The sequence below is a fragment of the Neltuma alba genome, unplaced genomic scaffold (genome assembly GCF_004799145.2).
Source record: "Neltuma alba isolate B1F8T4 unplaced genomic scaffold, ASM479914v2 tig00012055_pilon, whole genome shotgun sequence".
Classification (NCBI taxonomy): Eukaryota; Viridiplantae; Streptophyta; class Magnoliopsida; order Fabales; family Fabaceae; genus Neltuma; species Neltuma alba.
Genome location: NW_021636619.1, coordinates 218851 through 279821, shown reverse-complemented (window position 1 = coordinate 279821; position 60971 = coordinate 218851). Strand labels below are relative to the sequence as shown.

Sequence of the window (60971 nt, the reverse complement as noted above, 5' to 3'; positions counted from 1 at the left end):
TTTCTAGAGTCAAGATGATGGGAAGGGTGTATAAATCTTTTTCACACGCTTAGTCAAGTGTTGGGAGAAATGAGAAAGAATCAACTTCTAGGATAGGAAGCTTGTAGACGAAGCCTGACTGTGGGATGTCTTGATGATGGATATATCTTGGGGATATTTTCTTGCCTAAATAACTAATCAAACTTTCATAAGGCCCTATTCAAACTCATAAGAAGATTTGATTTATATCTCTAACAAAACGACTGCTTAACTCTCATATGCCTTTAGCTTTTTTAAGGTAAATTTAATTCCTAATTAATATCACCAATGTGTGTCAAAAAGCACCTCCCGTTGCTTCTTAAACTCCATATAGCGTGCCTCTGCCTCCTTGATATCTGGGAGTACCTTGCGTGCATGATCCCATCATAATGAGCCTTCTCCTATGAAATTAAAAGACAAGTAAAGATTAGTAGACATTTGAGCATTGAAAAGGACATGTCGGACATAATGGAAGGAAACCTCTTCTGCTGAATGCAAGTCCTGTTCAATCTGCATTAGTTCATTCTCCGCTTTCTCAAGGGCATTGATCTCGTCTTGTGTCGATGCTATATAATCATCATAATCAACATACCATGCAATAAAAAAGGTAGGTACATATATCAATTCTTCTACATAGAAGGAAGATGTAAAATAACATGCTCAATATAAAAGATGAAACTAGTAGCATCAAACCACATAGTTTTAAATGATATTTTAAGCTGATCTTCCTTCGCTGCTGCTGCTTCATTCATCCTGTCCTGACATTCCTTCAACATGTTCTTTCTTCTTTTGTATTTCATGTTGGACTTCCTAGTATTCAATAAATACAACAAAATATATTATATTAAAAGCACAAAAATTTGTATTATGCATTTATGACACAGTTTCAAAATAATAAGAAAAATGTCAGCTCCAAAAAGTATTCCGATTCTTTTCCTTATAGGCCAAGGAATCCTTCCTAAAGAACCCATAAACGTAGGTGATAGATCCATAAAACTAGGAAAACAGGCATCCAATAATAGGAAAAGGTAGACTTTATTAAAATTGACAACAAAATAACAGGTAGAATAGCACAAGTTAACAACTACAAGAGGTCAACATCTGACAAATAACAGTACAATGTACAGTATTTATGCACGAAAGGCATTAATGAGCTGCCAATTACTAAATAGAAGTCACCCGTATATAAAAGTTACATAAACATGTGTATATATATATAAATTATAATTTGTCACAAAGAATGTTCATATTTAAATGTTGGATTTATGTTCAAGGGATAGGAAACAACTTTTAACAGCTGTTAAGGACAAGCAAAATGAGTGGGATAGCGAACAAACAGAAATTTCTTGTTGAATCTCATCCACAGATGATGCAGGTGATGAACGATTTGCCATAGCATACTGGTTCCTCTCATCTTCAAATGCTAATCTCTTAGAAGTCAAATCCTTCTCTGCATTTGAACAAAGTCTCTATAGGAAACAAAGTATCAGACGGTGCAGATGAGCAAATCAAATTATCAGACATATTGATGACAAATATAGAGATACTATGAAAAAAGGAAAAAAAAAATGATTAAAAGCTCTACTAATAACTGGTTTCGTTGAGTCAGTGCAAGTCATTAGTGATTTCAGACCATGCCACTCAGTCATAGGAAGACGCACTAGCATTTACAAAATTCCATTTCCCAACAACTAGCTTTCTACACGCTTAAACCACACTAAAAATGCACAAGTACGTCATGCCCAAGGCCACAACACACTCAAGAAACACATAAATCACACATTATAAACAATAAAGCTGTAAACTAGTGATGCAGGACAAGAATCAGAAAGCCGGAAATATGAAATAAATCTAGCACAGAAAAATAAAGTCATACAATGTCATGCTGATACTGATGACTATTCTAAATCAAATGTTATCAAAATCCTATACTGATATGAGTATTCTAATCCCCTTAGGACATTACAGTGGGATAAAATCCCTTTGCTTAAACGCCTATATCATATATTCAGCAAACAAAAACTCCCCCAGTATTTAGTAATGTATCACTACAGTAATTGCAGCCTGAAATCATGCGCAAAAAAGTTATTCTATTTATTCTGCTTACTTAGGTCTTGAGGCTACATTTCTATTTCTCACAAAAAACTCAACCCATAGCAGTACATCTGAGAATAAGAGACAGAAATAAGAGGAACTACAGTATAATCCTGTCTCGATGACCATTTTCAAAACAACTTTATGATACATGGACTGTTTGCCTTCTGGCACTGTGCTTACTTCTCCACTTATATTTTAGATCGCTTTTCAGAAATATAGCACCAGAAGCAAGATCCAATCATGTTTGAACAATGGTAAAAGCTTAACTGTTAATTAACAGTTTGATTTGTAAAAATAACAAAAGCTTGACCTGAAATTGGCATGCATTCTATGTAGAAAGTTGTGAGGAGAAAGCAAGTAAAACACTACTTTTGTCCTATACAAATAAGGCATTTCTCAACTTTAAGTCACAGAATTTCCCTCTTAACTTGGTCTTTCACAGATAGGGTATTTCTCAACTCGGTCTCTCATAAAATTCGTTGTTCATTGCTCTATCGTATTTATAAAGTTGGAGAAGTGAGATTTTAAAACTTTAATAAAGAGAAGATGTAAGATAAAAAAGTAATAAAAATTAATTAAAAGTTTTTAACCCCACTTCAATTTTTTAAATTGAGCCCATTAAAATTTTCCCTCACCTCCATTTCCCTGATACTAAACATAGGGTAGAAAGAGTTCACTTAAATAATGTCTACAAGGTCTAATAATTCCCATATAATTGAATTGCAGTTAATATTTATCCCTCTTTATCCTACATATGTGACAAAAAGAATCAATAACATCAGTGATGGATAACTGTAAGAACTCATATTCCAACTTCATTTGGCAAAAAAAAATCTTTACCCATCTGCTCTAAACAACATTGATGTATTTAAAAACCCCATACCTCATCCTTTTAACAGTTAATAAAGGCCATCCATTTTGTTCAGTCATCAAAAAGATGACAGATAGCAAAATATCCCTTAATACAACGGCAAGGGATAAAAATTTTGAAATAAACTAAGTCATGGACTTAACCTGAATTTTGGCTATTGTCTTACCTTCACGTGTCTTAGCTCCCTATCAAGATCCTCAAGCTTTTCTTCAGCCTCCCTTTTACTTCTCTTTAAGTGCTTAGCTGCTTCTTGTTCATGGGAAGCATCAGCTTCAAGAACATTAATTTGATTATCAAAAGAACTACATAGTCGGCTAGTTCTCTGCCTCTTATTTGGGGGAAGAACTGTCTGCACTGAGCCCCGAGAAAACCTAGCAAGAATTCATCAACAATTAATTCCAATTTATTGGTTTGATAGAAGATAAGTGCACATATTATGAATATTTAAAGTTGAAGTAGCGTTACTTATGCCAAAACATGTTCCTGGTACCCAAAAAATGTGATAAAGGCACTAATACCATATCATGCAACACCGCACCCCAAAGTCATAAACTACTAAGTGAAGACTCGGATAGCTTTATTATCAACTCTGACAAGCACAACAACATTAGCGGGAGAAGGTGACATCAGAATCACTTCCATTGGCAGATTATTAGAAATCAAGAATGCATTTTTACATTTTTAAGTTCTACCAACCATATATATTTGTGGAAAACGCTGAAACTATCTCCTAGGAATCAGGATTAGAAAATCGTTTTTATTATCCATTATTGCCTGATTCTTTTACCATTGGAAATTGGATTATAGGCTTCAATGTTTTTCCTTTTGTATCGCTGAAATAATTGTATAAAGCCCGGTAAAATAATCAGATTCAATACATGATATACGAATTCATTCAATCCGTCTCCCTACTCATAATATTGTAAAGTTATATTTCACCCAATCTCCCATGCAATTCTTTACATATTCCTATTTCAGGTCAATCTGAATCACTAAGGCACACATTGACACAAGCATCTGCGAGTGGGGTGAAAACAAGATAACAATTTGCATTAGCTTACATTTTATATCCATCTGAGGTGAAGACCTCCTTCAGATTCGAAATCCTTTGGTCAAATGCAACCATTTTACCAGTATCATAATCCCGAACAAGAATTTGACGCTCAATGCTCCCCTAGAGATTCAATAAACATGTTAGTAATAGCAAAACAGGCCATTCTGCAAAAATATTTTCCAATCTTTTCCAAAAAAAAAAAAAAACTGGAAGGTCCCCAAAAAAAAAATCGAATACGATTTCTTGGAAGATTCTCTCTTACAATTTGCTTCCAAATTTTTTTTCAGAAAATTAGATTTTTTCCATGCATACCTAATACTTTAGCTAGAAAAGGACATGAGTTTGCTGATGGTTTTTGCATCTTTGATGATAACCCACCTTTTTGTATAAAGATGGGAAATGATGAAAGATCATGCTCTACTCTTGTATTTGTTTGTGGTATTTTCCATCTAGTTTAATATAAGTATTCAGTTTTTATTTTAAAAAAAAAATTTATTCAAGCAGTTTGGCTAAAAGACAAGAGAGGGGAGGGATGATAAGAGATAAACGCGACAGATTTTGGGGCGATCACAAACAATCATTTAATGAATAGATAAGAGTTCTATAAATTAGATAATACTTAATTTATTTGCCAAAAAGACAGAGAATGACTACAAAATAATGGAAATGGAGCTGATTGAGTGAAAATCAATAGCAAGTAATATGATAAAATTCAAAAACATAAATAAAAATAATTTAAGTACTACCAGATCCACTAAGACATTAATCACAGTGTCATTCGCCGAATATAAAACAGATAGAATCGAAGGATGCGTTGTCTGGGGAAGCATGTGTTGTGGTAAAGACAATCTACAGCAGAGAGTAGAATAAAATAATTAAGGAAAATTCTATCAAAAAAATCATAGTAATTAACAGAACCAGACGCAACACAAAAAACTGGGAGGATAAACCATAGATAGGAAGGAGGCAACAGAGAGGAAGAGAGGTTGACAAGTTACCGTGGTCTTGAAAAATCATAAATAAAAATTTGGAGGTGACCATAGTTTGCTTCCTTTGCACATTCTCTCAAAAGAAGAGAATCCTTGTGATCAGTCACTACAAAAGCATTCAGCATCTTCCCAATTGCATGCTCAATAGCAACACCCCACTTATCACCATTAACCAGATTCTGTAAACCACATTATTAAATAAATACAGACAACAACCCAACATGATAAACATGAGAAATTGTAGAGATCAAATCCGAACATCGATAACTTCATTTATTACTTGCATAAGTACGACTAAGAAAAAAATCATAGCTATATCAATAAAGTACTTTTTGTGCTTATTAAATAAGAAAACAATTATACCTTCATTTAAATTCAACCATCAAACATATGCACAAGTGAAAAGAACACGATACACTATAAATATCATAGCATGTACCAGATGGGCACCAATTGGACCAATAGGAGGCCTCTTAACCTCCGATAACTCCTCTCAATAATACGCAGGAGGTTCATCACTCTATCTCCTCCAAAAGCTGTAACCTGTTCACAACAATATGTAATAGCCATCACTGGCTCATTCAACATTACAATTAAAAAGAAATGAAGCTCATATCTGCACTTTTTTAATCTATTGCCCCAATAACAAAACTGCATAAATATTAATTTAAATATACATATTGCTCTCAAGAAGTACTCCATTTGAATAACATCCATAACAGCAACGTTGCTTATACCTTATTGGTTTGGTGTTGTTAAGCTCACGGATGGAAAAGGTGATATCACGATACCGTCTTTCATGTCCTTCAATCTAATTGAAAATACATAATACAGATAAGAGAACTTATATAAGTATATAAATATATACAAGATTTAGCCTGGAAACAGTTATCCAAAAAGTCAATGAACATTACATAGATTTAGCATGGAAACAGTTATCCAAAAAGTCAATGAACATTTTAAGTATCCAGTAAATAGGAGGGAGCAATTTCTTGAGAGAGAAAATAGATTACTTGTAGTTTAGTGAGAGAAACAAGACAAAAGGAACAAGTATTCTGTTCAATTTTTTTTTTTTTTTGTATGAGATTCTATTCAATGTCAATGATAACTACATGGGAAAAGAGAGATTAGCGCCACAAACCAGTCCATCTTTTACACATAAACAGCATGTCAACACACGAGGCCAAAAAGGAAAAGAAAATTCACATAATAAAGAGAAATAAAGGAGAGGACACTGTGTCAACCCAGACTTGGGGAAGTAGCCAGTGATGCTCCTTTAAGGATGCCAATCACAGCATAAGACATCATTAGCTCTGGTCACGTCATTGATGATGTGATCACGACCAGCAAAAGTGAAACCCTGGTTGTTGCAGTGGCTGTGGTGCTAGGGTTATAGAGAATGATAATAATCAACAATAGTTGTCGAAGCAATGAAATGATACAAGGGGAAAATAGGATTAATCATTCTTTTAAAAAAACAACAGAAATAAAGAAGGCAGGCAAGAAAAGGCACACATGAAGTTTTCTTTTTCTTCTACATGTGTTAAACAAAATGCCCTGAAAGACATTGTACAAAGAAAACAGCAACAACAAGCTGCCCTCCCAACTGTTAAACTTCTATTTTTCTTTTCATTTATTTTATGGGACAGAAGAAAAAAAAAATATCAAGAACAGAACAAAATAAGGAAATGAGGCATCCTTCAAAAGGAAACGGAAAACCAAAAGCATAATGTAACAAGAGGTACTTTAAATCAAATATGCAGCAAAGCACATAAGCTCAAAGAAAATCCAAGATAGCCCAATCACTTGTTAAAACCATGAGCAGAAAGCCAAGCAGTCATAGTGAAGATTATCCATCTTGTGGACTTTGAAATTGATAAACAAAAAATGTTCCAACATTTGCAGGAAAAACCCATGTTTTACTAAAATCTCCACCAATGCTATTTGAAATCTATTATCATCTTCACTAGACATAAAGAAAGCATGCAGCCTCTTCTGAATTCAACAACACATCACAAGCAGGGACAGAACCAGCAACAAAAAAGTTAGGGTGGCCAAAGACAAAACCTTTTTTGTTTTGGCCAGCGACCAAAGACTAAAATTGTAATTATAATTATTCACAATTATTAAAAGATTATCTTAAATATTTATAGGATATATAAAATTTACTGAAATTTAAAAACTAACATACTTTATAATTATAAAGCATATTTTATTATTGTCTTGATATAAAAAATATATGCCGGGGGTCTTAAAATATTATTAAGTATTACAACCATCAAATTCATTGGTTATTAATTAGATAGATATCGTTTATAATTTTTATAATAAATTTTTTCAATCTCTTTTAATAAAGGCAACAAAATCTGCACTAACAAAAAATTATTTTATTTACTTTCAATAGATTTTATGAGAGTGAGAATAAGAGTAGAGAGTATGCTATTAGTATTGAAGTTTGTTTTTCTAAATTTATGTATTTCAAAGCAAAAGAAAAAGGCCTTTAAAATATTAATAAGAACAGAAGAAAAGTTTAGGAAAATTTTAAAATTTAAAAGAGAAAAAGATATGCATATATTATATATAAAATGGTATTGAATTCCTTTTTGTGGGGGAAGAAGAATATAATTGTTGCAGCACACATTCACATACACTTGCATTTCTTAGAAAGAGCTTTGAAATTCAAGAGATATCCAATAAGTTAATATTTGTACACTGACATAATGGAAACAGGGCTCAAAAATAAACACAACAAACTACAATCAGAAGTGCAAACCATTCTGTACAAATTAGAAGATTAATTAATAGAACCAAGCAAAAGAAAAGGAGCTTTCAATTCAAAGGTTCAGAAACGCAAAGAAATGGAAATGAATCTCCACAATAACAGTAGAAAACAATATAAAAAGAAAATGGCGCAAATCTTCACACCTCATCAGCAATCTTTCTTATTTCATTACTTTGACTCTGCACATTATCAGCTAGTATAGCTTCCTCTTCCCTCAACCTGAATCACAAAGTGAGTTCTAAGAAATAAAACTCATCAAAATCAACAGGAAATACAAACTAGACATTACATGATAAATTATTAACCTTGTCAGAGCTGATTCAGCAGCATCAACCTCATTTTGGAGCACCTTCAGTATCTCCTCTATCTCAGATTCTTCAGCCTGCACCATGATATAAAAAGAAAGGAACTAATGCCTGTTGAACAAGAGAGTTAGCGACACTGCTATTATATGCACACCACTAAAACATAAAGCAATGTGTTGACAGTAGTAAAAAACTTGGGGTTTTGTATGTTAAGAGAAACAGTTATAACTAGTGTATAAGAAGCACCAAAAATTTAGGAAAATCTTGTAGTCAAGCGAATAATTACTTACAGAAAACTCAAAGTAAAAGATATACAGTAAGAAACCTAAACAAACATAGGGAAACAACAATGAAAAGCCGTGCTAGTAAGGATTCGCATGCAGCTCCATAAATGCCATTGAAATTACTTGTGACTACCTAATGTGAGACTTGTGAGAATAACTTAAAAATTCTATTTGCAAGTATTTTTCTGATGATATAGCTTTTATTAGCATTTATTAGCCTTTATTCTTTTGTCTTTTCTCCTTTTTGTATATGTTTGGATGTATCTTATTTTTTAGATCAATGTGAAATACAGATTTCACAATATTACACAAGGCACCAGAGCCAAACTTCCTCTAAGAAGTTAACATCCTCAATGACTGCACTTTACATCACTCACTCTGACCACTGGGTCACACTCTATAGGCAGTGCTTTTCATAGAGGTCACTGCTTTTCATGGTCAATCTAGCTCAGATGTCAATTAATTTTGATGCGGACCTAAGCAAACAAGGGGAACCCACCCTTAAAAACGAGTTTGTAAGGTGGGAAGAATTATGCCATTTAAGAACCACAAGAATGACATGTGCCTCTCCCTTGTGCGACTCCACCAGTATACACGTGTTTGCGTGGTTATAATTGTAATCATGTAAGAATTTTAAGGGTATTAAATTCTGTTTTGTTGATGCATAAATGAATGAAGAAAGAAATTCAATCTGAGACAAATATTGAGTTGGGGAGAAAAGGAAAGAGATTGACTTTTTCTTTCATTTGAACATTAGCATTGTCATGATACGTAACAAGCATGGAGGTGAGTATTAGTGGAGATGGACGATAGGCCATTTGTTTTCCATAAGATTCAGGCCTCAAATCCATGAGTGGCACTGCGAAAGGACTTGTTTTCTTAACTTCTATTTTTGAATTGCCCAAATTAATTTTTGTCCCCCCCCCCTCAAATATACCTTTTTATTCCCACGAAAAAAAGAGATCAACAGATTCTATAAGCAAAAACGCGCCTTGACTAATTCAGATTCAGCCGAGTAAAGCCACAAACTAAAAAGCTCTCTCAAAAACGCATTCCATCCGCAAGACTCAATCAAGACTTTTGCTTAGAAGGAACAATTGTCAAACAACTTGAATCAACTATTCGATGATTATATTTGCCATTTATAAAAATAAAAACTCATACTGATACATTATCCTGAGATCATGAGCTTTCTCTTACGAAGTATAATAAACTTCCATCCATTTAAAAAAAATAAAAAAATCAATCATCTGAATTAACATAACCATCTCTACATAAATAAAATACTGATTTGACAGGAAAAACAAATATCTGCACGCTGGTCAAAAGTCCCAAAGACAAGCTAGCATGTAATAACCCAAAATACACACACACACACACACGTATATCTGCCCACTAACACCTTTCAAAGAAAAAAAACAGAGAGGATAATCATAATAACAAGGAAACGAACAGCAGCATGAAAATGGAGTAAATGATGGGATCAGAGAAAACAGGAAGATAAAGAGAAGCTATAATATATAACCTGAGTACTTTGTGCATGCTTCTCGTAAATATCCTGCACCTGTTCTTTAAGAGTCCTAACACGCTTTACCATCTTCTCAATACTGACAGTTATGCGTGTGCACTCTTGTTCTTTTTCAAGTACTTCTTTTGCAGCCTTCAGTTAAAAAAAAAAAAAAGCAATAAACAAATCAATAATTCTAAGTAATGCAAATAAAAAGCATGACATTGACTGGGAAACCCAAGAAAAAATCGCATTAAGGGAAAACTCATGCATCACCCGGTGTAATGAAAAGTCACAAAGATAAGCATAAAATGGAGAGTATGTAAAAAAAAAAAAATAAATAAATAAAAGCACATACATTTGTTTGGCTGTGAAATCAGCCAGAAATGTTGATACAGGCTATGATACATATTCGTTCAATAACCAGAAATAATATAAATGTGTAAGCAAAAAGCCTGTCTCAATAAGCTGAGAAATCAAGACATGAATTAGCTGTTCTCGGCGAACCACATTGCGAATGCTCAATGACACTCAATGGTAATGCTTTCCAATTGATATAGTCTTCCGTTTTCCTCAAACAAACATGACGAATTTTTGTGGCCGCTAGAGATATTTTCCTCCATCAAGACAATTCCCAATGATCATACATAATATCTTATTAGCCCCCTATGCAGATGGCACATCGTTTCCTTGATTTTGTGGCATGGTAGTAACACCATGAGAGCTGAAGTCAGTAAACTTAATCATGGCTCTAATATTATTGAGTCAGCCAAAAACATTGATTACAGGTTATATTTATTCATTCAGGTGACTAGAAAATATATAGATGAGAGAGGCAACATTTTATGACTAAAATCACATCTAATCTGGCTAGACCATAATCGAATCTGAAGTCCAGGAGGAAAAAAAAAACAAATAAAAAAAATCCTAAATGATAAAACAAGTAACGCACAAGTTAACAAAGTAAAACAAATAAGACAAGTGAAATCTCAAATGTTAAAGAGTTTCAACAGACTGACTCTAGTGAAAAAAAGGATAAAAATAATTTATGCAAATGAAATCATTAAAAAATTAATCAGCTCGTTTAAGCCTACCAAAACCAGGGGGGGGGGGAAATGCGTACTTGGCAAGTAAAAACATTAAGCCGACATAGAAGCAGATATGTCTAGTTTCAATTCTATCATATTTGACTCATTGCAGGATGAAATTTTCATCTTCCTGTTATTCATGTGTTGTGAAAAGGTGGAACAGTACAACCTCAAACTCTACCATACCATAGATATAGATTGTTGTAAATTTTGCTTCTTCTGCTTCACTTCAGATGTCTTTTCAAACAAGTTTTTGATATGACCTTTCTTCTTATGTAAGAATGCACTCAATTCTTCGACCAGATTCTGCAGAATAAAGAGTCCTTAGAATATCAAAGTAAACACGTGATACACATATGTAACACAGTTGAGAAGCAAAAAGAAAAAGATAGAGAGCATCAAATATCCAGCATAGTAGAACCTTTTATAAGGTCAAGTGTTTCATTTGGAATCTGTACATCAACTCATTTCGTGCAATAACAATATATCATTGCAAACTCAGACCTCATAAAGTTAACCTAAATCTGGGTTGTGAAAAAGGTATGCAATTGAGATTTAAATTTTTAGGATGCCACCACCTCAAATTTACAGAATAATCTGTTTGGATTCGAATGCTTAGTGAATACTTGGTGTTCTTGCACATTGCCGCAATTCTTCATTATAAATTTCTGAGTTTGGGAGGAAAACAGGTTAAGTGCCCATTTGGATTAGCCGTGCAGAAATGATTTTGCGTTGTACAAGGTAAAAAGTGTGAAGAGTTGTCTCCTAAAGCGCAAAAGTGATTTTTGGAAGTGAAACCAAACTACTATGGTGTCTAGTTTTGCTATTCTCTATTGCATCTAATGAGAGTAGAATGCAAGCATTTAGAAGAGGTTCTGCCCATACACATATTATGGAATAAAATTTTTAAAAAAGAAAAAAAGAATCTTTCATTTTCCATTTCAGAAGATATTTCATATCCCTCACTATGATGTTCCTTTCTCCTACTACTTAAATTTTGTACTAAAATCTGGAAGTACTCTGGGGCTGTAAAAGTAGGGATGGTGAAGATGATTCCGTCCATTCTTGGTGAAAGAAATTTTCTTAGCTACCAATTTGCGCCGTATCTAAGTCTTTATGGTGCAATAAGAATAAAATGATGTCAGGTAAGGAAAACTTACCATTTGCTCATCAATCTTTGCTTGGCACTTAGGTATTCGATCCTTTAATTTATCAATCTTTGAACACTGTTCCTGGATTTGTTTGTCCACGTCATAAACCCATGACCATGCAAGTTTTTTCTTTAACTGCTGAATCTGCAGTGATATTTGTTCAACTTGTTCCATGTTTGTAATTTTGACTCTTAACTCATTAAGCTCCTTCTCTACAGGACTTATTGTAGCCTCTAATCCTCCAAGAAGTCCAAATGAATGCTCTAATCCCTTAGAAACGCTTTCCAAAAGATCATCGACTTGCTGAAGAAGTGTAGCCTTGTAAAAGAACTGTTTTAAGAGTTCATTTCAGTATCAGTAGAGCACCTTAACAAACTTTACCAGAAGAATACATGCAAACATCACCTTAAATTTATCCTTGTCATTCCCTGAATGTAAAAATTCCCTGCTTTTGTCCTGACTCATAACTACACATGGATTCTCCACATCAATCTGCAAAAAATAAAATTAAAAAAATAAGAATGAACAAATACATTAAGCATAAGAACACAACTCCAAGAAAATAAAATCCACTAAAAAAAACAATAAAATGCATAGTTGAAACCTTTCATCGTTGATCAACAGAACATGCAGAAATCATAACTTCCATAAGACAAATACCACAAAGATTCTCACTCGGTAAATCCAATAAATGAAAATTATTATCTATTAATGACATAAACCATTGATAACATAAAACATAGAAAAATTTGTTCCTAAGGAAGATAACAGTTAAAAATGCCATCAAGGCCACCCATGATTTCAAAAGCAAACTAAATAATGCTCAAGCATTCTAAAGGTGTCATAATTCAGCGGTCAAATTGTTTTGAAATACATATATACTTAGCAGAGGAAAAACCATGGAACAAAAGTGAGTCCAGAAAAGAATTGAAGATTTATAACAGGAAGAAAAGAATGGTTGGCAGCCTGATGCCATGCCTGCTCAATGATTGAGAACAGAAGAGAAAAATAACATGGCCATGTCAGGGGAATATGGGCTCGTGCAAGGGAGGGTATGGGGAAGGAAATCATGTGATGAGCATTCTGGCGATTCAAAAACCTGAGCCTCAGCTGCAAGCCACCACCATTAAGAGATACTCTCTCTGTTCAAAACTATAAGACATTTTTTCTGAAGTATCAGGTTCAAAAATATGAGGTATTCTTGGTCTTTCAAGGCATAATTAATAAAGTTTTTCTCAAAAACCCTGAATTCCGGTTTAATTAATAAGGTTTTTCTAACTGAGATGTCCTATTAAATAAGGGGTAACCGTGGGAAGAATGTGGAATTTTAAAGGCTATAAACTAACTTATTGGGGGTGTAAATTAGTTAAATTGGGCAGTGTTTACTACCTCATTTTGGGATTTAATAGGGCAAAAAAGTGAAGGAACCAAAAACATAACTTCAGAGCTCTTTATCTACAACATGCAAAAAGAATTGGCAAGCATAGCATATTTTGAACCGCTGGTGCTCTTTCTTGTGTGTTTTAGAGGATAGTCTACGTTTGCTAGCACGTCTCTTCTTTTTCCCCTAACAAAGTTGTTGACCAAAACAGTGACTGCATTAGAGGATGAGAGAACCCTACATTAAAATGCTCAACCATTTCCTGGAGTTCTGCTTTCCGGCTGACAACCTTCTTTCCTGTTAACATAGAACAAATATACAATTACGAGAACTGAAATAAATGGAAAATTAAATCAGTGATTGGTTCATAAACAATGAAAAAAAAATGACGTCACAAGTTTTGTTTATTTTTAAAGAGAGAATGCTAAAAAATTTTGCATTGGAATAGGCAGCAAAGATTATCAAAAATTCCAAATATTCAAATTAAGCAGGCTCAGGATTTTAGGGGGGAACATGGGTCACTAGGGCAATTTCTACAGTAAAAGCAGTAGGTCTTTTAGCAATTCTATTTCTCCTTGGTCAGCTAATAGGCTTGCAATTATTATAAGTGAAATAATAAGGTGTCACTCCACCTTGTGCAAAAACTAACAAAAGAAACACCCGTAGAAAATAATGCAGAACAGACTGGTAACTTTGACACAATAGGGCATTTTAGTAGGCAGAAAGTCTTTCATTACAAAACATTTCAATCCTATCTCTAAGGTACTTTCATTATAGACTCAGATTCTCAGTTCAATCTCTATCCTCTTCTTAGGCTACTAACAGAACTCATATGCTTGCTTCGTTTCTCCCATCTTATTGCCAAACAATTAAGATAACAAACAAGCGACCCTAAAAGAACCCAAATTCTTTTTCACGCAATTTTACTAAAAATTAACTCCTGCTATAATACCTTTTATAAGCAGGATAACTTTTTTCAAATCGTTTATCTCTTCCGATAATATTTTATATTTGTTTAGCCTCTACCATTTATTCTCTCATCACAAAATATATCTCATCTAAAGTTAAAGCCCATACTTGTTCAGCATTTGCCAATAGAAAAATTAATATTACTAGGACTAATGACTTGTGATTCATACCAATGCCATACAAGTGCTTTCTTTTGCAATATGAGTTGTTGATTTTGATTCTCAAGATTCCAATAGTCATTTAGTTTTGCATTGTTCAAATTAGTGAAATTGTAACCAAGTCAAATCCAAACATATGTAAACACATAATGCAAAGTGCCTAATCTAACCACCACCTTAACCCCAAAGGTGATAACCAGTGGAAAACACCAATGCTTTGGAATCTTCCTTCAACTTCAAATCTAAAAGTTAATCATGAAGCAACATAATATAACAAAGTGCTAAAAACTGAGGAACTAGCACCAAGACTTCAACAGTATGTTAAGGGTAGCCCCATAAAAATAGTCGTATTGCAAACATATTTACCCTAGTCAAATAACTCGACATTTAAGAACATTAGAATTACAAACAAACCTCTACAGTCTTTTAACACGATGGAGCTTGTGGATTCAGATATCCTGCGTTCTAAAGTGATCACATCACCATATATTTGTGGCTTAAAAGCATCCTCTCCTTCATTTTTTATTTCCACATGGATGACGGCATTACTGGCAAGAGGCAACAGCAAACTGTTGTTAGAACCCAAAGAAATCAACCATGCAGTTTTATATGAGTTAAGGAACAAATCTGGGGTGATGACAATAAAAACCATAACATACAACTGAAGGTAATGTAATTTTCCGAGTTTGATAAGCAAAACATCATATATATGATGTTTCAATCAAATGTGCGACAAATACTTATAATCCAATATGTTTTTGCAGACTTTTCTATATGTCATTTTACTAACATTTTAAACAGACCGTTTCCCACAAAATTAACTTCAAAGACACGGAAACGATTTCCTACTGAAAGGTGAATAACCCTTGCATCAGTGATGCATAGGTTCAATTCTTCAATAACGAAATTCACATTAATAGCAGAATGTCTCAAGTTCAATGCTCCCATAGGATAAGCACTGTAAAGACAACCTTTCTTCTTGAGGAAAGACAATGAGGAAGGTGTAGAGCTTGACAGAAGCTTATGGACAGTTCTACATTAGAATTGTCAGATGAATAAAGAAACCTCCCACAAATCACAGCCACCTATCACCCCACCCCCACCCCAACTTTCCCCCTTCATACCTCGTTAAAAACTTAAAAGAATAATAAGTGCATAAAGACCTGCAGCCGGTTTTTATAAAATCCTTCAGAGTCGCTGCTCTCTGAGTCCCTCTTGCTCGACATCCAAATGCAACACACAATGCAGTTAGGATTGCGCTCTTACCACCTGTAATTGTAAATAACCAAACGAAAGGAGACGGATTCATCAGACATCAATTCTGCCCCTTTCTGCTTTCCTCTTGGCGACAAAGAATTGTTATATCCAATGAAAAAACAAACGAACAAGAAATAAAGAAACAAGAAACTCTCCGAACCAAGAACAAACCATTTTGTCAAACTATCTCGGGAAAAAAAAAAAAACAACGACATTTTTCACAGAAAAAACGACACTTCCCCTCAACTCAATTCATCAGTCATCCAAAGAAAACAGTACAACCCCAAAAAAATTAATAGAACAAACGTTCAGCCAAAGAAAATCTCAAACCCAAATTGGGACAGCACGGGGAGGGAGGGAGGGACTAACTTCCATTTTGACCAGTAACGAAATTGACCCACTCTCCGAGCTCAATCTCGAGGTTGCTATGGCACATGAAGTTCTCCAATCGAACCCTCTTGATGATGCCAGCGGTTGGGTGGTGAAAGTGAGGACTTTGCCCAAAAGGAACCCGTGAATCAGTCATGGCCTATCGATGTTGCCAGAAACCCTACCGAAAGATCCCTGCTGGGTTACTCCCTTCCGTGAGAAAGTAGAAACGGAATGGCGTTAAGGCGATGTACGAAGCTGATAAATGGCGGGAAAAGCGATTTTACAATTGTGCCACGGACCGGGCAATCCCATAGAAAATTTGACTGAAGTCAAGGGAGAGAAGGCAGAAGGAGCGAACATGATGGGCAATTTCACTTCATTTCAGTCCGTACCCACGTTGGAAATGGAATATACCATTTATAAAGACAATTTTAATAAATTACATACTCCTCCGGTTCTTAATATAGGACCCAATTCTTGAGTTGGTTTTAGTCTTAAATATAAGACCCATTTCTCATATTTATTAATTTTCTCTAAATTACCCCTATGGATACTCCATCAACCATAATTAAGTAGAAGAGGGAGATGGAGTATTAAAAAAGATGATTATGGTGTTTTAGGAAAAATGTATCATTTTTTTTATAATTAACTAACTTACCTAACTTCCTTAATCTAATCAAATTAGTTAAATGGGTCTTATATTAAGGACCGGATGAGTATTATAATTATAACTTACAAATATAAATTATAAACGCAAATGTAGTCAATTTTATATTGGATTCGGATTTTGGTTCAAGTGGATCCAAATTCGGGTCAGTTTGGAACCTCTCCACTTTTCTTCTCATTCTCTTTTCTTTTCTTTATTTTTTTAACCATTAGATTAATATTTTAACGGTTCAGATTTAAATCTTTTTAAACTTATTATTAAAATATTAAATTATAAAAATAAATAAATAATAAATTACAAACTATATTAAAATTTAATTCTTTTTTTATGAAACATTAAGGTATCCACCAGCAGATCCAGTGACTAACCCCTTCGCTGGTTTGTGGGCACTAATTCCTTGCTTGGATTGAAAGAAAATTAAGAAGGAGAGAAAACATGAGAAGAAACAACTTTTCTCTTGTTTGGATAAGAGAGAAAATGTGGAGGAAGGAAAAGTAGGGGAGAAAATAAGGTGGACCCCATACCTCATTTTCTTTCCAAATTTTCTTTCCATATATGGAGAGATTTGAGAAGGAAAACAAGATTTTCATGACTACCCCTACTATCTCTTATTCTCCATTTTTTTTCTTTTATTATATTTAAAAAAATTTTCATTTTTTATTTTTTATCTTAAAACAATATTTTTATTAAATAATCTAGCTTTAAAATATAATAATCTGAAAATACATATCAACCAGATAACTTGATTTTAATTATTTGATGATGCCAATGTTAGTATGATTTTTCTATTGCAATATTTAATTTAATTTAATTTTAAATATGATATATTTTGATAAGGACATTTTAGTTATTTGGATATTTATTAATTTTCTTTCCTCCTTATTTTTTCTCATCTATCTAAGCAAGAGGGATGATAATATTTTCCTTCTAGTTTTTCCTTCTCTCCATTTTCTCTCCTCCCATTTTCTTTCCTCCCAACTTTTCTTTCCATCCAAGCAAAAATATAAATGTTTTTAAAAAAATTTTATAAATAGTTTATAAAAAGTTAAAATCTAAACTGTTGAAATATATTAATCTAATAGTTTAAAAAAAAAAGGAGGAAAAAGGATGGAAAAGAAAGAAGAGGGGTTGCGACCTGAATTGGGATGCCTTGTTGTACTGTTTCCCCAGTAATTGTTGCTGTTTTTCTTTTCTTTGTGAAGGCATTGAATTGTTTCTAGTTCACTTTTCCAAAGCGAGGAGTTCATCAGTTCCTCAACCTTGCACATCCGGCATGCTCAAGCCTCAAGGGTCTCTTGTTCCCAAGGGTGTAGCTACGTGCTTCTTTTGTGTTTCTGACACGATGCGTTCGTGTGTTCAGCAGTTTCAAGTGTTTGTTTGTTTCTTTCTTTTTGCAGTGATGGGCCAGCCTTTTCATTGGGTTCTTTCATTCTCCGAGCTTTGTTCACATGGATCATATTCATTTGTGATTGGTCAACTTTTCTTAGCATACTCGTTTTATTGGTATTTGAATAAAATTGAGTTTTAATAAAAGTATATATATATTGGTAGAAATTATTTAAGTGTGAAAAAATATTTATAATAAAACATTCAATTTAAAATAATGACAAAAAAATTCATAGTAAAATATTCAATTTAAAATAATTATAAAATTTAATAAAATTTTATAATTTATGAATTATAAATTATTAAAAACTAAAGTATACTTTTAGCTTAACTTTAAAAAGTACTCCCTCTAATCCTTTTTATAAGAACATTTTAACTAGACTTTAACTGTTTTCTTAGGGACTGTTTGGAGTTGCCTTTAGAAAATAGCTTCTTAAAAATAATAAAAAATTAGTTTGAGAATAGATTTTAGAAAAATAAATAATGTGAAAAGAAATTATATTGATAAATTGAAAATGTTTGGATGGTTGTAATGAGAATCACTTTTTCATTTTTAAATTACAAAAAAGAACATAAGGTAATGTGATATTTACATACTAAAATGATAAAAATGAGTTTTTTATATTTTTAAATAATAATAAAAAAACATGATGAGGATATTTTGAGCATAATATGTTTGACACTCATTACAACAACCCGAACCATGATTTTCCACACCAAAAAGCAAAAAAAAAAGAGGCTTTTGGAATTGTTCTTCTAGATGAACTGCAACCAGAACTTTACAGAGCCATCAATGTATTCCATAAAAATATGTCTGACATTTCTATAAGAGAAATGTACCAGTTGGCATTGGTAACTAGTTGTTTGGCTACTTTGTTCTAAAATCATTATTTTCGCTTTTAAACCATGGTTTTAATTTCAACCCAGAATACTTTCTAAGAAAACCATAAAAATTAGTCATAAAAATTAGTTTGAAACAATAAGTATATTGAACATTTTTAAAGTATGTCTCAATATAATAAGAGAGTAATTAGGAGAAAATCAGCTCCAAAAAAAAGTAATTAGGAGAAAAAAAATAGTGATAATAATCAAGAAAGATAAGCGTCATCGAAATTGCAGTTTTTCACCAAATCTTTATGCCAAGTTGTTCAAAGCATTAGAATGCTCACGAGCTTCTAGGGAGCCATACAACCAATTATAGCGTGACACCCGAACATGAAATATCCCAACATACGTATTTAAAAAGATTCTTCCATTTACTCAAAAAAAAAAAAAGATTCTTCCATTGAGCTCTTTTACTCTTTTAGCATGAATGTGACCCATACTTCATGCTCAAGGCTCCATCTCACCCATTCCCCTCCTTGCAATGAAAAGAAGGAAGTCTGCATCGTATGAGGCACCACAGATTAACAATGTTGGAACAGTCTCTGATAAGCACTGTCTTTCATCGTGCCTGTTTGGAATCATGATGGAAATTCTCTATAAACATATTTCATGTAAGCCGAAATAAAATTCCTCTCACATACTCGTCTCTTATTTCATAAATTACTATTAAAAAGTTACTTATAAAATACTTATAAGTTGTTCTAAACAGGCTCAATTATTGTCACAATCCAAGGAATTGGTTGCTGACCCTACTTTTCTGTACATTCTCAATCAATTGTTAGGTAATACTTCATGTTTTTAACATGAGAGTTAGTTGGAGGATGAATTTAATCCTAAATATAAGATTTCAATTTAATCTACTTTGTTCTCCTCAAAAGTATAATGCATTCTCTAAAGTATTTCTATTGGTTATACATGTCAAGGGATTTTGATATTTTTTATAAATAACTAACTAAATTTCTTAATCTATTCAAATTAGTTAAATAGCTTTTATACTAGGAATCGGATGTAGTAAATTTCAATTTCTTTAAAAAAAATTAAGAAATGCCTACTATTTTGCCATGATATGACTTTTTTTTTCAATTAATTATTCATTAGCAAAAAAAAAAAAACTATTCAGTGCACTACCAACAAGTTATTGGTTGATACGGTAAGCAGTCTCACCCCGTAACAAAAAGAACGCAAGTTTGAACATCAAAAAATGCACTTGTTGGGAGAGATGAAAACCTTTCTCAAAAGAAAAAACCATTAATCAATAAAAAACTATACGGTGCATATCTTAAAAAGAAAAAAAGAAAAATTAATTCAGGTTTACTTCAATTTTGAATAAGTCGTTACTTAAACCAAATCTTTATTATTTGATATGATAATTTTGATTTAAGCTTTTATGAAATTTCATTTATAAATATGCACGAATATTAAAAGTGTTGAATGAAATGAAATAAATTTCATGAGGTCTTTTTGTCGCGTCAAATTAATAGAAGATACATCCCATCCATCGTACGTAAGTTAATAATATTATAAAAATTCTCTAGAGCAGCTACATATGATCCCCTGAAATTTTAAAATTATAAATTTAATATCTAAAATTCAGGAGATTTTTATAAATTTAATATTATAAAAATTAACATCTTTTTTTAAAAAAATATTTTCAGTTATTTTTAATTTTAATTTATTTTTATTTTCAAGTTCATAATATTAAATAAAATTATGTTTAAGTGTAAAATAATACACTTTTAAAATAATAAATTATTTATTATCAAATTAATAAAGCTATGAAAGTAAAATAAAAAACTTGTAAAAAAAATGAAAAACAAGCCAACATGTGGGTTGTTGGGTTGGCTCGGAGCAAAACATTGAAACAACTTGACGTTTTGCCAACTCATCAAGCATATCCTAGCCCATGAGGTCATAGATTAAACCTACAGTCCCAATTCATATTATCGGTTTTATATTAAATAAAAACTTTTTATTGAAAAGTAACCCAGATATCTGATTAGTTCATTTATGTGACACGTATGATTTTGATGTTCTAAGGGTCGAGGTTAACCGTTTTAATTGAGGATCATTTGGGAATATTATTTTTGAAGAAATTATGACTCCCAACTAATCTTAATCACATTCCTTAATTCACATGTAATTCAATTAAAAAAATCTTATAAATAAGATTGGAACAAACATTTATTAAGAAAACAAATATTTATCAGCAAAATGCCTAATGGCAATTGGCAAATGAATTGAAGGGTGAGTAACGAAAACCTTGGTCCGGTCCTCTAGGTTTAATTTTCAATCTTGTAGCTTCTAAGTTTTATGAATTTACACAAATTTTATATCATAAATATATTATATATGTATTCCAAACCTCCCACAATAATTTAAATTATTTGCCCCACTTCTACATATGGCGTATTACACAATAATTTATGAAATGTGTGTGTGTGTGTGTGTGTGTGGCATTTGTACCTTCCAACGGCCCACAATATGGCATATATAATTTAATATCTGGTGATTTTATAGTATTCTCAGTAGAACAGACGCATTTTAAAATGAGTATGGACTATGGTGGATGCTTACAATGTTTAACAATATACAAGAGACATTACTAGTTGAGTCTTTAGATAACTAAGAAACCGCTCATTTTATATCTATACTCTCTCCGTCATATTTATAAGTTATTTTTAATACTTTTCAGCAGATTAGAAAACACATTAAAGTTCATTAACCTTGTTTAAGCTTTAAATAAGTTATCTATTTTGCTCATGTTAACCATATCTTCAAATAAGCTTCTCACTTTACAACCTTAATAATGAGCGTTTTTTGAAAAAAAAAAAAAATTGTAACAAATACATAATCAACATGGTGTCCTATGAATTGAAATATATAATGGAGGGAGCATATAGGAACATATATTACATAGTAAATATTACATAAAATAAAAGTGTAAATATATATAATAGTAGACAAGTATGACTTTTTAAACATGGGTTTTAATGGAGGAGCTATATCTGGTTTGGATATCATAGTACCTTGACCATAACATTACGCCTCCATATTTAGGAGAGGTCTTAATGGTAGGAAGCACCTTAGAAATAAGATCAGGAATAGGAATAAATCCACTGCCTGCAGCCTCAGGAGAAGCTGGTAGGCCTAGGAACACCTTATTCACTGGAACATTAGAAGTCCACAGCTTCCATGCACCTTCAAGACTAGATATATCTCCTGAACTATATTGGCATGGAGGGTTATTGTAGAACTGGATCCATGCATTGTCAAATAAACCTGTCCTCAAGGCATTTCCTAACCAAGCATCTGGGAATGGACATTGTGGAGCTGCTGCTATATACACCTTTCTACCCCCCTTGCTATAACTTTTAAGTAGTCTGGTATGCAAATAAGAGTTAGTTATTCATGCGCGCGCGCGCACACACACATATATAATATGAAAAAAAATTAAGTTATTCATGCACACACACACATATATAATATGAAAAAAATTAAGTATTTATTAAAAAAATAAAAATATAAAATATAAAAGCTTGGCCAGTGTAGCATACTTCTACCTGGGCTGGGCCTAAAGTGATTGAGCTATTTTATGTTAGTTAGTTGAGCTACAGCACCACTTAAACCTATAAATTAACTAAAGAAATCTACTGCCTCCTGTTTTGAATGTAAGAGTTACTTAATTGACATGAATAAATTAAAAAAAATTAGATAAATTAGTTAATTATAAAAAAAAATATAACTTGATCTCCTTGAAAACACCCATGTGTAATATTAGATTATATATAAATTAATATATTAGTTTGGGTAAAAATGATAAATATAGGAGACAATGAATCAACTCATATCTCTAAATCGCGTACGAAGTCCCTCATTGGCCCACCTCAGTCTTTCCCTTCCTGCCATGTGCTCTATTCCAATTGGTCCTCTATGGATGAACATTATATTTTTATATGCGGGTTTTGCTTGTGGTGCTATCAATTCCCGATGCTACTACTCCTCTTTGCTATGCGTTGTCAATCAATTGCCATTATCAATTCCCGATGTATCAATATTTCCATCTCGTGAACCCTAATCGTCCATCTACATTTCTTGCTCACAATATTCTCATGTAATTTATTACCTCTGTGGTGCTATCAATTCCCGATGCTAATACTCCTCTTTGCTATGCGTTGTCAATCATCAATTGCCATTATCAATTCCCGATGTTTATAATGTCTTCTCATGTAATTGGCATTGGATAGATTCTTAATTATTGATGACGCATCTATCCATGTAATTATTATACCGTCATATCATTTACTACCTTCAAGGAAAAAAAAAGATATGGTCTACTACACATGCTGATTTTCTTTTATTCCAAGCACATTATCATTTATTATTTTATCAGTCATATACCTGGGTGCGTTTTTATTAGACCTAACAATTTAACCATTGGCTCTTGGATTTTTTTGCTGTCAACAATTGGCTGTTTGATAGGAGCCACGGATCATGGGAAAAATTTTCTCAGGATTATGAGGGAATTTCAAAAATCATACATCCTGCCAAATTTTCAGTGGGGTCATTCTGCATAGATGAACATATATATATATCACGTTAGTTTGATCATTATCTGTACTGCCTATCACCCTGAATATCAAGTTACTATTATTGCGTCTTAAGGCACATCAGTATTGTACAAAAAATGGCTCCTACTGCAAAAATTTTTATCGAAGACTTCAACTCCAGCAAAGACACATGGAGTTTGCATGCGAAGATTGTCAGGAAATGGCCGGTGCCCAGAAAGATCCCTCCTTATGCTGTGTGGAAGGTATCCATGCTATTAGTGGATGAACAGGTATTTGTTTATTTCATTTTCACCATGTTCCATCTAACTTTTACAAATACCCTATCACAGTTTCTTCTTCTATATGTAGGAAAGTAGGATTGAAGCATTTACCACTCAGAAATCACTAATTAGACGTATCATTGAAGAACTTCGGGAGGGGGTAGTGTATCATTTTGAGAACTTTGAAGTGCTCCTTAACAAAGATGAGTACAAGGTTACAGATTGTAAATATAAGTTAAGCTTTCATTGTTCAACATCGATCGAGGAAAGTGATCTTTCAATTCCATTTGATGCATTCAACTTCGTTACAATCAAGGATGTTGCTGAGTTTAGTGCCAACAATGAAGACTTGATAGGTTGGATCACATACTTATATTGCTTAGCATTTTGTCATTGTTTAATTCTTTTAAGAAAAGTTGGATTTAAAGTCTTTTTTTTTTTTAATGTTTTTCAGATGTTATTGGGTTTTTACAATCATTTGGAGATTTGAAGGATCATAAAAAAGAAGGGGGTAGTACAAGGAAGCTCAGTTTCACAATTGCGGATGAGAAGTGATTAGCCCAGTTTATAGTTTATATTTTAAGATGTTTTGTGTTTTATTTTATTAGTTGTCCCTGTTACTATGTATTGGATTTTCACAATTATTTCAACCAGTTTTCTTATATATATTTTCGTTATATGTGCCTAGAAACAGGATTTTTTTCCTTTTTCTGCAGTGAGAGATCTGTCAATGTGGTAGTATTCGGTCAGTGTGCCAATGAAATATTTAGAGCCAAAGGGGAAGACTTACAACCACCTATTGTTGTGCTCCTTCGTTTTGCAAGAATCAACAGGGGAAAAGGTACGTATATGTATCATCACATGTTATTAAAGGTGTTACCTCATTGCTATTCATGTCTATCATCAAGCTTTAACCTTGAAAATCTAGGTTTCGGACATTTAACTAATCAGTTTGAGGGGACCAAGGTAGTTTTCAATCCTGACCTCCCTGAGACCAAGAAACTACTTGACAGGTTAATTTCATCAACCATTATTAAGTTATTACTTATTAAGATTAAGGTTAGCATGAAAGTGACCAATTATTAATAATTTTCCAACACTTATGTTTAGTCTTGAAGATAATCCAGTTGCAAGTCAAAGTTTATCCCAGGTATCAAGCTGTGTCATTGCAACTGCTACAAATGAGTCACTCTTAAGTTTCCCTTGCAGGATTAATGTAGCTCAGATAATGAACTTCACTGAGGTATAATTTTATTTACATTGATCGAAAAACAACTCTGTTATCAACTTGCTTTTAATTGAGGTGCTTATATATGTTTGGTATTTAGCCATGTGAGGTTGTCACTAAGTTGGTCATTGAGAAGCTTGAAACAGCATATGGTTGGAATTACGATGGATGTCCATGTGATAAAAAACCATTCTATGTCAATGGGAAACTTAAGTGTAGCGCATGCAACACAGAAGTCAAGATGACTGAACCCAAGTATGAAATATTCTTCAAGATAAATATACCATATTATTTTACTATTAGTGACTTATCTTTATTCCTTTTTAACTACATAAGTAATATTTACTTGGTTAATACATATAGGTTCAAAGTTCATTACAAAGCAAGGGATTCCACTGGTAAATGTTCAATCATTTTTTTCAATCGCTTAGCTTCTCAGTTATTGAACTGTGTTGCTGCCGACCTCAAGGATCAAATGATTAAGGTGATCTCTTTTGGGAAATTTTGTCAAAATAAATTTGTTCTGCTGAATATCAGTACCGCATTTTAACACATTACACTATGTGATGCTAACAGATGGGCAAGCCTATGGGATTTCCTAAAGAGCTGTCCGATTGCATAGGGAAGGAAGTCCTGGTCAAACTTAAAATCAAGGACTTCAACATCGGTCACCCCAATAGTAGCATGGGTGTCTCACAGTTTTCTGATGATATGCACATAATCGAAAAGTTCACATATAGCGAATACCAGGAAAATCCTCCAACTCTAACTGAGGTATTAACTATTAATATTGATCATTTATACTTATAATCAAAGATCTTTAAGCTGTAATATATCAAAGTGAGGTACCTAATATACTGAAAATATGTTTAACAGGCTTCGCCGGTTGAATCGAGTGCGTCAAAATCCTCTCCAAAAATTGTCCTTGTGGAGGCAGAAGAAGATGATGACCTGACTGATTCACAGATTGTCACTCCAGAGGACACTAATGCAAAGAGGAGGAAACTGAGCAAAACCATCTCCCAAGCAGTTGATGACGGTGGTCTCTCAGAGATGTTGACCCCTACATTCAGCTCAACCCAGCTTTTGAAAACCATAAAAAAAGAAGTTTGTTGACTAAAGAGCAGCCTCATTTTGTTTGTTTAGTCACGCCATTTCAACTTCAATTTTTGGATTTAGTCTACTATTTCAATCATCCAGGCTTTTGTGATCTAGACATATTTTAGAGGCACCAAATTAATATGGTGTCATTATCATGTTTAATTGTGAAATGAATTTCAATTCCTTATGCTGGATGTATTTAAATTCTTCTAATAGACAAATTAATTGAAAATTATTGCCCACAAGATATGGTCAAGAAACATTAACCAAATAATGTAGAACTTTCCATCCTAATATATACTTTATAAATTATAATTCTATAGTCTTTTCCAAATGCTAAATTAATTTCTAATAATTTATTCTATGGACTCCAGTTCAGGATTTTCTCTTAGAACACTTATATTAACTCAACAAGTTAAAAAGTTTTGCATTTGATTTATTGAATATTTAATATTAATAATTGGTGCACAAAATGAATAGCATATTTAATATCAATACATATGAGTTTTGGGAGTATATCAATCAAATGTTATAATCATATCCAAGATTGCCATAACACGCTATTTTAATTATATGTCTTACCTCTCATTGACGTTAAATATATTATTGAGAGAATGTAAATAAAATCTGGCTAAAATATCTAAATCCAAATTATGATTTACACTTCTAATAAAATTCTAATTAGGCCATGCAAGTGGTCTTCATATCTTATGATTATTTTTCAGGTTGAAAAACGCATAAATAATTCTTAGAGTGTTTAAAATTTGTGTGTGTGTATACATAACTAAAACTTTCAAAAATATGTTAATCAAACACTTTAAATTACATTCAAAAATATGTTAATCAAACACTTTAAATTACAATATAAGTTTTAGAGAAAAATATTTTGTTTAAAAAATTTTTTTTGTCATTGATAAAATAATATTTCACAGCAGAATAAAATAAAAAATATTTTTGACCTTTTGAATCAGATGCTTAGTTAATAAAACTAAAGTAATAAAATTATTTTTACTTATTTCATATCATTTATTCCTCACTATTACTGTTCTTTATTTTCTACGAGCATATTTCAATGTTTAGGATAACAGTGGTAGTGTCATCATTCCTTACCATGTGGGTTTGATAATGGCAGTTATTGAAAAGTTACGCTCAAAAAATCAAAGTTACAACTTTTAAAAAATAATTTTATCACCATATTTACCAATCAACATAATTCAGTTGTAGTTTAGTTTTTTTTAAAAATATTTATTTGTACATGGAACTTAGTGAGAATATTATTCTTTAAAAGTTTCCATCACTTCTTGGGTTTCGTGTACAATGACATATCGTTCTTCTGTGATCATGTTTACACATACAATTTACATGGCTATTATAGGGTGAGGTGCCAATCCTAATCATTATTGCATTTTAGAGTCCCAATGCTATACGCTGGAGTTCATTCTTCTATGCTCAGATATCTCTCTCCTTCCGATATGAATGCAGAATTAGCCTACTTTAATGATGATTCTTGAACGATTTCAAAAACCGATGGGGATGATCCTTATCAATATATAATAAAAAATTATTTTAAATGTAAAACTTTGACAATACTCCAACCATGTTTTATATTTTTTAGAGTGTGATCCAAGTGATCAACGATACAGCCAATCAAAAATCATATTTGATCTCCAACTCATTAATCACTTGTATGGATAAAGTAGCCAATAGTGGGTAGACCAATCACATATCTTGCTTCATTTTTTTGCTTGCCGAAACACATATCTAATTTATATTATAGCTCTTTTATTCATCATGTCAGCCTTATCAGTCCAACAACCTTCTTTGGGCAGAGAGAAAATGGTACAGCACAAGAAGATGACCAGACAACAGAGAAAAAAGAACAGTATGTTGTTAGAACTGTTCCAAATTTTCTTATGGCATTCTTCAAAATATATTTGTATATACTCTTCATACTAAAGTATTCTTCTTTACTGTAGATGATCATGATAAGGCATATCAGAATATCTCATCAGTTGAAATGCAGATGAAGGAATGCCGATCTCAACATGATGGCGCACAGAACATAATTCAGGATCATTTCTCTATAAGGTCTAAAGCGGTTTATGAAACTCCAACGAAACCAATTTTACCCGACATTACTAATTCCCAAACGCTTTACAAAGAAGGAGGCTTTGAGGTTAATCCAACTTCATTTGCAAATCATGCTCCACCGGAAGACATTCAATATTTCTCAACCAATGGGGAAAGAGCTTTTTGTCCCAAGAGACGTCGTATTGAGAATGTCTCAAGTCTTGCTGAGAATCTAACCCATGAGCTTTATCATGACACCAGAAGAGGTGTGTGCATGTTTCATCCATATATAATGTCCTTTACTATATTATTTGCATTGAATCAGCTAACATATTTCTGAAAATTTTGTGAAGAGGATATTTCAGCCTCAGAAGGTATTCAAGGAGATGACCACTTATATGATTCATTTAATATCAACCTTGATGGCTATCTTGATGAGGGAAATCCAGAATTTGAATGTCAATATTGTGGAGCTATGCTATGGTTCAATGAGAGAATAAAGAGAGCTCCATCTAATGAACGGCCAATTTTTTCAATATGTTGCTCCCATGGTAAAGTGTCTGTACCTCATTTACAGACTCCTCCTGAACAGCTCCGTAAACTTTTCTTTGACAAAGGTGATCCAAAATCCAAAAAGTTCCAATCAAGCATTAGAGCATATAATAATATGTTCTGCTTCACTTCAATGGGAGGGAAGATTAACCATTCTCTAAACAGTAATGGTGGGGGACCTTACACCTTTGTCATATCTGGACAGAACCACCACTATATAGGTAGTTTATTACCTGAAGAAGGAGCTAATCCAGTGTACTCTCAATTATATATTTATGATACGGAGCATGAAATAGCAAATCGGCTTTCAGCAATCAGGTATGTTTCTTTTACAAGATTAATAGCACCATCAGTATTTAATATATTTTTTACCAAAAAAAAAAATTCAAAAAAATATAGCCAAATATTTGTGATTTGTAATAATGTATTCATTTCAATATTCTTTAATATGTATAGGAATTTATTTTATGGTTTCCTAATTGCTTTTCCATCATTTTTACGTAGTGAATATTTAACACTAACTTTTTTGTTAAAAAAATCATTAACTATTAAACAATGGTCCATGATACATTACGTCACATGATTTCTTCGTTTTTTTAACATCTCTTTTAAATCTATCTATTATAAATTAAAATAAAAAAGTACTATTGTTGATTAGAAGTTAAACCTCACAGCTTATTTTAAATCACATAGGAATCACAGTGAAGTATCTCAAGTGGATGTGACTATAGCACATGAAATCAAAGAATGTCTTGACGAACATAATTCACTGGTCAAAAAATATAGGCATGCATCTGATATACTGAAGAGGGATCGCCATGCAAATGTCAAGATTTGCTTGATAAGGCATATGGGCCCTGACAATAGATGTTATAATCTTCCAACATCATCAGAAGTTGCTGCACTAATAGTTGGTGATTTTGACAGATCATATCACAAGAGAGATATTGTTGTGGAAAAACAAGGGACGCTCAAACGAATAGATGAATTTCACAGGTCATACCTACCATTACAGTACCCACTGTTATTTCATTTTGGAAATAATGGTTATGATCCAAATATTATGCACTCTACTCAATCTCTCTACCACACAAGGAAGAAGAAAAAATTGACTATTAGAGAATATCTAGCATATAGATTGATGAACAGGAAGAATGAAGAGTCTGTTATTTTGCATGCTAGAAGGTTATTCCAACAATTTATTGTTGATGGCTACACAATGGTTGAAAGTGATCGATTGAAGTACATAAGAGATCATCAAAAGGAAATAAGAGCCGACCTATACAAGGGAATCTCTGATGCTATTACAAGAGGTGAAACAAATGCATCAATGATTGGAAGAAGAGTTGTTCTTCCATCTTCATTTACAGGTGGTGCAAGATACATGGTGAACAATTTTCAGGATGCAATGGCAATTTGTAAATATGCAGGTTATCCAGATATATTCTTAACATTCACTTGTAATCCTGCTTGGCCGGAAGTAAAGCGTTACTGTACCGATTATGAGCTTAATCAATCAGATTGTCCGCAAATTTTATCAAGGATATTTAAATTGAAATTAGATGCTCTCATGAAAGTTATTAGGGAACAAAAAATATTCGGCAAGATTAGGGCAGGTAATCATCAATTGACCAAGTCCACCTCATATTTATTCCAAAATAAAATTCTGTTATACATTTTTATTATTCACAAGGTTGATTTGGAAGTATGAGATTTTTTAATAATTGTTATGTAATATCTTATTTTATTTTTTTATATTACTGCAGAAATATACACAATCGAGTTTCAAAAGAGAGGATTGCCCCATGCTCATATCATTCTCTTCCTTGAACATGATGACAAGCCCAGAACACCAGAAGATGTGGATAAATTAATATGTGCAGAAATACCAGATAAAGAGTTAGATCCTGAGTTATATGAGCTCGTGGGTAATTACATGATTCATGGTCCATGTGGACACTCTAACAAGAATTCACCTTGCATGAAAGATGGAAAATGCTCGAAGTACTTTCCAAAAAAATATGTCGACAATACAGCTGTTGATGAAGAAGGGTACCCTACATACAGGAGGCGCAAAGATGGAAGGACTATAGAAAAAAAGGGCATACCATTAGATAATAGGTTTGTTGTGCCTTACAATCCACATTTGCTCAGATTATTCCGGGCTCATATTAATGTTGAAAAAACAAACCAGTCAAGAGCAGTCAAATACCTTTTCAAGTACATTAGCAAGGGGAATGACAGAGTTGTTGCAGGGATTTACAGCAATCCTGATACAAGTAGCTCAGAAACTTCATTCGATGAGATATCACATTATCTCAATTGTAGATATGTTTCACCTTGTGAAGCTGCATGGCGTATATTTGCTTTTGACATTCATCATAGATATCCTTCTGTCGAGCGTCTATCCTTTCACTTGCCAGAACAGCAAGTAGTCTACTACTCTGGGAAGTCATCTGTATCATCATTACTAGACAAGCCAAGGATGAAAGAATCGATGTTCTTAGCCTGGATGGACTTGAACAAATCTGGTGGGCTTGCAAAAACAATGACATACATACAGATTCCACAATACTATACTTTTGATAAGAATCAGAGAATATGGAAACCAAGGCAACGAGGATTTGCAGTTGGGAGATTAGCACATGCATCACCAACACAGGGAGAGATCTATTATTTGCGGGTTCTCCTCACCAAAGCACGAGGACCTAAATCGTATGAGGACATTAGAACTGTCGATGGTATTATCCATCCAACTTTTAAATCTGCATGTTATGCCCTTGGTTTGCTCAACGATGATCAAGAATTTATTGATGCAATCAAGGAGGCCTCAATCTGGGCATCTGGACATTACCTCAGAAAATTCTTTGTTAGTATGCTACTTTGCAACTGCTTATCACAACCACTTTTAGTTTGGCAGAAATCTAAGCAACTTATTTTTGAAGATATGTTGTATGTTGCCAGACCTCAACAACAACTATCAGGTAATGACTATCAAATATATTATCAAATTATCATTATTTTATAGCATGATATTTTTTAATTATTGGTGCATCCTTATTAATTAATCTTAATAAACTTTAATTTGTTATCATTACATGTAGGAATTAGTATAACTGATGATGAGAAGGAGGAAGTTGCACTGATTGAAATTGAAAGATTACTCAAGAGGAACGGGAAATCTTTGAGTGATTTCCCTTCAATGCCAAAGCCAAAAACAGATACACATATTGATATGAGGAACCATTTATTATTGCAGGAGCTGAACTATGACAGAGACAGCTGTAGATCTGAATCAGATAAGTTAAGAGCTTCCTTAACAGATGAGCAATTGAATATATTCAATGAGATCTTGAATGCAATTGACTCATCAAATGAAAATTTCTTTTTTGTTTATGGTTTTGGAGGTACTGGGAAGACATTCTTGTGGAATGCATTGACTGCAACTATTAGGGGAAGAGGTGAAATAGTGATAAACGTTGCATCAAGTGGGATTGCAGCAACGTTATTACCATCAGGCAGGACAGCTCACTCCAGGTTTGCAATACCAATAGATATAACTGAGGAATCAATGTGCAACATATCACACAACTCACCAATGTCTAACCTCATTAGAAATACAAAGTTATTCATATGGGATGAAGCTCCCATGGTTAGGAGATATTGCATTGAAGCTGTTGATAGAACATTTAAAGATATCATGAAGTGTGACCATCCATTTGGGGGAAAGTGTGTTGTCATGGGTGGAGACTTTAGACAAATATTGCCGGTTGTTCCAAAAGGAGGCCGTGCTGATATTGTTGATGCATCAATCAATTCATCTGAACTATGGAATCATTGTAGAATGTTTCAACTTACGAAAAACATGCGCCTATTATCAAGTGGAGATCATGGTGACAATTTGAAAGTCCAACAATTCTCAGAGTGGTTGCTTCAAGTTGGTGAAGGTAAAATAGGACTGCCAAATGAAGGTGTTACAGATATTGAGATTCCAAGTGAGATACTAATCCAATCATCTGATAATCATATTCAATCCATTGTGTCTGTTACTTATCCAAACTTAAAATACCATATCAATAATTCTGAATATCTGACCAACAGAGCAATCCTTGCACCAACTATTGAAGTGGTTGATCAAATAAATGATCATGTTTGTTCAATGCTTGATGGTGAATATGTAGAGTACTTCAGCTCAGATTCAATAACTGCTGCTGATCAAGACGTAGAGTTCCAAGAATTATACACTACTGAATTCTTAAACACCATCAACTGTTCTGGTCTTCCTCCTCATAGATTAGCATTGAAAGTAGGATGTCCTGTCATGCTCATCAGGAACATTGATCAAGCATCTGGTCTTTGTAATGGGACAAGACTTCAAACTACTTTCCTTGGTAAACATTTCATCAAAGCTATAGCATTGAATGGCACAAGTGTTGGTCAAGAAGTCCTCATCCATCGTATGGATATGAATCCATCTGAAACTAAGCTTCCATTCACAATGGTAAGGAGGCAATTCCCCCTCATTATTTCATTTGCAATGACCATAAATAAGAGTCAAGGACAATCAATGACTAATGTTGGTTTATATCTTCCAAGGCCAGTATTCTCACATGGGCAGCTGTATGTAGCAATGTCAAGGGTCAGAAGAATTGATGGTCTAAAGGTGTTGATCGTTGATTCGAATAATAAATCAACCAACATTACTACCAATGTTGTATACAGAGAGATATTTCAGAATGTTCATTGTCATTAGCAGACTAGCTGTTGTTACAGAACTTGAGTCCTATGTTCTTTTTATGCCACATGTTCTGTGATTAACATTAGTCATTATTTTGATGTATCTTTTTTGTTATGTTTAATAGCTCGTAGCTCAATAACACCATGTCATTGTATTATTAGCATCCAGTTTTTTAAAATCAAAATATTATCAAATGACGATGGGAAATAAAAATTATGAAACATATTTTCTATCAGAATTTTTAGAATAACTAATATCAACTCCACCTGAAATAAAAAAATATGAAGAAGGTTATGAACTCAACTCCATCCTAACCTTCCTCATGTACAACTTGAACACGACTTCTTTAGCATTAAAAACAATATAACTCTGTCACCAAGTACGCAATATTACAAAACATAAATTCATATTTTTGTTAGAATGGCAACTTCGTTGGAATTATGGCAAAATGAAAGAATGGGCTAGGTGATCTTTATTAAAAAATTTGTTTACAAAACATATACACAACAGAGAATAATATAAAATAGATATTGCTAACACATTTCTCTTTCGAAAAAAGTCTATCACAATTGCTTTGTTTTTACTAGAACGCAGTTTTAAAAATACTTACTTCCCTTAATTACTAATGTGTTCAACGCAATTACTTACTCTTTACAATTTAAAATATTCTCATCCTCTATTGAATCAGATTACTTTGTTAGTTTACAATACACTTTAGACAAATCGCGCATCGCGCGGGGGTATAAACTAGTTGATATCTTATATTTAGAACCAAATCTAATCTCAAAACTAGCTCCTAGATTAGATACCAGGAGAAATACCTAGCAACATCACTTAAACCTCTAATATTAACTGAAGAAAGTTATAGCCAATGATATTGTAGTCTAGTGACATGAACTCTCACTTATAATTAAGTGAGACGAGATAGATTCAGGCCGCTGGTGTTTACCTTCTAATTCAAAAAACTAAAGAAAAAGCTACCTGGCAAGATCACCCCAGTATTGGTTTGATCGTCCTTCAGTGTCAAAGTCAATGCCATCAAGAACAGCAGGACCGAGTGGGCGAGACGAAGACTGTCCTCCCAAGAAGTTATTCCAAAGGTAAGTCGCAACCTCTGTTGCATTAATGGCTTCGCTTCCAGGTCCTGCTCTTAAAGACAACAATACCTTTATGCCTTTGGCTTGGCATGATTCGATATCAGAAAACTCAAACCAGAACATCCATTATTGTTGCTGGGAACACAATGACCAGCCAGGTTTATTTCTGGAGTTTGGTCTCCCCCATAAGTTGGAAGAAATGCTATCATCATGAACTCATAGTTTCCAGTTTCACATGCCTCAGCCAGCGTGCCTTCGTTCCCATTTTGGCCCCAGTAAGTTGCGATATTGCCAGCTTCGGAAGAAGAAGCCATTGTTGACATGATGATGATGAAGAACAAGGCCAATAAGGATTGGCTTGATGATGAAGAGATGGACGCCATTTTTGGAAGTTTTGATCTCACTGTCTTTTAAAGTTTTGTGATGTTTATGTGGGCGTAGAGATTTGGGGTTTTATAAGGGTGAGATGTGTGTGTTTGATGCGTGGGGTTTTATTTGGGTGATTTGGCCAATTAATTATGAGAGCGTCGTCGTGAACTCTTTGTTTGAACTTTGAAACTTAAGTTGCAGTCTTTGATAATGGCGTAGGAGATATAATTGACATGTCTCTTGTTTGTTTTCTTTTTGAACACTACTTTGGTGTTCCGTTCCTCTTTTTTTTTTGTTACTATATATGCATATATATATATATTTCTTACCTTTTTATTCTTTATTTTTTGGGTGAAGCCACCCAACACTCTAAGCTATTTTCAGACCTGCATCCAGCACCCTAAATTATTAAGTGTTTGTTTGGCAGATCGTTTAGAGGGGAGAACATGCATTCAAAAAGGGAAATCGTGTGTTGGTAGTTGGTGTGGTCTTCAACAATTGTTTGGGCAAACTTTTTCTCAAATTGACTTTTGGGAATAAAACTCATTCAAGGCAAAAGCTAATTAGAGTAGTTCAGGGCGATGGATGCTTCCAAAAATAATTCAAGGACTCACCTTTACCCTTTTTTTTTTTTTTTTGAGGGATCATTCATTTAACAAATTACTGGAGGAGGAGTTTATCAATATTTTACTGAAACATGGCGACAAAGAGTTCTATTGAATCCGTTTCGTTGGTGACTTGGGATTGGCCTTCGTTCGCTGTCTTAGTATCCGGTGCTCTTCCTTTGCTTTAAAACGGTGTCGTTTGCTGCATAACATGACAAGGGAAATAAAGGAGATTGTTAAAATTGTTAAGTTTTTATTCTTCAACCGGATTTCCAAACAAAACATTACTCAGCAATTTTCCATTCATGACTTTCCTGCAATCTCTTTTTTCTTTTTTTGGTCATTTATCATCAAACGACACTGTTTTAAAGCAAAGGAGCAGCAGCGGATGTTAAGACAGCGGAGTAAAGTCAATCCGGATTTGAAGTGTCCGGGTCAGCTAAAATAAAGCTTAGAAAAGGATCAATCAAAATATATTGCAATTACAAATTAATGAATTTCAGGAAGGTTTGATTTCTTGAGAAGTTTTACGTACTGTTTTAATTTTCCGTTTAAGTCTGATGGTGGATGGACTATGGCCATGGTTTTCCAGTTACAGGTGCAACATAGTACTCCCTCCAGTCCTGAATATAAGATCCATTTCGTAGTGCAATTTATACTACAAAATATATCTTATATTTAGGACCAGAGGAGTATATACATACACATTACCTCCTATAAGAGCTAGTTAAGAATTGAGTTTAGTTTTAAATATAAAATTTTAATATTTATTTTGTCTCTCAAATTTATAATATATTTTTTTAAAACATCCCTATTGATTATAAGAGACTCCTATCTACGAAGAGATATTTCTAATGTATGATCAAAGAGGGTAATTTGGAAAAGTCAATATACATTACAATTAATCAGTTTAACTAATTTTTTTAATCTCTCCAAATTAATTATTTAATTATTATATTAAGCACTGGAGGTAGCTTATATATATAAATATATTCACCATATGTTAAAGACGCATTTTTGTGTCCTTTTCTGACTGAATATAAGGTGGAAATAACCACAAAAAAAAAAAGTAATTTCAGCGTCTATCATAAAGCCCAAACGCTATAATAATCATATAATAAAATTGAAAACATTGACAAGGTTTTGGGACATTGGTGGCACCAAACGAGAAAGAAAGACATAAATTTTTTCAAAAATTAAGAGAAAACCTCTGTATATATCGTCAATAAGTACACGTATTATTATATATAGCAGAGTAAATTACATAAAACTCTCTTAAACTTTGAATCGTGTGCAAATAATCTTCTTAATCTTTAAAACTTAATAACCAATCTTCAAAAACTTTCCATTTGTATGGATAAACTCCAAACATCGATTATGAACTCTTTTAAATTATATTTTTATGCATATATAATCCCAAAAGCTTTGAGTTATATGCATGTATATAACTCTTTAAACTTTCATATATGCAAAGGTAAGTTATGAGCAAAATTATTCTAGTAAGAGAATTAGCATAAATGTAATAGGAAAATTTACAGTGAGATGTTAAGTAAGTTACTTATGCATATATAAATATATATATATATAGTTGAGGGAAATTATAAATGTATGTGTGCATTTGTATCCGTTCAAAATAAAAAAAGAAATCAATAGTTAGAATGTTGCCGAGCCTTTGACCAAAAAAGAAATGAGAAAATTATAGCGAGGTCTCAGAAAAAATAATTATTAAAAAATTTTAATAAGTTAAAATTAGTTGTCATTTCTTACCTTGTAGCTTATCATTACAAGTTACTCACTTGTTATGAGACTTTTTTGTGAATATGTTCTTTTTATAAGACCTTATTACAATTCTTCGGGAAAAAAAGACTGAGCTAAAAACATTACTAAAAAAGTGTTTAGGTGAAAATAAAATCATAATTTTAGAAGTAATTTCACAGAATTTGAAATAAATATGTGAAAAAAAATTTGGTATTTTTTTTTTTTTAAGTTTCAGAAGCTCCCAAATAAGTCAACCCTTGGAATATAACAGAAACAGCACCACATACCCTACCCATGACGTGAAGGCATGTTTTCAACGTCCTCGCATTACGTGCTTCCATGATTCTCACTTCCCAGTTCCCACTTTATAATAATCCCTTCCCCTCTCTCCCTCCCTCCCTCTCTCTCTCTCTCTATATATATATAACATCACTAAGTTCAAAAACAAGAATTTCTAAGACACAAGACACTATCAATACGCGGCATGGACAAGGAGAACAACAGTGGCCGCCGCGACCCACGGACAGTGTTGCGATCCCCATCACCGTCGCCACGGCTTTGCCGGAGCAAAAGTGGGAGCAATTTATCATCCTTGACGACTACTCCAGAAAATAGCTCCCGCAGGTTTGGATCAAGTCAGAGATTCGTCAGCAACACGAACCGCTCAAAATCCACATCAAAAACAAGAAGAACTTGCAACAATGAAGACAGCACAACGAATCCCTCTTCTTCAAGCGCTTCGGCTCGGAAGTCCCAAGAGATCATCTCTAACAGAAATAACAGATCAGATGGAGTTGGATCTTCAAAGAGGATGACCGCGAAGTCTCCATCGGCATGGGCGTTATCGCCGGGGCGGTTTCTCGGATCTCCGGCGGCGTCATCGTCGTCTGAGACGCCGGGGAAAGTGAAGAGTAACAGCAATGGTGTGAGTAAGGTTTTGAGGTACTTCAGGCAAAAGAAAGTGTCATCGGTGCAAGAAGATGAGCATCACAGGTTTAGGATTTTGCATAACAGATTGTTGCAGTGGAGGTTTGTGAATGCAAGGGCCGAGTCTGCCATGGTTAATGTAAAGAAAGCTTCAGAGGTAAGTAATAAGTTTATTTAATTTTTATTGAGGGAAAAAAAGAGAGGCTAAATTGCACGACCTCCTTAATATAAGAGTTAAATAAAAAAAAATTAATTAAATTAGTTATTTATCACAAATTTGAGTTTATTTTTCTAAATTACTCTTTTTAATCATAATTACCTTTGGATAACAACCCTTTAACATATGTAATCAATAGAGATATTTAGAGAATAAATTACAAATTTCAAGGATAAAGTAGATTAAGATTTTATATTTTAAGACCAAATTCAATTTCTAACTAGTTTTTATATTAAACACTAGAGGGTAGTAGTTTTTTATTTCAACTATCATTTTCCTTATGCACCCTCGGGTTTTAGATATAGAAATTAGCTCACTTGCATATTAATGAAACTAGTTAAGTTAATTACTTATAAAAAATGATTTTTCTAACTAATATACGTTTCTTATTGGAATTACACATGATATTTTATAAAGATAAAGTGAATTGACTTCTTAATTTAAAACTAAACTAAACCTTTAATTTGAATATTTAAGACCAATGGGAGTATAAGTTAAAAGGCATATAATAATTGTATAGAGAAGTGTATAGTAATTATAATTTTTTAACTTGTTAGTTTGTTTTAAAAATAATATATATTAATACGTATAATCAGCCCATTATATAGTCACACTCAACCTTTTGAACTGACTTTAGCCGAAGTGGTCCCATTAGAAGTAGCATCCTTGTAATTTTTCTTATTTACTTCTGCTGAATTATAATTTAAAATAATTATACCATCAGCTCATAGGTTGGTTGAATTTAAAATTTATCAACATGCACTGCGGAGAGATTTATTTTATCTTCAACTCATCTAGAGTTTGATTTCTTTATTCATTGCAATATTAGTATATATATTGCCAATAGAGAAAAAAATAAAAAAGAAAAAGAGCTTGTACAGAAAGTCAGAGATAAAAGACTAAATAAATCTCATAAACATAATCTACGATGTACATAATATAAAACTCGGAAGATTCTTTGCATCAAAAAAAATATTGATGTTAATATATGCAAAATGCATTTTGGAATCTTGTATTAAAAAAATGCTTTTTGGAATCGAGCCAAACATATAGATAGTATTTGGTATGAAGCATTAAAAATAAGAGTTTGAGATTAAAATTGGGATTGAGAAAATAATATTTAGCATGAGAGATTGCTTATTACACGGGATTAGACAAACCTACGAAAGCAGGATTGGAGAATACCACATGTGGTATTCTCCAATCCCACATACATGGGTTTGTCTAACCCGTGTAACAAGCAATTTTTCATATTAAAAACTTTTTTAATGATTTTCTTTAATTGCAATCTTAACCCCTCTCTTTCATTTTCAATGCTTCGTACTAAACGGAACCATAATATTTTCTTCAATATAATACGAGGTCGACTTGTTTGAATAGTTTATCTTATTTATCAATCATCTCGATAATTAAAATTAAATATTTATTATAAATTATGCAATATTTTGGTTACAGAGGTACTGAGGGTGAAACTTAATTAGTTAAACTAGAATAATTTAAATAATAATTTACATATTGTCCATATTCATAAAACACTTTGATGACAACTTAGATACAGGTGCGCCCTCTTATTCAAATTCAATCCAGGCGAATTAATCAAACCAATAAATCAGTGAACCAATCTTCTAGCCGGTCCGGTCAATAGTCATGGACGCGTTGTTTGGATGGGATTTTATATGTTTTTGTTTTGAGTTTTAAAAAATAGGAGTCAGTTATATTTGTGTTTTGGTAACCATATTTTGTTGGATTATATGATGCTTATATGCAAATATTCTATTTACTTGTGGACTAGTGCATTTTTTTATTTAAATATCACTCATTTTAGAGTTATATATATTGTTATATATTTCAATTACATTATACTATTTTAGTCACAATTGAGTTGATCCCAGTTCAATCATGATAAGACCATTAAATCACTATCTCGACTAGTTTTAATGACTAGTCTAATTTTCAATACCTTGATGGTACAAAATTCTCCAATTTATATATTGTAGTAATTAATATTAATATTAATAATCAATTTAAAATTTATGAAATATTGATGCTTGTTATAAATTTTATATCGACATATTGAATTTTTCTTTTTCTTTTTTGATAAATTGACATATTGATTAATTATGAAGGAGGTTTCTTATATTATATATACATTGTGATAATTTCAGATGAATCTGTTCAATGTTTGCCTGAGGATCTTGATGCTAAGAAAGAGAATCTTAGAGAAGAAAAAGGAAAGGCAAAAGGTGAAGCATATCATGAAAATAAATCAACTCGTGAATCCACAAGTGTTTCTTCTGAATGAATGGGAAAAATTATTAGACAGAAAATATGAAGAACACATCAATAGATTGATCAGAAAGCTATCAGCTTTGTCCATTTGTTTGCCTTTCCTTGATATTAAGGTAAGCTCCCTCGCTTTTGCATCCATTCATTTGCCTTTTCTTGCATCATATAATATAAATTTCTCTTGAAAGTTTTCATTTAAAATTATTAGGCATCTGAATTTTTTTAACATAAATTTGCCCTGAAAATTTAAAAATATAATAATGTTGTTTTCTACTGTTAAAAATATTAACAGTCAATATCATTATTTTAATAGCTAATGCTATTTTTTAATGATGGGGGCAATATTACTACGATATTAAACTTATAGGACAAATTTGCACTAAAAAAAAGTTTCAGCACTTTTGAGTAAAAATTTTTGGGGTAAATTTGCACATTAACCCCTATATACATTGATGTCTTTTTTTTATTAAAAAAAAAGCATGCAAAAGTTTTAAAATTGATTTGAAGTGCATCAACTATGAAGTTTTAAGAAAATTCCCCTTTCCAATTCTCTGTTTCTGCATTGGGCCTGGTTTTATTTTTCAGGTCCAATTGTCTGCACTGTTAAGCATTTAAGAACCCAAAGATTACATTAATTTAATATTAATGAGATCAAAAACTAGAGAATACCAAAATAAGGACTAAAGATATTTTCAATGGCTTGACGAACTATTCCTTTATTTGCGACATTGTAAATTTGTAATCACTAATTTTCAAGTGAGATTTGTTTGTTTATGAAGGAAAAGAAAGTATTTAACTTGTTAAAGATAACATTACCTCTCATGGTTTGGTACTTCAATTTTCTTCTTATTAGCAATTTTGAGACTACTAATTTAAGATGAGATTCATCTATTTTTTTAAAAGATAATTTTCATAACTTCTTATAGTTTAATATTGATCTATCTAATAAGAAAAAGGAGACAATTCAAATCGTCAAATACATATATTTTTGTATAATTTAGAATATTTTTTAGTCATGTTGGACTTGAAACTAATTTCTATCAAGCTGAGAGCGTAAAAGTTAAAACTCTCCCAACAAGTATGCTTCTCGGAATTTGAATTTGTGTAATACTTTTATTTCCTAATTCACAATTTTTTTCTTAAACGTGATTAATTTAATCTTTTAATCTTTAAATGCTATTCTTCCTTTAAAAATGATGTTTACTGTCTGCTAAAAAAACACAAGACAAAAAGTCATGTTCTAATTCTAATGTTTTGTTTAATTGTTAATAAAAAATTATATAATTTGTATTTCTAAAAAAACAATAGTATACAATTATTCTGCATCTTTAAAATTATTTTCGATGTTCATCTTTAGTAATTCACATTATCCCTTGTGCATTCTTTTTCAGGCTGACGTGGCCTCTCTGCATGAAGCCATGAAAACAGCCTTAGAAATAATGGAGACCATTGATCCACTCATAAGAAAATATCAATCTCAGGTTTTCCCCCTTTAATATTTAATTTTTTTATTACACCTTTTAATATTTATTTTGATGTTTAAGTATCCTTAATAGCTTAATCAATGCTCAATTTTGTCCAAAAAAAGAAAAGAAAAGAATCAATACTCAATTATTTATAGGATAATATTTTTAAAATTACATATACTCATTATTTGGTTTTTGAATTTTAGAAATGGGTGACCGAATTATTGGGAAAAAATGTCTGAACTGGTAAATTTTGAAGTATTGAAAAATACATTATTTGGAGGATTATCGAATAAGGATAGCCTGATGTATTACCCTTAAAGTCTTTGACAAGTAACATGGTCATACTATTTTTTTTTAAAAAAATTTATATAATCAGTAGTTTTTAAATTAACATAAATTTTTAAGTTTCTTTCTTTTTGTCTGGCAAAAAAGTAGTGTTTTTTTAAATTTATATAATTAATAGTTTTTAAATTAACAAACAATGTTGATGGACTTTAGTTGAAGAATTAGTTTTTCACAGTATGACAAACTAAAATTTAAATCTTTATTGAGAGAGGTATTTATTTTTGGTACCAGACAGTATTTTGAACAAATGTGTTTAAGAAAAAATAGTTTCTAAATTAACAGAATTTTTCAAGTTTTTTATATTTATTATAAAAAGGAAATAAATTAATGGGATATTAAGATTTAAGTTATTCTCGCAGTCCGACCCAAAAAGTTTGAGAAAATAAAATTAATTATCAATATTTTTTTTAATTATAATATAATGATTAGAAAGATAATGTGATTAATAATATTATTAGATAAGAGTGCGATTAATTAATAATAATATTGTGTGGCAGGTTGATGGAATTCTTTATCAAGTAACAGAACTCAGCACCATATCGAAACAAGAAGAGGAGCACTTTCAGGAACTCTTGAGAATTATGCCCATCATTTCTACTTCAATGGTAAGCAATGGGAAAAACATTAAAATTTGATTAAATATACCAGTTCTAATTCCTAATATAAGAGTCAATTGACACATTTAAGTAGATTAAAAAAGTTTATTAAGTTAACTTTTTTTTAAAATATCTTTACTAATCATGTGTATTAATTAGAACTACCACTAGATGGAATTTTTAATATAAGTAACTACTATAAAGCCTACTTTAAAAAAATAGATAAATATGATAGGCAAAATAAATTAGGATTTTATATTTCAAACCAAATTGAATATCAAACTAGCTCTTATATTAAGAATTGGATGTAGTACTTTAATTAATTAGTATGCTTTTCTATACAAATTTTTAATTACTATAGAAAAAATTCTTATTTTTGTTATGAAAGACTAAATTACTCTATAATTGCAAGTAACGTTCTTGGGCTTTCAATTTTGTTTTTCTAACTCTAAGTAGCATCACTGTAATGATTTTGACATGTTAAAATCTGTTAAAATAATATACTTGTCATTTTAAAATTCAATCAGGTATATTTTTGTTATTTTCCCTGTAAAAAAAGAAATGAGAAACAAAAATATATTGATTTTCAATAAAATAAATAAGTCTTGTAATGATTTACGTTAAACCCTGTCAAAATCCCTTAATTTTGAAGCAAATATGAAAGAAAGATACAAATGTTATCTCCTCCTCCTTTTTTTTTTTTTTGGTTAGGAAAAGGAGAAAAGCGTGATGGTGCATCTTATCCAAACAAATATGGAGCTGAAACGTATCTGATGAATCATTTTTCTTTTTCTGGCCCAGAAACTTTTTTTTAAAAGTAGTTCTACTTTTCTTTTTGCGGTGATGTTAAATTGGTTGATGTGATTAGTGAATTAGTGAACTGTTTAAATTAAGTTTTAATAATATTTTCAAAGTAAATTTTAACTGTTTATTTTTTTTTTAATACCCACTTCTCACTAAGGTGAGGTTTAGAAGCCTCGTCCACCAATGAGACTGTGTTTGGGTGACACCCCAAACCACCCAAACTATGGTGGGGAATAAATCACCCAAACACCCACCCAAAAACTAAAAACATGGTTTTGACTCCAAAACCATGGATTTGGAAAAAAGCAAAATTTTTTTGCTTTTAGAGAAAAAAGGGAGAGTGTGAGAGCCTATAGGATATGTATCTTGTTATTTTTTTTATAAACATATTTTTTATAAACATATTTAATCTTATATTTTATAAATATATATACATATTAATTATTTATTAATTATATTATCTTATGTATTATTAATTATGTTAATAAAAAATATATTATTAACAATTTTATTCCTTCAAATTAAAATATATCATAAATTTATTTTTTCTGTAATTATTATATTAACTTATGTCTTTTTTTTTTAGTAATTTGTATATATAAAAAGTGCTTCTGATAACAATTATCCAAACACTCTCACTTCTCAAAATCACTTTTTCATAAAATCTATTCTTTCCAGAATCTATTCTCCAGAATCACTTTTTCAAACCGTGTGGCCCTCAAGTAGGCGCTCACATATGTTTCTTTTTCCCTCTTTTGCCAAACATTAATTGGTGAATTGTACTAGTGATTAATTATTGGTCACTCTTACAATGTTTCTTATATCCAAAGAAAATTTATGTCAGTTGAACAAAAAGATTTATGCAATATTGAATTAAATAAATATAGATAGTCAAAAAATATTAAATAAATATAATTTATTTATTTATCATTTATTAATAGCAATTTCTTAAATAATTTATTATCAATATAAAATTAAATAAGAACTGTCCCAGTAAAAATAGTTAAATAGACAAGTGAAAGCAAATATAAAATAGGGAAAATTAATCCATGGGTTGGTGTTTTGGACCACCGAATATCTTTTTCGTTTTTTTTTTTTCCACTCAGTGTTGGTTTCTTGGGTAAACAATATCTATTTTTTCCAAATTGCGCCCAGTGATGCTTTTGATGCTGATAGTGGTCTTGTTCGTCCTAAACGGGAGGACTAATAATCCTACCTCCTCTTTTGAATATAAAGAGTCAATTAGTAGATTTGTTTTGATCCCAAGTATAAAATTCAATATATTCTATCTCAAATTTATTTTTAAAAATTTTGCCTATCAATTGCACATTTAATGGAGTGGTTTTGTTTGAAAATTGTAGAAGCAGAGGATCTTACAAAAATCATTGAACAGTGGGAAATTATAGCGAAGTAAAATAAGAAAAAGGAAACCTATTTTTCAGATAGCTACTTTCTTTCAATTTTTAATTCGGTGTCCATAACTTTTTCCATTTTATTAAATCCTTTAAGCATTCCAAGTTAGCACCATTAGTGTCTATTGTTTAGGAAATGCATTGAAGGGCCAACTGAAGGATAGATGCAGTTAAAATAGAAAAGGAAGAGGGGAAAAGGAGGATGTGCACATGATGAAGATGGCGCCATTGATCATGTGCTAGGGTCTATTCCATTGAGTAAGGAGTTTGATCACTCTAAAATACCTCTCCAATATTTAATATATGACCTAATTGGGAATTTGATGTTAGTCTAATATTTAAGACTTATTTCACATATTTATCAATTTTTTTAAAATTAACCCTATTATTATTTTCCCAACAATAATTAAGTAGGAGGGAGAGGGAATTATTATGTTTTACATTAAGGATCGGAGAAGTAATAAGTATTTTTGTTCCATCTCACAAGAAGAAAGAGGCATTTTGTGCTCTATTCTTTGGTGTTTTCATGCTATGTGTGTTTTCTTTTTCTACGTGCGGGTGTTGTAGTTCTGAGTTCTTTTTTCTCTGTTCTAACTCGTTATTTGCTCTTATATTTTTTTGCTTGTAATTTTTTTAATTTTAGATACACTTAGGTTTAAATATGGGACGACATAAAGCTTTACAAACGGGGAGTGAGAATGAGAGTTTACATGATGTTTTGTCTATTGAGGAATTGAGGTAGTAGTTTTTTTAATGTATGGAAAAATCAGATTGAGTGTTTGGAGATACTTTTTGAATTTGGCCAAGTTGAAGATAACATGACTTTTTTTGGTAAAAACTAAGCCATGATTTTATAATGATTTTACGGCATACGAAATAAATATGTGAGAAGAGTTATGACCGAAAAATCATTCTTGTCTCATTTTAATTTTAATTTTTAAAAAAGTTTATACTTGTTATGGTCATACTCCTTTGCAGTTAAGGTCATATGCAATTGTGTAAACATCAACCGAAGTCTTAAAGTAATATATACTCACTCTAACCAGTCTAAAACATTAGAACTTGATGAAAAATTCCGCCGAAAGTTAAAAAAGAAAAAAGGAAAAAAAAAAAAAAAGAAATCTCTTCTTCCTATACCCATCCCTCACAATATTAAAAATGTTAAAAAAAAAATCCATTTTCAATATCATATTAAATTTCCATCTTTGCCTTTTGAGGCAAGACAATTTCATCATCCTCCCCACTGCCAATATCTTTATCACCACAATGTCCTAACACAATATTATCAAACATTTTCCTCTTTGGCTTGGCTTCTTGAAGCATCATCACAACATCTCTCATCGAAGGCCGATCTGCCGGATTCCGACTAGTACAAAGCAACGCGATTCTAAGTATCTGCTTCATCTCATCTCTTACCGGAGCACACCCAGCACCAACATTCTTGTCTAATATGTAATCAACCCCATTTTTAGTCTTGATCTTAGAGTTAACCCAGTCCACAATACTATTACCATCGCCAAACTCAGCATCGACAGATCTTCTCCCACACAAAATCTCCATTAACATCACTCCATAGCTATAAATATCACTCTTCTCATCAACTTGTAGGGTGTATGCGTATTCTGCAGAAGAAGTTAAACAAACAAAATGGCATTAGTAAATTAGAATAGAATGGGATACAAGTTGGCATTTACCACAATGGACTAAGTTAGGAGAAAGTCAACATCCTCATGATTCCAAAGTGGATGTGTGAATTGACAAGGCTATTGTTGGTGGGTCCCTTTGAATTTGTGAAGAACTTGGGCAAAAGCTATAGGTTTGTGAAAGTGAAAAGTGAAAGGAAAAAGAAAGGCTATATATATATATATATATATGCGTTCATGCGCAATAATACAACTATTCATGCACAAACAAAAGGAGCTTATGAGAAAAAAGTCACTGTGGCTAGAGATAGAGCTACACCAACCACAAACCACAGCACCTTAAAAATGGCAGTCACGCCTAGAATTTTTAAATCTGTTCTTATGCTGAACGTGTCCAGTGTTCACATTGTGCTCTATACCCAGCTAGCTCGGTCACCATCAAAACATGCTTTTGTGTGCATGTGAAAGTGAGTGAGTAGTAAGTTATCTGATATTGCCTGGTCAGTATCATAGGACATATCTAGCCACTTTATAAGAACTAATGAAAAATGGTTAGGTGATTACATTTGTTTGAAAATAAAAAGAAATTATGAATTTACCCATATTTAAAACCATGAATTACATCTTGTGAAACAACAACAAAAATAAAATAAAATTACGTCAAACTTATATAGAGGTCATCTTAAGAAAAATATAATTAATGCTCTACTTAATGACTAATAATAAAGACTATACATTTTTTAGAAAGTGCTTATTATAATAGGGAAAAAGTAATATCTCCCATATTTTTGTGTTTTTGTCTTCATATGACAAAATGAACCACACACTTACTGTCTACAGTGTCAAAAGGCCAGTTGCAAAGAACACAATTAAAAATAATAACAAAAAGGGTAGCTGAAACCAATTCTTTTTTATTTTAAATTTAAATATTTCACGTGGTAAAGATAGGCAAATGCCAAAACTAGAACTTGCTATATTAATGCCTCATATAATGATGATGATAAGTATGTATCTATAATTCTTGGGTCATTTCCTCGAAAACCTAGCTATTTCTTTTGTTCCTTTTCCCCCTAAATTCTGTAATACAAGTCCTTTTGCTTTCAAATCCACTTTTCTCCCAATTCAAAAAATTTTATTTTGTGCCGTCAAGTTTGAAGTTATAAATGAAATAATACAAACCGCCCATTTCATTTCATCATTAGCTATAGATCTTCCAAGCCCCACAAGAAGACCTTGTTTTGAAATAGTTATATTATATATATATATATATATATATATATATGAAGTGTCGTGCAAATCATATACAAGTCATTGGATTCTTTTTCACATCTCTTGTATGGTAATTGGGGGGGGGTTTGCATTTTTCACTTAGAAAGTGTAAATTTAATTTAAAAAATTATTTTTTTATTTTAAGAGGAACATAATATGAATAAATTTACCAACTAACACTTGAAAAATAAATATTTAAATTAAAAAATAAAAATAAATATTTATATCTAAGTCTTACCGGGAGCAATGTAGCCATATGATCCAGCAATGACAGACATGGATTCATCACTCTCAATCAACTTGGCCACTCCAAAATCCGCCACTCTAGCTTCCATCCCAGCATCCAACAAAATATTACTCGGTTTAAGATCTCGATGTACGATCACTGGGTTACAATCATGATGAAGATAACAGATCCCTTGTGCCACCCCTAGTGCTATGTTATACCTTGTCAACCAATCACCAACCACATTCTTGCCATGCAATAAGTCTTCTAAATTCCCATTGGGCATATACTCATAGAGCAGCATGGTGTTCTCCTTGTTGCTGCAACACCCTAATAATCTCACTATGTTCCTGTGCCTCACGTTCCCTAGCACTTCCACTTCAGCTAGCACCCCTCTCCTCCGTCGGATGCTATTAGAGGTCTCCTTTTGTTGACCCCATAGCTTTTTAACGGCTACGATATCGCCACTTGGCATCTCCACTTTGAACACTGTTCCAGTGGATCCCATTCCTATGATTTTGTTCGAGGCTGTCATGCACTCTACAATGTCATCTGCGGTAAAATTCAACCGTTGGAACGCGGTTAATTTCCACGGTCCAATTTCGCGGTTGTTCATGAACGGACGGCCGTGATGAGATCGGAAGCATCGGGTTCCGGCGACTAGCACGAACAATGCAACTGCCACCGCCGCTGCAACGATCCACATAACTGCGCCGGTGGTTCTCTTCGGATGGTAATTTTGTTCCTCCGTTGCAGGAGAGCGAGTGTCCATAGCGCAGGGCTTTGCGAGGAGGCCGCCACAGAGGCCATCGTTGCCGGAGAAGGAGGAGGGATTTAGGTTCGGGAAGATTGAACCGGCGGAAGGAATCGGTCCGGTGAGGGAATTGAAGGAGACGTTGAAGTTCTCGAGCGTAGTGCAGTTGTTGAAACCGGAGGGTATGGTGCCGGACAGAAAATTGTGCGACAGGTCAACGTCAGTGATTGAGGGTAAAACGGAGATTTCCCAAGGGATGATACCAGAAAGCGAGTTACGACTCAGATTCAACACAATAAGCCTCTCGCAGTTCTCAATGCTCCATGGAATGCTCCCATTGATAAAATTCCCCTGCAATTCGATTCTGTAAATGTTCTTGCAACCTACGAAGTCTGGAATCTGACCGTTAATTTTCGATGAACTCGCCGAGAAAAGCAGTAAATTCCTAGCGTTCCAAATATTGCTTGGAAGTTGATTTTCGAATGAATTTCCAGAGAGATTCAAGTGTTGCAATGTTGGAGCATCTCCGAAATCTTCTGGAATTCGACCCGTGAAGTTGTTGTTGCTCATATCGGCGAAGGCGAGATTGGGAAGAAGGCCAAAACCACCAGGGATGGATCCATTGAGCCGATTATTTTGGATTCGAAGCCTTACCAGTGAAGTGCAATTAGTGAGTGATTCTGGAAAAGCTCCTTCAAATTCGTTATCAAAGAGAATGAGCTTGATAAGCTTGCTTCCATTGCAAACATTTGGTGGGATTAAACCTGAGAGTGAATTCGTGGAAACGTCAAATTTATAGAGTAATCCATTGGAGCCAAGGGTTTGTGGGAGAATCCCAGAAAGCGAATTGTTCCATAGAAGCAGAGTATCGAGTTTTGGAAGATCTCCGATCCCTTGTGGTATCTCTCCTGTTAACTTGTTGTTCATCAAGCTCAAAACGGTTAGTTCCTTCAACATTGAAATTTCCTCAGGAATTGGCCCACTGAGTTTATTATCTGACAAATCAAGTGCATTGAGACTTTTCAAATTGCCCACGCTTGATGGGATCTCACCCACTAACCGATTCTTGTACAGCAACAATGTCTCCAGCATAGTCATGTTTCCCAAATCATGAATCAGAGAGCCAGAAATATTAGAAGAAGCAATATCCAAGTATTTCAGACTTGATAATAATGCAAATTCTTCAGGTAATCCTCCAGAAAACTGGTTGTACCCAATTTCAAGACGTTCCAATTCTGATAAGAACCCTAACTGAAATGGTATTGGACCTCCAAGAGATTCCAGCAAGATAAAGGAACTTCAATCTTGGTAAATTCCCATAACCTGAAGGAATTGTACCGTTAAAGTAGCTCCCACCAAGATTCAACTTCTCAAGAAACCGAAGCCTCATGAATTCTGAAGGCAGAGGACCAACAAAGTTATTGCTATAAGCATTGAACACTCTCAAGAACTTGAGCCTCGAAATCCCAGGTGGGAAAGTTGAATTGAAGAAGTTGTGATTGATATCCAGAGTTCTGAGCTCAGCAAGTTCAAAAATCACAGGTGGGAAAATCCCAGTGAAGCTATTCCAGCTAAGATTCAAGTGGTTCAAGGTAGTCAAGTAACGGATTTGAGGAGAAATGGAACCAGAGAGATTACGCTGAGAAAGGTCAATGTGATGATCTGAGAAGTCCGTGCGTGGCACGTGATACCTGACCACGAACACCAAATAGGTGGTAGGTCTTGGGAATTGTTAGAGGAAGCAGAATAGTTCCAGTCATGGAGAGTATTGTGAGGGTCAATGAGGGAAGACTTTAGAGAAAGCAAAGAGATGATGGCAGATGGTGTAGCAGAGTAAACCAGAAGCTGTATCTGACAGAAGAAAAAGAAGAAGAAGAATGTGAGAGGGAAAAGAGGAGAAGAAGGGTGTCTCATGGCAGCTAGTGTTGAAGAAGAAGAAGAAGAAGAAGAGGGTTTGAGGATGAGGATGAAGAGGAAGGTGGCGTTTGGAGAGGCAGATTTAAAAGGAGAAAGGAGGAATTGAATTGATGATGATGATGAGGAAGAAGAAGAGAAGTGCTTTTTGAGTGTGCTGCTGGTAGCAGAGGAGTTTCATGATGACGAGTTTGCTTCAGTGCGTTTTGTTGTTGGTGGACATGAATGAGTGAAACACACAGAATCACAAGGCCTCTCTTCTAGCTCCTATTTCTACAACCACTCTTCCATATATTACATGCATACCTAAAAATTTAATTTAACTTTTTTCTTAAAGTTAATTTAGCTTACATATTATGTTTTCTTTTTATATAAATGAAATATTTTCCTGGGAAAAAATATTTTGTCATTAATGTCTGAATATACTCTCTTCAATCCTGGCTCTTATAAGCCACCAAGTGAGGTATTAATTATATTTTTAATATTTTTCTAATTAAAATTTAATGTAATTTTATTTTTTTTGGCTTCTCAAAATATAATTTATAGATTTAAATATGGGTAAATTTCAAAAAAAAAAAATTTCAAATGAAATTCGACTTAAGGAAGTAAGTTTCTTTTTTATCTTTTCCTTAATTAAATAGAATTTATCATTGTTAGGTAAAGATTGGAAGTATGAGTACATTTAAATGAAGTTGAGATTAGTTGGAAGGATAATATTATAAACATCTTAGTGATTCGTTATCTGAACTATAAAAGAAAAATGTTAGCAGCAATAGGTAAAAACTAAATAGTTTACCAACTAATGAGGCATATTATGTTGTTACCAAAGAAACTAACTCATAATATTCTGAGTACATTATTCTTTTTACTTTTTCCCTTAAAATAATTAAATTATCAATTCAGTCCTATATTTTTTTTTTGTAATTTTTGTGTCCTCTCTAAAATTTAAGAGAGAATTACAATGAGGTCTCAAAAAAAAAATTACAAAAGAAGTATCAGAAGTTATTATTTCTTACTCTAGAACATGTCATTACATGTTACTTACATTGTTATTAAAACTTTTTAGTAATTATTTTTTCTTCCTTAAGATCTCATTGTAATTCTTTCAAAATTTAACTCTCAGTTTGATCTTTCCGTGAGTATTCTTTTTAAACTTTTTTCCTTTTATTTATATTTGTCCATCTAATAATAATAAAGTTGAAAGAATCAAATATCTCAAGCTGGAATCTAAAAAATTGAAAATAACTGGAAAACTAAAAATTGGGGATTAATTAAAATTAAAATTCAAAAGAATACACAAATTTAAATAATTATTTATAAAATTGTTCTCATTCCACTTTTCCTTTGTCATACATAGAATTACACCTATGGCCGGCATTGCAATGCATACACTTTTTTTTTTCTTTCAATTTTCTGGGAATTCTTTTCTGCTTTTCTTTTGGTCCCACTTTTCATCATTCCCTTGTCCTTTATGTGACACTAGAGTATATAAATATAAATATAAATATATTTATATATAACACATATATGTGTAACCACTAGCCAGTGACAAGGTGGGTCTCGGAGGATCCAAGAAAGTTATATCCAAATTCCACCAAACCATAACTTCAGTTCCTTTTCCTATATTTTCCCCCCTTATTTAATAAGTTCATAAATCCATACAAGTAGCTCTTTATTCTTTGTGTATTTTTTTTAAATTTTGAATTATTTTATTCATTTATTTATTTTAGTGTTGCTGACTTGTTGGCTGATGTTTGATGATATTGCTGGGTTGTTTGATATTATCGAACCTAAATAGATATCAATTATTAAAAATTATTTTAAGTAGATTTTGACCGATTAATTTATGGCATAACTCAAAGTTTGAGGGGTTATATGCATAAAATTAATGGTAATATGAGATTATTTGCATACGCGGTTAAAATTTTAGGGGGTTATTATTTCATCTTAAGGGGTTGAGAAGATTATTTGTACATAATTCTAAGTCTAGGGAAGTTTAATGTAATTTAACATTATTTTAAATAGATTTAGATTGTTTTGATTAGTTCTTTAATCTATGAGTGTAAAATATATATGATTTCTAAATTAAATTTCAACCATCTAACTAACGTTGGACAGCTTAAAACTTTAGATTTATTATTTCATTAATAATGATAAAAAGTATACTAAAGAAATTTGAACCGTTATATTAACATAACAGTCGAATTGCATTTAAAAAAGATGAAAAATTTTCTTCCATTATGAGACAGAATCCAACGTTTTCCTTTTCATTTTATCTTTCCCTTTTTGGTATTTTAGGAATATATAATAAATATATATATATGAAAAGTATAAAAATATAATATTTTGCACTAAGTGAGATGCATATAATATGATAAATATATTTATATCTGCTTTTGCACGCATTAATTTGAGGCACAAGAAGGAAGAATGATTATTTTTTTCAGTTAACATTTTTTCCAGTCTTAACTGAAAAATATCTCAAACCTTCCCTGACTATGAAGTTATCCGATTTTTTTCCATCCTATGATCGCTTTCAACAAACTTGGTAATTTTGCAAGTCAAGCAATAGAAATAGAGAATCATCAAACAGATTATGGATAAAAAATACATAAAATTCATAATAAATTTTTAGTAAATAATAATACATGATGTGAAATATAAAAGAGATATAAAAATATATCATATTTATTTATTATGGTAGAATTCATTTATGACATGATTACATGCATTAGCTATTAGCTTAAAAATTAAATTTTTACCAAATTACATATGACATGCAACAAAAACGTTTGGTTGAAACTTACTAAGCTTGATATATGAAAACAGACATTAATCCAAAATTAATTGTTACTAAATTTGGGGAGAAAGATAAAAAGGAAATTATTGCGAGTCCCAAAAAAAATATAATAATCAAAAAGTCCCAATAACAAGTAAGCAATATGAATCTTATTATCATTTCATACATTAAAAATTATCATTCACTTGTTATGAAACTTTTTGATAATTTCATTTTTTTCTTCGAACTACATAGTGATTTTTTATGTTAGGATCACTAAAATCTGAAAATCTCAAAATGTCTCTCGATATTGGCTTAATTCCTATAAAATCTTGGGGAACCACTACCTTAAATCTTTAATATAAGAGCTAATAGGCTAATCTGGGTAAATTAAAAGAATTAGTTAGATTACTTATTTGTAATAAATAAGTATTATCTTTCCTAAAATATCCTTACTAATAATATATATTAGTTAGAATTACCATTTGATAAAACTTTTAATATGTACCGCTAGTACTATTACAAAAACTACTTTACAAAAAATAGATAAATATAAAAGACAAAATAGATTAAAGTATTATATTTAAAACCAAATTGAATATCAAACTCGCTTCTATATTAAGAACCGAAAGTAGTATTATGAACTTAAATTTTTTGCTAAGTGAGTCGATTCCCTCATTAAAATAAGCTGTCATCGTCTTTGTTGTTGTTGTCATTTGATATGTTAAAATCATCACCTATTCAACCATGTCCTTTTTTTTCCTTTCATTTTTAAGATTCCTAACTAAAGGCATTTTGGTAATTTTGATGATCCTTATATGCCTTTCTCCCTAAATTTATTTTAATTTTTTTTTAAATTTAACTTGACTTCATTGAAGCAATAATAGTAGGATGTAGGTGCATATTTAGTTAGGATGATGTAGCGTTATAATATGAAGAAAAAAGCAGCAAAAAACACAATGATCCTTTGTTAAAAGCATGTAGCATGCATGTGTCTGTGCATGCCGCCACCCGACATCTTTTTCTTCCTCCATAATATTTGTCTCTTTAATTTTAATTTTTTTTGCTGCATAATTAATTATATGATATAATATTTAAATAAATATAACGTAATCCACAATAAGTCATGATGTTTAATAACTTGAGACATCTATACTAATCATACAGATGAGAATGATGAGCAGAGAAGTAGTGTTCATAATACATATATAATCTCATTTACTTAGTGAAAATACTTATTTAAAAAAGATCATTAGGGAATAAATAAAGCTCCCTATGGATCAACAATATGATTGAGAAAATAATGGACATGGAATCAATATGTTTTAGGTCATGCTCGCTTGGAGTGGAAAGATTTTGATTGATATTGCGTCATGCCATGTTTTGATAATAATTATTTTTTTTCCGATATGAGTACTCTCAATTATTCGATTCTAATAATTGTGCTCAGGTATCAGGGAAGGCCTGTCTGACAATTTTTTTTTTAAAAAAAGAATTATCCATTTATCACTGGCTTGCTCATCAATGTATCAATCAATTAATATATGTGTCTGTGTCTATCAATATAATACTACTGCTCTAAGTCCTCATATAAAAAGTTGCAATGTTATAAAATATAAGACATTCAGGTATCAAATGTAGGTACTTCAACAGCAATTTGAATATTGATTCACTATGTTGTAACCTTTCTAACTAGATTCAGGCCTATTGATTTTCAGAACTTCGTCCTATATGCTCATGTCTATCTAAATTAATATTGATCGGATGACAATTTTTGTTCATTTAATTGATTTAGTTATTTATATATATAGGCAGTATATTATTGTTCTACTTTTGGCTGTATTAAAATGTACTTTTTTTTAATATCATTTATGCATGAAGATTCAAGTGAGAATATTCTAATCATGGTCATAGAACCTAGGCATATGGACCAATGATATATTCTTAAATATATATACCATCGTCTGCATGCATGTCTGCATCATGATTCCACTACTGAAAGACATTCCTCACATATCCTCATTTAAAAATTGAACAATTATTATAATGGAATAAAATCAATTTCAATGATTGAAACTAATTAAATCGGATTCTTTGAAGCATTTGTGTTAAATTAAATCGGATTCTTTGAAGTATTTGTGTTATCTATAAACATACACACACCTTTATATATTATATTATATTCCTCCAGTCCTAAATATAAAAATCTTTTTGTAGTGTAAGTTACACGATAAAAGGGGTCTTATATTTAGGACCAGAGGAGTACTATTTAAAAAAAATCTTGAATAATACCAACATGCATTGCTTCTAGTGAAAGGGGTTTTAGCTACTTAAGTATAAGATCTTGAATTTAAGTTCATGTAAATACCAAAAAAAAAAAGCCTTTAAAAGGGCTACCCTAGTTGGATATGATAATACTTGAATCTAATTCAGTCAGATAGTTATATAAAAAATATCAAATAATATTATTTAATTTTTTTTGGCTATATATACAAAAGATGTCTAATTTATAATAAATTAGAAACTTAAAAAAAAAAAACGACCCCTAACATGTGCAATTTAGCAAGAAATAGAATCAAAGCAATATAGTAGGAGTTAGGGGCATAATTGTTAGGATAATGAAGTGTTAGGACATAAAGAATAAAGCATGCAAGAAAAACAATCATCTTCGTTCCATTTTTGTTATTATTGCTTTTGTGTATACTTCCACCTGACATCTTTTTCTTCCTCCATAATTTGTGTATCTTTCATTCAATGTTCCCCTATAATATAAATATAGGCTATTTTGTGTAGTTAAATCCATGTCAATTCCTTTATTAAAAGTAGGCCACTATAATAGTTATATGAAAAAGTTGAAGTTAACATGACATTTAGTTTGTGAATAAGAGACAACTTATATATACACAAACACACATTCATATGTTGATATTTTCCCTCTAACTTGAAGTTAATCCAACATATGATGAACATAACGGTGCTCGCAGCAATCTTGACCGGCTACAAATTTTTGATGATTTATATGGTATTTTTTTATAACTTGTTTAATTCTGAGTGGATTTAATTTCCAATTGTTACATTGGAAATAATAATTGAAGAAATAATATTTGGAAAATATATGAGGAATGGATCAAAAATTATCAACAACTAATCAATAAGGTAATAATGTTGATAGTAACTGTGATTACATGGGATGTATAATGTAGAAAAAGACAAGGAAATGCTTATAATTAGCAAGGTAATAATGTTTAATTGTGTATAAGAAATGTTATTTTATAAAATTAATAATGAAAATATATAATAAATATATGAGCATCATGTATATATGTATATAATGTATTTTTACTGGCGGGAAGAATATTGAGTGTCCTCATGCCATTACTTGCATAACTATGTTTTTGTGAGATGCTTAGTGCTATTAATTTAATTCTAGCTTATAGTAATTATGCTAGCTAGTTCATTAGGGTAGGCGTGAAGGAATATAATCATCGAGATAATACAATTGTATGATTTATTAGATAAGAAGCCACAAGTTCACCCAAAAAAAAAGAAGAAGATAAGAAGCCACAAGTTAACACAATTACAGAATCCACGCCGACTTTCTTCAATCATTTTTGTGAGATTTTGCCATTAAATCAATCGAATGGAACATTTCAAAAGAAAGATATCGACTATAGTTAAGGTTGAATAGAAGCATTGCATTAAAACTCAACTTGAGTTGGGTTGTCAGATTAATGAACTAGTTAACTAGGTTTTTAATTAGTCTTGTCAAAAGTTTTAAACACGTTGATTGTGTTGGATTATACATTTTTCTCCTATTGTTAAACGTAAAATGACATTAGAAAAAGAAAAATAACAGTATATTATATTTATATTTTCTTAACTCTTTTATTGTATTATTTATAGTTTATATACGAATGTTCCATTTGATCTTGGATTAATGCATTTTTTTCATTTAAATACTATTTTTGTCAAGGTTATATGTGAATCATTTTGTATATTTTATTTAATCATATATAGTACTTTAACTATAATTGAGTTAGCTTATTGAACCCTTGAATCACTATCTTGGCTAATTTAGTGACTGATTTAGATTTTAGCACCTTGAGTAGAAGAGATTCAATACCTCTCAACTAATGTTATATTGATATTATCTCTAGTTCTCAATATAAAATTTACTTTATTAATTTTAAAAGATTAAGAAAGCTAAGTAAATTAGTTTAAAATATTTATATTTATCATTTTTTTCTCCAAACTAATTTGCCTACCTTATAAACTAATATATGATCTAATGATACAAATAAGTATTTAGATAAAGTATGTAACATATGCTATAATTAATTAATTAATTTAACCATTTTAATATTTTCAAATTAGTTAATTAGGTACTACATAGATTCAAACCTTGTGAATAAAAAATCACATTAAGAGGGTTTACATACAATAATTAGATTTGATAACGCTGGAATATAATTATACCCTAAAAAAACTTCAAGAAAAAATTAAGAAAGGAAGAGGGAGGTGAAATCATTGGATTTGAGGACAAGTTTTAAAATGCTGATGATGTGGTAAGGGGAAAGGGAGATATAGAAGAGAAGAGCGTGGGTAGAGGCGTGACTAGCGTGAATAGGGTGGTCCTACCGACGTTTTGCATTGCCTCTGTCTCATCATCATCATCATCATCATCATGCACGGTTTGCTCTTCACTTTACGTGCGTTGAATCCTATGGGATTTTTGTCTCTCCTTGAAATGACTCTTTTCGTTTCTTACCAGCTTTTCAAAATAGCACTTTGTTTACCAACAATAATTGATCTAATTAGTAAGAAGTCGGCTTATAATTCATAAGATTGTAAATTCAAATGTTACCATTAATGTGAAGATCTTATTAGTAAAAGATATGTTTTTGAGCCTGAAAGTATGCATTGGCTCTGCCGAGCCTCCTAGACCCAACACATCTAAACTTTTATGCAACCAAAAAAAGAAATATCACTTTGTTCCTGTATTAACCCAACATTAAGTCAACACAATCTTTAGTCTGGTATTTGCATTCGTTTTGGTTTTATTTTTTTAAGAAATTAAATAATCCAAGTTTTTTATCAAATTATATAGACCAATATAATGTTTTAGATGGAAAAAAATAATATAAGGATCAAAACTGAAATAAAGACAAATGTGAAAGATCAAAAATCATATTAACCCTAAAATAATTTTTGTTTGATGGTTCATCGGCTATCATTGTTGACGGCCAATTACCATCGATTGTTGCTAGTCAACACCGACTCAGGGGGAATCGTCGGTCAACCATTTCAAGTTGGTCAACATGGTTAAAGGTTGTTGAGGTCATTTCATACCTTTTCAAATTACTTCTAAACCTTTTGGATCTATTAGTAATAAATGAAATTCGAAGGAGACACACAAACATACACACACGCACACACTCTTGTGTGTGTGTGTGTTTATATTTAATTTTTTACCTATTACTTTTGACTATTTTTTTTTTCATTTAACTAACTTCTCAGAGATTAATAGTGAATTAAATAGATGTTAACTGGTTAAATTTATTGAAAAAAAGAACTTTTCAAAAATTATATCCTTATTAAATTCAAAGATAACTGCTCATAATATTTTTTTTTGGTGTAATATAACTGCTCATAATATTTAATTGTAAATAAGAGGAGGTTAAGAAAAAGGAAGTAATATTGATGCCTTAACATAACTATTATTAAGGGTAAAGGTGCATGTCGTATTCTTTTATATGATGCATCAAGTATTTGATCTTATTTTTTTGGTGTATTCATCACCCTAATCTTATTTTTAATGCATTCATATAAAAAAACAGGAAGCTGAATGCATAGGAGAAATAAGATCATGATGTTAAATGTAACTTTATCCTATTATGAAAAAAAAATCATATTGAATTAGAAAAATTTTAGAGAAAATAGCCGATATTTCAGACCTAAAGGAGTATTAAAATGATTAATGATAAATTATAATCAGTAGTATAGTTTATTAATTTTCCAATTCATAAAAATATATGCATGTATAGGGACCTCATATATTAATTACCCCAATACGCTTTATCTCCATCCCTCTCTCTCTAAATGCATTTTCTCTGTTTACTTTATTATTTTATTGGAGGACTTTATTTTTCAAATGAATTATTACCTTCCATGCTAAATATAATAGTTAGTTGGAAGATTAAATTTAGTTTTAAATATAAGAACTAGTTGAAAGATTGGATTTAGTCCAATGTACATGATTAAGTAGGATAATTTAAAAAAGCCAACATATATTTGTTACAAATAATCAACTTAACTAATTTTTGTAATCTTTTCAAACCAATTATTTAGCTTTTATATTAAAAAGTAAAGGTGATATTAATACTTGAATCGAAGTTGCAGAAAACGATTTTAGCCAAGGACTCGTCTTTTTTGACCAGCAGCCAAGGACTACTCTAATGTCAAATAATTATTTTGGCACCAACTTATCAGGGGACACCCCTCACTTGCTAAGGATGGACGTTATTATTTTGACATATATATACTCCTCAAGTCCTTAATGTAAGAATGATTTAACTAATTTGATTGAATTAAAAAAAATTAGATAAATTACGTAATTATAATAAATATAATATATTTTTTAAAATATCATAATCATCTTTCTTAATATCCTCTCTCTTTCTCGTACTTGATTATGCTTGAGGGAATATCAATAGGGATAATTTAGAAAAAAATCTAATTAAATATGATAAATAACTCTTATATT

The 60971-nt window shown here is 31.9% G+C and overlaps 1 protein-coding gene and 3 pseudogenes across 1 annotated transcript; 1 reads left to right on the top strand and 3 right to left on the bottom strand.

Moving 5' to 3' along the window:
• Positions 1 to 390: 390 nt before the first annotated feature.
• Positions 391 to 16626, bottom strand: LOC114721674 (structural maintenance of chromosomes protein 6B-like; annotated as a pseudogene).
• A 5569-nt stretch (positions 16627 to 22195) lies between these two features.
• LOC114721683 (hevamine-A-like) lies at positions 22196 to 35218 on the bottom strand (annotated as a pseudogene).
• A 2833-nt stretch (positions 35219 to 38051) lies between these two features.
• On the top strand, positions 38052 to 43446 carry LOC114721682 (QWRF motif-containing protein 7-like). Its single transcript, XM_028907530.1, has 3 exons — positions 38052 to 38651; positions 42389 to 42478; positions 43309 to 43446. The coding sequence occupies exons 1-3, from the start codon at positions 38052 to 38054 to the stop codon at positions 43444 to 43446; spliced, it is 828 nt and encodes a 275-aa protein (XP_028763363.1).
• Positions 43447 to 46667: 3221 nt separating this feature from the next.
• On the bottom strand, positions 46668 to 51696 carry LOC114721671 (leucine-rich repeat receptor-like protein kinase TDR; annotated as a pseudogene).
• Positions 51697 to 60971: the final 9275 nt, after the last annotated feature.

Bases quoted from the DNA above. Each gene is read 5' to 3' on its own strand.
- LOC114721682 (XM_028907530.1), top strand. From the start codon at position 38,052: ATGGACAAGGAGAACAACAGTGGCCGCCGCGACCCACGGACAGTGTTG. The intron at 38,652-42,388 runs GTAAGTAATAAG...ATTCTTTTTCAG, and splicing joins ATGTAAAGAAAGCTTCAGAG to GCTGACGTGGCCTCTCTGCA. The intron at 42,479-43,308 runs GTTTTCCCCCTT...ATTGTGTGGCAG, and splicing joins TAAGAAAATATCAATCTCAG to GTTGATGGAATTCTTTATCA.